We start from the raw sequence: 72089 nt of genomic DNA on the forward strand, positions 1-72089 counted from the left end.
ACAATGTGATAGAAGCAACTATACTCAAAGGAAAGTATAAAGGAGAAGATGTTCTCATACCGCGCATCCCAATGATTCCGACTGATGTGCCATTTGAGTTTAAACGACTACAGTTTCCAGTGCGGCTTGCTTTTGCTATGACTATAAACAAGTCCCAGGGGCAATCATTAAGTGTTTGTGGTATTAATCTAGAAAACCCATGTTTCTCACATGGTCAATTGTATGTTGCCTGTTCCCGTGTTGGAAAACCAACAGATTTGTTTATCTATGCGCCAGGTAATCAAACAAAAAACATCGTATACCACAAAGCACTACAATAATAATAATAATAATAATCTCTCGCTGGATGGCTGGATCAAGGGCCAGATACAGAAGGCGGTAATCCTGGACACGGCGCGCATTGTCAGGAGGTTCCTCTCTCTGCGGCCCTAACCGCCGGTAGCTTGGGCCCTGCCCCGTTGCTGGCGGCACCCTAGGTTAGGTTTTTTATACTGTGTTTATATTTTGTACTGTATTTTTTATTTTACTTTTTATATGCATTTTATAAAAAACCTAGCCTAAGATCTAAAGTAAATAAAGGAGATAATAATGAACATTCAATGTCATCATATGTCATTTCATTTTAGCAGCGATAATTATTCTGTTTAAATAAGTTTAAAATCCCCGGTCGAAGACGGGGCGAGCAGCTAGTTTTAAATATTTTTAGAACCGAAATTCATGATATGTCAGGATGGTCAAATGGTGATAATTATTAACTACAATATTATCCTTAAATACCACTATTCAAAAATCTACAGATTTTGTCTACTTTACCTTTTAACGGGCAAAATTATGAATGACTTTAAAATCAAATCCGTAAGTCGTTATATCAGAATGTATTCGTATTTATCACAATCTGAAAAAACCGGAAACTGGTTAGATAGATACGAGCAAATGCAAAGGCAAACTGATAATTCAAAAAAACCTTTTTGACAGAAACCAATAAAACAATAAACGTAAGAGATTTAATTTATCATCCTTCCAAAAATTTTAATTTTACCTGGTTAATAATGAATACAAGCTTCATGCTTTCCAATGATAGAAGTAAAGAATCTTACCGCTATCATGAGAAAAGACCGTCTCCAGCGAAATGATTCGAATTTGATCTACAGAATTTTTCAAAAGAATCCGAGTTACAGAAAGGTATGTTAATTAGTCTGGAACTCCAAATTTTTAGCGTATCCCAAGTAATGGATTAGACACCAGAGTTAATAATTTATTCTTTATTTTCCCCAGTTAACTGAAAAATTGAGTTTCGAAAATACTTAGATATAATTCAAATTTTCCACATGAACCGCATTTCAAAGAATGCTGTCAAATAGACTTCTTTATAGGTAAATATAAACAAATACGCTAACATGAGATCGTTGGTAAGTCGCTGGCGATAGATCTTAGCGAAAGCAACGGCAAATTACTAGCGTGGCGAAGGAACTGATTTTCAATGCACAGTCGTTTTCCCAGCGCTGTGCTAAGTAGAGTTTCGCTAAACGATGGAGCATATGGAATCACTGATCGCTTACGCATCCGCCTCAACAACCGCCAACCAGAGATCAGCCGAATAGTGCTCGGACATTTGATCGCCGAAAAGTCAGCGATCCTCTAGTTAGCTGGTCACCCTACTCATATCTAAGGCGAAGTAAGTGTCCTGACAAGAGAGGAGCATCAGTCGGGTTCACAGAGTAGAGGGTAACTGGACCCATTAGGGGGGGTTACGACGTGAAGCATAGTGGAAAGTTGGAGCCATTTGTGGACCGGGTGTGCAGTCTGACCCGTTAGGGGGGCTGTACGCTTGTGGCGAAAGCAGAGTAGATGCCAAAAGCTGGTGGTTTCGATTCCTGCCCCGCCAATTGGTGTTGGACTCGTTGGGTACAGCCCGCATGTTGGGTTAGGGGGCTGTGTAGTCCCTGCATTGAACGCTTATGGGTATAGATAGACCCGAACTTGGAAGTTACTCGCCTCGTTAACTCTCAGGTACCGCATCGGTGGCTTCCTGGAACCAATCCATCTGATGCAGAGGCGACCCCAAGGAGTCCTTCATTCCATTACGGCTACTCTCTGTTTGTTTTGACGTGTGGATTTGAATAACATGGTAAGAGTCGCACGTAAAATCTCTATTAGCTGTTCCCCTCCGCAGCCCCCCTCCAGGGTCCTCACCTTGTCGCCGCGGGGGCTCAGCACCCATACGCACGTCATGGCGAATCAAAAAGGGCCCCTGGGTATCTAGAAACAAATGTGATTGTGGGAAGCAGTTGACAGACACGGGCGAAGGTCTGGAAGCACCCATCTGGTGTGCCGTAGAGAGGAAGACCTGAGGGGAAAGTACGCTGCAGGCTGGCATTCGAACACGATATAAGCACAACACAGACGCGGTAGGCTTACGCGGGGGGCCCGCTCTCCCCCCGCAATAAAATCTGCCCCGTCGAAAGGGAGAGTTTCCCGGTGCGGTCACCAACGGCTTTAATAGCAATCGCCTGAGAACTTCGACATGTGTCGAAAAGTCAGCTGTCCTCCACTCCACTACTCATCAAATCGCAAGGATGTGTGAAGATATTCTTCTAAAATTTAACTAATCACACCCAGTAGAAGCCATCTTCCTCGACCTAGAGAAGGTGTTCGACAAGATATGCTACGATGGACTGATCTACAAACTCAACGAACTACATATTCCAAAGCACCGAACACACACAATTAAAAATTACCTCACCGAATAAAATTACTACGTAAAAATCAACCAGCACACCTCAACCAAACGCAAATCTCGGCTGGGGTACCTCAAGGCTCAGTCCTCGGACCACTCCTGTTTATATATGGCAGACATTCCCAAGAACATCACAGCAACTATCGCCCAATACGCAGATGACACGGCACTCTACGTAGCTCAACCCACCAGAAGACTAGACAACATCACTAAACTCCTACAAAGAGACACCACAACCATCAGCAAATTGCTTACTAGATGGAGAATGGTTCTGAACATCGACAAAACCAAGGCAGTCATCTTCCAAAAGGAAAGGAAAAGACCCAAACACCTACCCCAATCAACCAATTCCATGGAAGAACGAGGTCAAATATCTAGGCATCACAATAGATTAACAATTAACTTTCTACAATCACATAAAATCGTCAAAAATCAATTCAAATAAAGGAGAACACAGGTGCATCGCCCCATTAACCCCCGCAACAAGCTGCCTCTAAAACAGAAGATCCACCTCAAAAAAGCTATCCTTATACCAACGACTACTTACGGCTGCCAGATTTGGAAGACAGGGTAGAAAACCGAACTAAACAATTACGTTCCGCTGCTTGGCATTTCCCCGATCCAGGACCACGATCCCCTATCAACGATGGAACTCTCGCTCCCGAGCTGATCCCGCAATGCCAGCCCCCCCTAGGTCCGAGATCCCTATCCTGCAACGGCCTGTACCCCTTCGGACCTAGCACAATGAAATGGCGCGTGAGATATAAGTGTGTAATGTTAGTTTTAAGTTACGTATAAGTGTCTAGCTTTAAGCGCATATAAATAAACCCTATTTTTGTACTAAAAATGTAATAGAATGTATGTTTAGTTTTAAGACTATACTCCCGTTACCTAGTGTTAAGCGAATATAAATAAAAAAGGTATTAATGAGCTAAGTGTTTCTTATTCAAAAGAAAGGTTGTCACCGGCCGGCCACCAATTTGATCCACCGCGGGGCTGCTAGCCCTAGCCCGTAACAGTGCCGCCCTGCGCTGCATACTTCTTTTTTTCTTATCTTACAGATTTGCCATCTATGAGAAAATTAGAAAAACACCGACCAGCATTTTATTTTGGAAAGAACTCAAACTGCTAGTGGATATGTTATGTGTTTGTCCTAGACTTTCCAGTGTCTATAGGCGAAAAAGTGCGAAAGTGACCGCATAACAAGTAGATACGAACGTCGAGCTAACTATTATGGTTTTGATAAGACGACAAAACAGTAGTTATACAATCTATCCAGGTGGAAGGACGCTGCCCGAAACTACAAACTTGGGATGGTCCGTACATCGCTAGTGGACGCATCAACGACATTGTCTATCAAATTTAGAAAGGACATTTCGCCAAAATGAAGGTTGTCCATCTTGACAGGCTTGCCCTCTGAGAGGCGACTAGTGTTGTAAGAATACCTATTATAATATTCGTTGAATCCGAAAATTCGGAAAAATCTAGTTTATTTAGCATGCGTATGAATTCGAACGGGTTCGAGCGTAGCCTGTTCGGTTGCCAGTGCAAGTGCGCGCACCCTAGACTAGATGTAGATGTAAAACCATAGATAATAGGGTAAAATTTTGACCCCACTCAGCGACATCTAAGTTTACCCTACATTAGTAGACGATACTTGGAATATATATATAAATGGTACTGGCAAAGAAAACTTCGAATATTCACTGTCATCTATACATAAAACTATGAAGCATAACTTAAGGCGCGCATTTCAAAATTACACCAAATTTTAATTGTTTTAATTGGAAATTGAAAAAGAAAAATATTAACAAATTTAATAACAAAGTATAAATGCAGTAATAAGTACAATTAGCACAATATACGAGTAAATAGCAAAACATCAATTGATTAAAATAATAAATACTAAAGACAGGTATATTTGTATGAAAAAAGGAATTGTTCTTTACCTAATTTAGTACTGCTTTCTGCTTCTACAGGGGGTGCTAACGTTTCAGAAACTGCAGAAGTACTAGCTTCTGTATTGTCCATTGTGACTGTACTTTCTATAACAAGTAATGGTAAAGATCTAGACCTTTTGGGGTGGGGGTGGGTGGGATCGAAAGAGGAGGTCTCCTCCACCACTGTACCATAAAAAGTTCGTAGCGGTCTCACCCCCATAAAAAGTTATGGGGGTTAGATGATGACCCCCCACCCCCAAAGGGGGTAGGGATCGGGGGAGGTAGTCATCATCTAGACCTTTACCCAAATAATTATATATGTTTTGGATATTTGAAACTGTTANAATAATAGATACTAAAGACAGGTATATTTGTATGAACAAAGAAATTGTACTTACCTAATTTAGTACTGCTTCCTTCTTCTACAGGAGGTTCTAACGTTTCAGAAACTGCAGAAGTACTAGCTTGTGTATTGTCCATTGTGACTGTACTTTCTATAACAAATAATTATATATGTTTTGGATATTTAAAACTGTTATCTGCATAACTACCTGCAGTTGAAACAATTCTTCTTTTCCCCCAATATGTTTTCACTGGATGCAGTACTTTTTCATCTTTTAATGGGGACAATTCCGTCTGCCCCCATTCCTCTACCTGAAGAAGTTCTACAAAACATTTTTTTTAGAACTTGTAACGTGCGCCACCCTGTATTTAGCGGCTCCTTCTGATCGCGCGCGTGTGTGTGAAGCCGATGCGTGAATAGAGACGGTATCCTTTGGCGGCTTGCTAGGTGAATAAACAGCGACGGGGTGCGAATATACTTTTGATGTTTTTCAAAGTTTTAAGACAGTAGTGAAATAGACATCCGCGTGTTCACTTGCGTGTCTGGACAAATTTCTTCTTATTTTAATTTCTACGTTTCTAAGTTTATATTTTTACATTTTTTGTTTTGTTTAAATACACACTGTTAACCAATTACCAAAATCTTCTATCTTCAACGCTACAAACTTAAGTTTCACAACAACAACAAATTACAATACCTGGTACCTGCCACTTTCGTTGGAACCGCTGTTACTTCAAGAAAATGGAATGCGGCATCTTGACCTTTAACTCCTGCAGGAACTGTATAATCTAGGTAGAACATTTCAAATTAGTTTTTGATTATTTCTTGCAATTGAAATACTTACAAAATAAAGTTGCCACTGCATGGCGTCTTAATCTCCCATTTGCCCTTTTGCATATGGGGTAGAAACGCCGGTCACACACCCCATAATGGTGTAGACTGTACAGCACGGTTTTTCTGTGTTGGACAGAAAATACCCTTTCCTTTCTAATCAGCACTATTTCAGAAAATAATTACTTATTGTAAAGCATGATTGAAGTACTTAATAATTACTTACTTTCAGGATACGTGAAAGTAGGTACTTCTCACAGAAATTTTAAAATATTACAAGTTGTGAAACTACTCACTATTGCTTAGTATACGCTATAACTGAGTACATCAGTCTAGGAAAAAACTTGGTTTTCTCGCGTTACCGTAACTTTCTTTTTGCACAATGTATTAGCTATAAAAGAGTATGCACTCGTATATATACGTCTCTGTTGGAACCCTTTCATTAACACGCTTTTATTAATTTGACCATTTTAACCCACTTCGAGACGTCTACTTGATTTGAAAATACATATTAAATACTGATAATACAAAAATTTAACTGACCACCCACTCTGTGACCCCTCTGCCATGTGCGTTTTCATGCGGCAGGGCCGAGGCGAATGCGAGGCCAAGCCGCGAGTGATGGCGAAGGCCGAACTCTACGTAGGTGCGAAACACCGTAGTGTCGCCCCGATTGACACCTCTCTCCATCCCAAATGTGTATGTTCACCGATTTGGATGAAAATCGATATCTGGGCTCGGCGGAGTGTGGCGATTGCTATTTATAAAATTTTTTGAATTCCGCCCTTTTACAAAATGACTGCCATGTGCAATAATTTCAATTAAAATTAACCGACTGGGATAAAAAGCTATATCTGGCGTCAGCATAGTGTGGGTTTTTGGGTTCCGCCATTTTACAAGATGGCTGCCATATATAATTTTGATTGAGTCACTAAAATTTTATCCAAATAAAATCCCCATCCAATACACTGGTGAGAAACGTGCCGAGGGATGAGTGGCAAGAGGGTGGTTAAAAATATCATGTCGCTAGCGTAAGATATACTAAATATCAGGTATCCTGATCACTATCACTGTTTACTAACATTAAGAAAAGACGAAAAAATAAAAAATTGTTTAAAAAACTAAAAACACGCTTTAATAGAAAAGGTTCATATTAATTGTTGTAAATATATCAGTACTATCTATTCGTAAAAGTAGTTATTATAAAAAGATAATAAAAAGCACCGCAAGCTTTTTTTATAATGAACTTTATTTTCTTTTTATCACTTTATTTTTATTTTAAAATTATTGAAAATGATCGAAGTACATTAAGTTAATAGACTTTCTACGGCTGCTGAATAAAATATCAGTAATTAAAAATTACTTTCTGATCTTTAGTTCGTTTTGCTATTAAAGCGTGTTCTGAATAAAAGTACTTTTTTATTTTTATGTATACGTTTAATTAGCAATTATTATTTTAAAATGTAAATTACAATGTATTTTATAAATTCATTAAGACTAAAATACAAGACAGATATAGTATAAAACATACAATAGAATGGAAAGTACAGTTAATATATATGTATATGTATATAGAAACACTTAAAAAAAGGAAGCAAATTCAATATAGCACTGCATATAATACTACCAGTCTCTTAACCATTTTTTGTAACAATAAAAGAGAAAATCATAATATATGCAAATTCCTTATTAAAAGTACCGTTTATATTTATAAATAAGCTATAATGGCTCTATTCGTTACTGATATTTTCTGACCAAAACGATGTGCTGGCGACTGCGCTCTACATGTCTAGATAAAACATTATTACATAAGCAAATAATATGCATAAATTAGTCATTTTTAAAACGAAAAATAATGTGATAAAATAACCGGCAGGTAGTATAAATGAAACATCAATACCTAATTACCTTTTTTAGCATGAATAATTCATAAAAATGTTGTTGAGTATGTGCTACTACATCACTTTGATCACAAAATATTAGTAATGAACACGACGTTAATAAAATATATAACAGTTTTTTTACACTTTGGTTTTGAACTTACTATTATAACCATACAAAAATATACTTTAGGAAGAACATTGTCTTGCAATGTATGTTGTTACGTCATAAGACATCATGGAAGTAACATTAAAGCATATTTGGTATGGATGTAATTAAAATATATTTACTAAAAACCAACCATAATGCACATCATAGAAAACTAGTAATTGTGCTTCTAAAATTTTTACAAAAATCAGCCTTTACCCTATAATACTATAACTAAGCTACCACATTTTCTTATTTAAAAAATCTAAGGGATAATTACATGAACATATTAAGTAATCATTCGTTAGTTGTCATATGCTCCCAAGAAAGCATTGCAATTTGGACAGTAGTGATTTTGGTTTTGACATGAATCCATACAATATGGTAAGCACACGCACGGCCAACATCTGCAAAATGATAAAAAAAACATTGATAGGGACACATAATAATGTAATAATTATGTAATGTGTTAAAACCATAGAGATATTAGAATACATAGGCAATACATCCCTGTAAGTGGCGGTGAGACGTGAGTTGAGATTCCCTCTTTCTTCTGTCTTTGTTTCATGGTTGTTCTGATTGGTTGGCACAACTGACTACAAGAGTGTGCATGAAACAAAAACAGAGACAAAAGAGCTAAGAGGAAGCCCTTATTTTCTGTTTCTTTTTAAGAAGTACATTTTCGAAGAGCTTGCATACTCTATTCTATTATCTCTATGATTCAAACATTTGGTGTTATATATTATTTTTAAATTTGACAAAAATAGTCATATACAGCATAACTTTTCAGATTTGACTGTTTTACTGGGAACGCATTTATATGGGTGTCAACAGATTTAGAGATAAATGAAACCTATATCAATATGTAGCTGTAGTAATAAACTTTAGAATGATGTTTAATTATTTAATTCTGTTTAGATTCCTTTATGTTTATTTATATATTTTGCATTTCAAGTGATTATACTTAGTTTGATAAAATTTCATCTCAGTTCGCTATCAGTAATTCAAGAAAGAATGTTCGACATTCTTTTGTTCCTGTTTGCAAGGGTAGCAGCTTAATTAGCACATCATAAAATTTATTTGGGTACTCGGAAATGTTGGTACCTAATCGGTCTAAAGGCAGGTCATTGCTGACTTTTCGGAAATTTTAGTCAGATCGTGTCGCCGACCTCGGTACCTGAACGACCCCACAAAACTTGTTTAAACTTGTTTACTATCAAAAGCCGCCCTCTCTGCTACCGATGACAATTTGACCCCCAGCGCTTATAATAATTTGTTAAAGTACGCTGCCTATACGCAATTCAAATTACAAATTCAATTAAATTAATTTACTGTTATCTGCATCTGTATCACGATTTTTAGAAATTTACGTAAAGGCAAACGAATTTTATACATATCTAACCATTTTTATATCTTCAAAAAATAGCTTTGAACTGTGGCCCGTTTGACCAATGTAAATAGCATCATAATCTTTACATTTTATTTAGCAAATGCAGTTTTTTCTTAATAACTTACATTTTTAATTGCTGCCAATTTTAGAAAAAAGTATTTTGTATACTTACACGAAAAGACATAACAGTAATGCAAATAAGTGGGTCTTAGTTGTAGCCTCCGTAACTACTTTTGTGCTGATCTGACTGTGGCAATAAGGACATACCATTACCTTACTACCCGGTCCAAAGGGGCCTGGTGGTGGTGCAGTTACAATGACAGTTGTAGCTGTACAAACAATATATCCACAAATTACACACATCCTTCATAATAAAATAAATCACTAATTAAAATAAATAAAATCGCAGGTAATTTTTTACATTAGTCGACATTGGAATTGAGACATGAAGTTTAGTCAGGTAGGTAGTACTCACCAAGTAACGTAGTGTGGTAGTATTTATTAGAATTATGTTTATTATTTGTTTAAAAATCAATGTGACTGAGATACAGGCTCTTAAAGTTTTCTTAATCTTAAATTCCGGTTGGTACGGCCCTGGGTTCAGCCTTCCGTCAGCTGTTCCCACCTAAAAGATGTCCTAACATTATTCCAATATATCAGCCCGCCTTCGGCGGGCAGGAGCGTTAGAGAAACTCGAGTCTGTCATAAATCTACCTAACTAAACAATGACGTTTTAGAAAATACTACAAATGACGCAGTAAACGCCATCTGTAGCACGATGCTACAATTTAGGATTACGTATGCTCCAACAAGGTCCACTTGTGTGGATATCTACTTGCTGAAAACGTATCCCGGCGTAGCCAACCTCAACGTGATAGGTACGTTAGCTTAATCGAATAAAATAATTCGAAGTGGTCTGTATTTTGTCGAAACTGCCAGACGCGGATTGCGAATTATTTTATTCGATCGTGCTACAGATGGCGTTCACTGCGCCATTTATAGTATTTTCTAAAACGCACTGCTAAGACGGCAGGTAAAAGTTGGTCTGTGTTCTGTCGGGCTGCCTGCGACGCGCTGATGAGATCCAAAAAGATCGAAATCGCGATCCGCGTATGACAGTTTCGACAGAATACAGACCACTTCGAATTATTTTATTCGATTAAACAATGACGTCATCAATGCATATTTGGCGAGAACAGCTGACGAAGGGCTGCAGTCAGGACCGTACCAACCGGAATTTCCTCTGATTAAGAAAACTTTAGCAGCGTGTATCTCAAGCTACATTGGTTTCTGCATGGAATTAATACTACCACACGATTCTGCTTGGTGAGTACTAGCTACCTGACTAAACTTCATGTCTCAATTTCAATATCAACTAAAAATGACCAAATCGCATTTTTTTCCTTTCAGAAAGGCACTTACCGTGTGTTGGTGGTGGTGGAACATAACCAGGAGGTGAAACAAAACCAGGAGGTGGAGGACCTCCTGCAGTTGCTGTGTAAGGAGGTGGAGCGTCTTTAACCATTTTTTATCTGAAAATGTAAAAGGATGTTATTTTAAAATGCTAACATGAAAAATACCAAAATTTATTTTTCCTATAAAAAGACTACAACTAAGCGTCACTATAGGGACCTGCAATAGGTATGAAGTTCCTGTAGTACCTATTAGGCACTGCTTAATGTCAATAAACGATGAAATTACTCGAAGTTATAAATATGCAGACTTCTGCAATAAATAACAGAGGCAAATTAAAAATAAGACGTTTTATATCCGAGTTTATCATTATACCGAGTTCCACTGCACCTACATACCGAACATATGTTAAGGGATAGCATGTAGATATAGGTCAAATTATCGTTAAAAAATTACTTACAATCACCTACTTTATAGAAAATTTATTTCTGAAGAATTATAATTTATTGTAAAACAATAATCAATTAATTGTTAGTATGTAGTATATATTAACTACACAAGATGTTCGGCAATGACCACTTAAAATTGAATTCTACTTTAAAATTCACAAAAAACTTAATGGTATTTTCGAGAAAACACCGTCAACGTGCGGTGTCTGCCGAACATTATCGAAAGTAATCGAATAATTCCGAAATCTCACGAATTCATTTTGTATCAGGAACTGTCATATATGTATAACTATTATAATTTATATTGTGAATATATTGCGTTCATTTTTCTTTAAAAAAGTCGAAACAAATGAAGATTAAATGATAGCATATATACGTACATTCCCTTCTTGGCGCGAGGATAATGTATCAGAAATTTAAACTCTTCGGGTAAAAATCGGAAATATTCGGTAGACACACCTCGCGATAAGTATTCTATCACGAAAACACCATGTGATTTTTGTTTTTAAATTTTCGAGATTTGACACTTAGTTGATACAACCGTTACAATTTTTAGTTTATTTTTCTTTCCAGTCTTAAATCGTTGTGCTACCATACGTGGATTGCAATTTACGAAATTAAATTTTCATTACAGCCCTAAAAACCAAAAGTAGCTAAATTATTATTCACAGGACATAATAAGTTTTTCTGAAAATGGTAGATACTACTACAATTACCTATACATAGATGAATATGCGTTAATTATACTTGTTTTATACCAGGTATTGAACATGCATATATATGTATGTATGAATATGTAAGAGTTGCTACATATTCAAACATATTGCACTGGTTCGTAGTGAGATATTTTTGCTTATAAAGATAAAATTTGAGTAAGCTATGTATATTATGATTCATAAGGTACGTGTACTTGTGCAATTTTAACTTTCAATTGTTAACAATATTCTTATGTTAAAAGTACACAATTTATCTTATCACCCAAATGATAAAATATTTACAATAGTGATATAGAACAGGTGAAAGCACAAATGAATTAGTACATATACCTACTTTCTAAGAAACCAACACAAATCATTTAACAAATTAATATTGTGAAATATTACATTACTTTAAGTACCTACCTCATCCTGATATTACAAAACGAAACAACATATTTCAAATAACATACGTACTATATATGCATGTCACATAATTGTTGCATCCAGAACTATTTATTTGCATAACGAATACGTGTACTGACTACTCAATAATTCCTATTTTATTATTTATCATAAATACATTAAAATAATTAACATAGGCAAGTACCTTGATAATTGGTGAATAAACAGCAATTTTTTTCTTTCTTATCGGAGGGGCTATTGTACGGACACAGTTAACAGTGTTCACTACCTTTGCATTTTCAGATTTTCATGGTTACTACAGCAAAACGCCACTCGAAAATCGACCTGAGAAAACTAAATCCACTTCACTGATAAGCACCACCTTTATTTGTTTTCTGCTTCGAGCTTTGAGCTTTCCATGCAGCTTTCCGGAGTTTACAATTCAATTAATAAATGAATGATAAATGAGTAGAACCCATAGACAAGTAAAACTCCAGTAGACCATAAGAATCATGAAGACTATAGATATAGATAAGACACTATAAATAAGAAATCCAACCCATAGATATATATTAGGACTTTGGAGGGTACCAACTACTCATAATAGGGAATTGCATGTTGAGTGCAGCAACGTGATTAAAGGGCAAAAAACTTTTTAAGAAAATCACATTAAGCTACAATTCGAACCTCTGAATTAAAATAAGAACTTGAAAGCTACTTCGATGGAATAAACAGTGCCGGTTGCCAATTGGTTAAAGTGAACATCAACAAAGCTGACCACACAATGTTCATAAGCGCCCATAACGTTAAATTTTATAATAATACCATTTGTCTATCGCTAATAGCATGCAGCATTATTTAAATACATCTTAACATATAAGCACATAAAGAATGGAAAAAAAAAATATGTTGACATATTAACAGGCAAGTTAATATCATTAAGGCAGATTTCCTTTTCAAATGTGTACATTGCTGGTTTCTCTTAAATGTCTGTACAGCATTTATGACGGTTTGCCGCTGAGGATGTTTTCAATGAGGATATGGGTGATCGATGTTTGCAATGACATCGTGTTCACAATCGACGTAAATTAGTATCATGTCACAAAGTTCTGCCGTACTAAACGTAATTGTAACTATTGTTCAACACTGACCTATGACAGTAATACACGGACCTACTGAAATAAGTTCGACTCACTAAATACATATAAGTCTACAACATTAAAAGAACAAAAAACTAATTGTAATATAAATATCAATCACGCTTAATCTAATCTAACAAATAACAAGTGCTAATTATATCGTAAATGCGGCGTTGAACTGTAACATTTTCAAAGCGTGATGACATGACTAGGTTTTGCCAAAAAACGATGAACTTTCATTTCCTTATTGTTCATAGAAAATACTTAGAGGCTCAATATTCTATAACATACATTTTAGTAATAAAATTTCATTTAAAATTTTCATTTTCTTTATTTGATGTTTACTGATGTATGATGATAAGTAACAAAAGTTATTGAAAAAATTATAATTAAACATTATTATTGGTAATCAAACAAACGTAAATTATAATCAAACAAAGGATACTGAATTAATTAATTAAATTAATTAAAAGCAAAGAAGTTTATTTTCCACTAAGGAGGCCAGATTGAGAATGAATGTTAGGTTACATTTTTTATAATAAACAAAAGACAAAAAAACGATTAGAATAATTTTAAGTTCGAAAAGTTAAAAAAAAATCATGGGGGCTAACTTGCCGACCTCATTTCGTTGGTGTTTATCTATGGTTATACTTTTCATCTATGCTTTTCATTATTAACTATGTCGGCAAGCGACAAAGTGAGAATATGGTAACAATCATAGACATATATTAATGGACGCATAGACATATATTAATGGACGTGCCTTAGACGTATATCATTGTAATAATTTCTTGGCTCGAAAAGTGAGGGAGAACTAGTGCTATCTCTTTAATGACACGCTTACGTACTATCGTGAAAGAGATGGATATTGTCCGAAACTTCGTTCCATACTTCTGGAAAATACTACAAATGGCGCGGTAAACGCCATCTGTAGTACGATGCTACATATTAGGATTACGTGTGCTCCAACAAAGTCCATTTAAATAAATGTATATCTACTTGCTGAAACGAATTCCGGCGTAGCTAACCTCAACGTGATAGGCACGTACCATAATCGAATAAAATATTTCGAAGTGGTCTGTATTCTGTCGACACTGCCAGACGCGGATCGCGATTTCGATCTTTTTGGACCTCATCAGCGCGTCGCAGGCAGCTCCGACAAAACACAGACCAACTTTTACCTGTTGTCTTAACAGCGTGTTTTAGAAATACTACAAAAACGCCATCTGTAGTACGATGCTACATTTTAGGATTACGTATGCTCCAACAAGGTCCATTTAAATACCATACTTCTGATCGCTAAGGCATGTCCATTAGTAAACGTCGATGGTAACAATGGTGACGAGCAGTGACAAATGCAAATAACAAGTATTCAGTCCTCTATGACTATCGCATTATGATCACATTCACATTCAAAATATTTGCAGCGTGTAAATATAATAGATATTTTCTGATTTATAAGCGTCTTCGCTTTTTTCTTTGAAATTGACACCATATCAATTATGTTATAAGCGCATCGCGTATTATTTATAATTAATGTAAAAAGAACAAAAATGATACCGTATAAATATGTTTCAATAACTATTAGTAACTTCACATACAGAGTTTTCGTACATATCTATATACATAGCTATTATTTTATTTATATGCATATGATCATGCATATGGATATTAAGAATTAACGAGACATTACAATCGTTCCATATAAAAAGTACCTACATATTTCTGGTCTGCATTAAATGAGCTACATTTTTAGTGAAAAATATCAAAAGACGTAGAAATAAATAAAACCCTACCTTTATGTTATCTGTAACGTTCACGCACTTTTTAAGAACTCTATAGTAGAACTAGTTGGCTGTATTCAGAACGTTGATCAGCGGTTTACTTTACATCTATATCTTATCTAGAATTTACTAAAAGTTCAATGTTAAGGATAATACAGGGTGATGAAAAACTCCTATGTGGATATGTAGGGTGTTTGTATAGAAACTACAAAATTTTGCAAACAAATATATGATAGCGATTTATATTTTTACTCAATTGCGCGACAGAAAATAAGGGTTATATTTTTCACGCATATCTTAGCCCAATTACATTGTATACTTTAGGGCATAGACAAGCTGTAGGAACCATAGACGTGTATTAATGGACGTGCCTTAGCCGTATGTCGTTGTAATAATTTCTTGGCTCGAAAAGTGAGGGAGATGGCGTATGTTTTCGGACTAGTGCTATCTCTTTCATGACACGCTTATGCACTATCGTGAGAGAGATGGATATTGCCCGAAACTTTGTTCCATCTCTATCTTTTGTTGTACCACAATTCTGACCGCTAAGGCATGTCCATTAGTCAACGTCGATAGTAGGAACTATAGGAAATTATGCCACATCTTCGCCATACTTTTTATGCTCCGTCCATTTAGTCAATCTTAGTTTATTCTCTTTTCTCTCGAATACATCAGCACTACATTATAAAACTTAAATATTCAAAGAGACCACAAAAAAAAGTAAATCTTGTCCGTGGTAGAGATTTATGTATGTTACTTATTGCTCTTACCCTAATTTGAGCTAATCCTAACCTATGCTTAACCTTATCTCGCCTTTATTTGCATTGAAGGCTATGAATTGTTTGATGCGTGAATAAACACGATATTGTGGTTTTAGTTCTGCAGTTACACTTCTCTTATTTGTGATCACTGTTTGTTTTCTCTTTTGAATTTTTTCAGGTCTTTGATTCCTTTTACTTTGATTAGTAATTGGTTGATGTACTTAGTTCTGACGTAATCGAAGCACCTTTGCTCTATTTTATTTTTGAATGGTATTTGAATACTTTTGTCTCCTTGTCTCGTGTTGTTTCAGTTTCGTTGGTAGCTGCTTTTTTTTGGTGATACAGCGTTTAAAATGAAAATTTTGTTAATGGCTAGCAGTGGATATAGTCCGAGAAAAAGGTTCAATATTGTTTCATCTGCAAATGGAAAGCTGATAAAGAACCGCGAAGAGATAGATATTGTCCGAAACTTCGTTCCATCTCTTTCTTTTGGCGTATCACAATTCTGACCGCTCAGTCACATCCATTAGTATATGTCGATGGCTGCATCTACTCAAAACCGGTCTTATTGGACAGGTTCAAACGTCACCAAGTATACAAACATATATACACATACATACATAAAACAAATCAAAAAAATAGATACATAAACAATAAAAATATGTTATTGCAAAAAATAAATCTGGAGAGTAAAAAAGCTTTCGTATCCTGACCTTTTTTTGAACACTTCATTTCTTTTTTTTGAAAATGGCTTAAATTGGTCTACAGTATTTATGAAAACTTCAAAAGAAGCCCCCCTTCGCCGCCGCACTCGACTTCGTTGTGTCGGAGAGTATATAGAAATACAATGACGTGTTTTAATTGGGGATCACCCCAGATCACCCCAAGCCGGTAGGTTCCCACCCCAACCACCAAGTGGCGACACTGTGCCTGCAATCTTCGGTAGCCCAACGCATGGTGGCGATAATGTCATTGGAATAGCCGCGTCTATTTTACGAAAGAATGCGCACGCATAGAAAATATGTTTGGCGGCAGAAAACATCATCTTGAATGTTTAGATCTTCTGAGATTCTTAGAAAGCTACCACTTCGAGCGAAATCTTTTTTAATTTGTTTAAAACAGTGCATAAAATTTGTGTTTTTTTGCGAGTGCGTTCAGTGTATAAATTATTGTGCATTGTGATCGTAAAAATGCCATCTACATATATTTGTGCATTTTTAAAATGCAGAAATACATTAACGAGGATGCCACATCTCTCGTTTCACCGTTTTCCAAAAAATGAAAGGTAAGCTTTTTTAATTAATTTTTATTTTCAAAATCATTGTTACATTATTAGTATTATTATGATTATTATCACTGATATTATATATCTTTATTATAATTATTGAAATTTACTTAGATTTTTAGTAATTGGTATAATTTGATTATATGCTTTATAAAAACAGATCGACTGAAAAGTATTATTGCTATTATATACAATAATCATCGAAGTTTTCAGTAGTTTCGAATATGAATTGAATAAGGTACCTATGTAAAAATTCACAATTGTACTTAAATCATTTAAAATAAAAATTTTGATCGGCTGTAAAAAAATTAATCACCGTTGAGTTATTTCGAGCTATCGGGAATTCTTTCTATGAAATTCATTTGAAATTACAGTAATGTAACCAGGCATTACAATACCGGTTTCATATTTTTTTACTAGAAATGTGACTGTTTATCGATGTTTTAAGTTCTAATAAGTCAATAGAGTAATTGAAGTTTATAAAAATAATTATGAATGAATAATGCTAATATTTCATTTTATTGTTTGTTAGCCTTGCAACTGAGTGGATCCTTCGAAGCGGCAACGATAAATTATTCGATCTGGGGCCCAAAAAACTTCATGAAAAAAGATTGTGTGCAGAGCACTTTGATAAAAGTTGTTTTTCTGAAGATCCAAATAGACGCAAGCGTAGATTATCAAGTACTGCTTTACCAAACATTTCTTTGCATGATAGTAGTGATAGTATAAATAATCAAAATCATACAACAAATTGCATGCCTATTTCACCATCATGTGAATTGCATGTCAGCAATACTTACAATACTCCTATTTCGTCCGGTTCTTCGATAAACGATTTAAGTCTGCCTGTGTATTCCCTTGCAACAAATTCTACGACTAGTAATAATTATAGAAATAATTATTTACAAAAAAAGAAAATAAATATATTACAGAAAAAATTAGATAATGCACGAAAAGTTATTAAAAATATGAAACGAGCTAAAACCGCCAAAAAATCTCGGACTGTAACCGTTAAAACTGTTTTAGAAGATGCCGCGAAGTTTTTAAATAAAAATCAATTATTGATTTTAAAAATGCAATTGGTTCGAGTTTTAAAAAAAAAAACGGAGTGGACTCCGTCCGAACAACGTTTTGCCACGTCTTTATATTATATTTCACCAAAAGCGTACAATTTTCTTCGCGATGAAAAAAACATTACTCTCCCGTGTGTTGGATCCATTCGCCAATGGATCAATAATCTCGAAATGATGACAGGTTTCAATGACCGTTTATTTAGTATAATTCGGGATAAAGCAAAAGGTATGTCTCCCGATGAATGTGAATGAGCATTAAGGAACATTTAGAATTCAATTCGAAAATCGATTCTATTGAAGGTCTCGAGGACCTCGGTGAGTTAAGAAGAAAGAATAAAAACGGTAAATACGCGTTAGTTTTTATGATTCGTGGTTTAAAATTTCCATGGAAATTAGCAATTGCGTATTTTATTTCTCGTTAAAATATGATAATGCTAGCCAATTTAGTTAAATTATTCGTTAAAAAGTGTTTTGAAGTCGGTATTTCAATTCAATCGACAGTATGCGACCAGGCATCTGGGGCTAGGTGTCAGCGAGTCCCAGCCTTATTTTTTTATTGAGGATCAAAAAATTTATTTAAATTATGACATATGCCATCTCATGAAATCAGTACGTAATCGGTTAATTGCTAATGGTATCCTTGTTGGAGACGAGAGTTTCGTGGACAGATATTATAGAATTATTCAATAATGAAGAAAGTAAAGCATCGAAGGATGTTCCGAAGCTCACTTTAGCACATATTAACTCTAACAATTGGCAGAAAATGAAAGTAAAATTCGCGGTTCAAGTTTTTAGCGCATCAGTTTTAAAATTGAACAGAATATTACGCGAATCTGTATGCTTGTCTACCGCGGATTTTTGTACAAAATTAAATGACCTATTTGATTGTTTAAGTGCTAGCTATTCTTTGTATCCGAATTAGGGGTGAGCGTTATGTAACGAAAGTAGTTTGAGAAACTACGTACTAGCTAAATAATCGTTTCGACTGTGTACGACAAGCGGTTACGATTATGGTTATTTTCATTATCGGTTACTTTGAGTAAGCAGTTCAGTATCTTCGGTTTTAACGTTGTAAATAGCTTATTGTAAGTAAAAGCAAATAACTATGTATTACAATATTTAAAATTTTTGTAAACGAGGGTACGATGTTTATTTTTAACTTTGGAAATTTTTACAAGTTACCAAATGCAAAAATATCTTTCCGTAAAAGTGTAAAATACCCTACATTGGTTTGTTTGGTAGGTAATGCCATAAACATACCTTCTGGGAATTGTGACCGTACCATCATGAAATGACGTGTATTGCAAAGATACGACTATGCGGAAATATAGAGGACAATTCAACAATTTCCATGTTACCCTATAGTACAAATCTATAAATGTAACTAGTTACAAAAAGACGCAGGTATGAAACAGGTTATGTTTTCTCAAGAAACCAGTTACGTTACAATACGCCGAAAACATGTTACAACCCATTACTAATCCGAATCCCCTTCGACACAGTATTTCGTTAAGAACTCCCCAAGAAATGCCGTGTTTAGAAGAATCTTGTGGATGGCTTAATACATATCAGGTTTAAAATTATCGTTAAATTCTGTTATTCTGTTCGCAAAAGATCTTTTTGCCGAAAACGTACTCTATTTACTGACCGCGAGACTTAATCAAGATTGCATTGAAAATTTATTCGCCGATTTGGAAATAACTGTAATCCTTCAGTACTACAATTTAGGCATAATCTTCAATACACTGTAGTAGCTAGATTAGTTGCTTCACCAAAGGGATCTAATTCCATGGACGGTAATACTAATTTTATTATTATTTCTAAAAATTTATCAGTAGATATGCATGATAATACAGTAATTAAAGGACATAGGTTAGATGACAGCATGTCAGGATATCTATCCATAGATAATAGATATCTATCAGATGAAGATGATGTTTGTTCCATTACACTTGAGATGTGCGCGATGGGATATGTTGCGGGTTATTTGGCATATCGTTGTATTCAAAATTTTAATTGTCGAAAGTATCGCGTTAATTTAATAAAAACCGGTGATAAATCAGAAAAAAACAGCGAATTACTAATTTTTTTTAAAATATACGATACGAGAGATGGTGCGAATTTTAGGCACTTGAATGTACCTTCAGATAGCTTTTCGAGATCAAATAAGACCGCGGATTTGCTCAGAAAAGTTCCGAAATTGTTTTCAAGTTTAAATTTATGTAAAAGTCTAGAGTCTAGAGCAAAAGATTGCGTACATTCTAAATCAAAGCAATTCTTTCTGGCGAAATGACATTTGCATGGAGCATAAGAATTTAATTTCACATTTATTTGTACGTATGCCTGTAATTTACAATTTAAAATGGATGAATAGTCAACAGGTTGCTGAATCGAACGAAAAAAAAAAACGAAGAGTATCATCAGATGGAAATGCAAAGAATAAATTAAAAAAAGTCATGCGCAGATAGTAATTGGCATAGCTCGTAACATATTAATAATAGATTATTAATATTTTAATTACTTAAAAAAAAAAAACAAAAAAAAATTAGTTGTGGTAGTCATAGTCTCTCATTTTAGTCGTACATATAGAAATATCCTTGGGTAATCAATCCTTCCTTCCTCCCAATCCTAATCCTTTCCCGGTGGATGATGTCTATCACCTTCTCGTGGTATCCGCCGAGTAGGATTAGATAATATTATATAAGGTGATTTTCGTTGAAATTCTTTTACCAAAAAAAAATTAGTTGTGGTAGTCATAGTCTCTCATTTTAGTCGTACATATAGAAATATCCTTGGGTAATCAATCCTTCCTTCCTCCCAATCCTAATCCTTTCCCGGTGGATGATGTCTATCACCTTCTCGTGGTATCCGCCGAGTAGGATCAGATAATATTATATAAGGTGATTTTCGTTGAAATTCTTTTACTAATGATAAAATAGTTGCTTCATATATGATATATGCAAACCAATAAAATTTATATTACAAGGAGAAACATGGACACACATAATTTGTATTATCTGATTCTAGCCAAGAATAGACGTAATTTTGTTTTTGAAAAATTAAATAACCATATTTGTATATTACATTAAATCTGTGACTACATTGCAGCTATTATAATGATATAAAATAAATGATATTAATAAAGTATTCAACACAAAATTTATTGATTGAATGTTTTTTATTTTTACGCTAAAAGACAAAGCATTATTTTCTTTACTCATTTCTATTTTTTAACTGGTCTCTAAGTACTGTATTTCTTCTTATCTTAAAAAGAAAGCGTGCTCTAAAGTAACATATTTTATTTTTATTCATCGTAAGTGGTTTTATAGCCTACGCAAGTTCACCTCAGGTTCGAAATCTCGTTAAATTGGTTATTAATGTATGGTGCGATCTTAATCATTAATTGTTGATTGATGCTTCACATTTTACTCATTTTATTCCTTATAAATTTTTACTTTATTTTAAAAAAAATTAACAAAAAGCAGTGTTTCTATATATTCTTTTCTGTATAATTTCTAATTTTACGACTAGTTTTAAGTGTTCGTATCTATTTCATTCTTTTCATGGTTTCTGCCATTAAGGTCTTCTGTATTATATTTCCATTACTAGCAGACATTCTCTTAGAGTTAAGTTGTATATTTTTGGGTAGTTGATAGATTTATTAGGGGTAATTGATTTGGACCACCAGTCCAGTTTTGGGTCTTCAACGATTCATCGATAAGTGGATCGCACATGTTCTGCTTTGCCTTGTTTTGTTTTTGCTCTCCTTTTCGAGTACCGGTGCATCGGTTGGGTGATATTTAAGTTTTTCATTTTCGTAGAATTCATATATATTATAATACAGAGATAGATAGATACATACAACATAAAGCACCAAAATACATATTCAGATCTTGTTACTGTAAATTCTGATAGTTTTATTATATTCTCAGGGCCTAATTCTTGAGTGTCGAGTGAAATGGTTTATGATATAGAATAGATGATTACTAATATTACCATCTCCGAATAGGAATGTCTATACTCTATTTTAGATAAAATGTTGAATGATTGTTTGTTAATATGTTTTGTGATAATAATTTTATCTGCTTCTATTGTCATTAAAATGAATTTTCAAAATGATTTTAGCTAGAATGTTTTATTCTTATGCGTTTATTTGAATAATAATCCGAATGTTTATCATTATTGTAAGGTGATTATTTTATGAAAATATTACAAATATTATACGGTTACTTCAATCCCAAGCAGGGCATGACAGAATCCATGTCTGGGCCACGATTGGGATACTACACTTTTTACTCAAGACCAAATCAATATTAATTTATAACCCTCTACTATTATTATGTTTAACAAAAACAATGGTTATTTCACACTTTTTGAAAATATGAATTTAGGACAAGATTTTATTTAAATTTTTATAGTTAATCAATATTTCTTTATATAACTACCACCTAATGTACACTGAATTTATTTAATTTACATTAATATTAAAATGGCCAAAGAATGATAAACAAAGTGAATCGGCCCCAGAGAGATATGTAAATAATTTTTTGAGGGTATATTGAGTTACGTTAATCCTGAACATTTTTAACTTCTATTTATTTTTGGTTTTGAATAAATCTAAAAAGTGGAAAATCAGAAAAAAAAATCTCAACAACGGCTTAACCGATTTAAATAAAATTTATACTTATACACATAATTTATGTGACATAAAGGTTTTATTCGAAAAAAAGTAACAGNATTATTTTTTGAGGGTATATTGGTACTCATGAAAATTTTAGACCTCTATCTATTTTTGGTTTTGAATAAATCCAAAAAGTGAAAAATCAGAAAATATCTTTTTCTCAAAAGCGGCTTAACCGCTTTGAATAAAATTTATACTTATAGACACAAGGGGCTTTATTCGAAAAAAAAAAATAACAGCTCATAATCTTTATAGTAATCATTAACGAAAGGCGATTTATCCGAAATAACTTTTTTCTTTACGATAACGTTCTAAAAGAATTTTGAAATAAATTTGTCATTTCCAAAATGCAGATTAGGGTTGCCACCCGTACTTTATTGTAAAGTATTGTACTCTATTTCGACTGTGCATACGTTATACTTTACAAGACACATAAAGTACGCAAAAATACTTTATTTAAGGTCTTAAGTAAACATCGTAATTTTGGAAGCGATTATTCGAAATTCAGAGTACTTTTACATCAATAATAGATATTGCACAGAAAAATGGCAAGCCATATTTACGGAACAACCTGATTATCCAAATCTGTTCAAAGTAGTGTCACTTTTGCTGTCCGTTCCGGCCACTTCAGCATTTACAGAAAGAGTATTCCGAGTATTCTATTCTCCATAATGAATGCAAAGTGGCGGGACGACAGTAACCCTAATCCAGATATACCTCTGGGACCGATTCACTATGCTTATCGTCTTATGGCCTTTATACAAAACTAAAATCTTTAGTGAAAGTTTATAGTCAAAGGCGTATCAATTCCATATTTTTTTTATGTGACTCAGATATTTGGTCTGTTTGTCAACATAAGCCGAAATTTTCGTACAGATGCTAGATGGTAAATACGTCTGCCATTTCTAAGTGACGAACCGTCCTGCCATCTGACAGAAACAACACCTACTAAATTTTCCGGCCGCAATGGTCCATTAGAAATAAAACACTTTTTTCAATATTGTTTTTGAAAGGACACTGTTAAGTGCTTAATATTTATTTATTGGTTTTTATTAATTATAAATTCTGCTATCAACCTTGATGGCGCCAAATTTTTTATTTTAAACTAATTTTACCTTATTTTAGTATATTGTAGATATCCTATATTTTATATTTTGATCTTTAAAAGTATTGCAACTGTCGCTTTTTTTAAATAACTACAAGACCATGGGTAAAATTGGTTATCAATTTTTAATAAGAATTAAAAAAAAATAAACAATTACCTACCTATTTATATCAGAATTTAGAAACCTTTTCTAATAAAACTGGCACTAATTGTAAATTGCAAACAGATTTCCTTGTCAAATGTTATAGAATCTTTTTGTAATTTATTTAATAGTTCTCATAATCTTATTGATTTGTCAGTATTTATTACACAAACATTTAAAGATATCATACATTACGTTATTGGCTTTGGCCTATGTAATTATCTATAGGTTCATATTTCCATTCAGTTTCTTTTAAATAATCTAATTGTTTTCTAAGGTTCTTAATTCGTTCTTGATGAAGATCTACAAAGCTTTTCACCACACTGTTATGGAGGATTTCGTTGAATTCTGTTTCCTTTATTAGTAACGAATTAACTGGTTTTTGGTCATCTGCTTCATGACTGGTACATGGAAGAATAGTTTTATTGTTTATTGTGGAAGACATTTCACACAATTTTTGGTTATTGTTGTTAAAATTAGGTAACTACATAAATATATCACATGTACTTTAAAACAATTATAAGATTTAAAAAAAACCTAAACCAAATAGAATTATGTTTTTTTATTAATTGTTAATGTTTATTTCGAAGTTCTTAATGTTAATAGGTTAAGGTGGGTTACATAGAATACTTCCGTCATAGATAATAATTTCCGTGCATACTATTATAGGAAGTGTCTCCTGTTTAGCCCGACCGTGTTTTTAAATCTTTTTAAAAGAATCTGCACGGACCCACATTCATAGAATCATCTTAGCGCTATTATTGTTTTTATATATACCCGAAAGTTGAAGGGAATAATGCTTAACAAAATTAGTAGAAATCTCACTTCCGTACTTCGATTAACAAAAGACAGGCACGGCTTTCAATCCGTAATCTTATGATCCTTTTTAACTTTATCAATCATAGATAATTTCAATTTTAGTCTATATAGAAGTCTTGTCACTTATAGATAAGTACCGACTTGTCATTATTTCCGGCTTTCACCCGTTTAGAGCGATGTCACACTTACTATCACTTACTATTAATGTCGCCAGTGTTTCTCATTGCAGTGACCGTGCAAAACTAGAAAAAGATATTCTGGGGAAAAATCGATAATAAGTCATCATCATCATCATAAGGTTATCAGTCGTAAGACTGGTTGGACACGTACCTCCACTCTTTCCTATCCTGAGCTAAACTTCGCATTTCCCTAAAACTAGAACAGCCCACATCCTTAACTATTTGCGAAGAGTAATCTAATCTAGGTCTACCTCTACCCCTCCTAACTCCTGTTTCTGCCTCTAATATNGTGTTGCGGTAGAGTTAGTATAGAGGTAGATGAGGATTATGCGCTCTGTTGTATCTCTACGGTTAAACCACTTGCATTTAAGTATGTATTGACCATTTTTATTTAAATACTGACTTTATTTGAATACTGACCATTTATATTTCAATACTAACTGTTTATGTTTAAATACTGATCACCAAAGGGGATACTGACCATATAGATTTAAAAAATAGCCAAAAGGAATTGAAATACTAACCAGTAAAACAAAAGCCCCTAATTATTAATGCATTTGATTAATAAATAGGCATATGAAAGATGTTTTACATGTCATTACATACATTTTGTTTTTGAGTATATACTCGAGGAACTACAACAAAATTCACAAATGTCCTATTTAATTAAAATTTCAATTGTGTACGGAGGAAGGTAAAAAGAAAACACGTAGTTTAACATATTGCAACTTTGCATTTGCCATTTTCCTGATAAAAGAAACTTTTCCTTAAATTATAATTTAAAATAAATATCACCTTTTCTAAAGTCGATAATCTAAATTATTAACTAGCTGCGTTGCATGGAAATAGGATTACTTAATCAAGAACTAGGTAATTAGATTATGTTATATAAATGTGCAAGTAATCAAAAATTTTCCAAAAACATCAAAAAGTAATCAAAAAAGAGGTATACTTATGCTGTATCATATACGTATACATACACAAAATCTTTACCTTTTTTAAAACTGGTACCCATTACAAAAAGGTAAATATTGAATAGTTTAGTAAAGAATGCAGTTTATGAAATATCGAATCATAATTATTTATAAGGTTGTTGAAGATAGGTTTAAATAGCCAAAAATATAAATTTCTCTTGCTTATTTTGTCTATATTTGTTTGTAAGATGTTTAAATACTTACTACGTGCTAATTAAACGAAATCCATTCATTGATCGTAGTGAATGTTTGTGAAGAGAAAAGATAAAATTTACGATAATTTTGATTTTCGTTGGTGTTAAGTTAAATAAACCTTTATTTCACAAATAACTATACATTTTGCTGCTCTTCTCCTTTCAGACGCTGGTGGTTGCCTATCATTAGCCAACAGAAAATATTAAAGTTAAATTTTTAATATACATTTAAATTATTTTCACGTGTGCTAATTATTTTGAAAGCATGAAAATTTGTAACGTAAATCATTTTATTTGTGACTAAATAATCAATTAGTGTTTGAACATTTAATTTATAGACACCTCATCACCTAAAAGATTACCATATTATTTAAAAACATTCGAATGAAAATAACCGGTTATTAACGAAATAAATCAACCGGCTATATCTATTACTGTAACTTGACTTTGGTATTTACCCATGTATTTACCATGACATAATAAATAGTAATAATATTGAAACCAAGCTCAAGGCCGCCAAGACAAAGGGGCCCATATCAAGGTTGAAAATGAAAAAACGAGTATTTTGATTAATTTTAGTTATGATAAGATTAAGATTTTAGTATAATAATAGTCGTTGAGTTTAGTGCTTGTATTTTTGATGTGTTGTTAATAATTAGTAAATTTTTACGTTCAGTATGTCTAACATAAAGTCCAAAAACAATTTCATGTCTAGTAGGTAATTTAAATAATTCTTATTGAACTTAAAATGCGTTACTTATAAAATATGGCAGGATCTAGAGAAGAAAAATGTGAAAATTTAAATCAAAGTGAAACGTTGCTTGAAGAAACTTTTTACGTTTTATCTAAGAAGAAATCAGTCTTCCGTGTAAAACTTTCAAAATTAGGGTTATGTTTAATAAATGAAAGCGAAGAATTAATAAAGGAACAGTTGATTTCGATTAATGATATAATAGGATGCCGTTGTTTACGAAGTAAAAAGCAGAACCATATTTACGGAACAACCTGATTATCCAAATCTGTTCAAAGTAGTGTCACTTTTGCTGTCCGTTCCGGCCACTTCAGCATTTACAGAAAGAGTATTCCGAGTATTCTATTCTCCATAATGAATGCAAAGTGGCGGGACGACAGTAACCCTAATCCAGATATACCTCTGGGACCGATTCACTATGCTTATCGTCTTATGGCCTTTATACAAAACTAAAATCTTTAGTGAAAGTTTATAGTCAAAGGCGTATCAATTCCATATTTTTTTTATGTGACTCAGATATTTGGTCTGTTTGTCAACATAAACCGAAATTTTCATACGGAAGGGAGATGGTAGGTACGTCTCCCACTTCTACGTGACGAAACTTGTGCCCGCCCGATAACTCGACAATGTCGATTCTCGACCGTCCTGCCATCTCATAGAAATAACACCTACTAAATTTTCCGGCCGCAATGGCCCATTAGAAATATAGTTCTATATACGTCTCTCTTNAAAAAACGAGTATTTTGATTAATTTTAGTTATGATAAGATTAAGATTTTAGTATAATAATAGTCGTTGAGTTTAGTGCTTGTATTTTTGATGTGTTGTTAATAATTAGTAAATTTTTACGTTCAGTATGTCTAACATAAAGTCCAAAAACAATTTCATGTCTAGTAGGTAATTTAAATAATTCTTATTGAACTTAAAATGCGTTACTTATAAAATATGGCAGGATCTAGAGAAGAAAAATGTGAAAATTTAAATCAAAGTGAAACGTTGCTTGAAGAAACTTTTTACGTTTTATCTAAGAAGAAATCAGTCTTCCGTGTAAAACTTTCAAAATTAGGGTTATGTTTAATAAATGAAAGCGAAGAATTAATAAAGGAACAGTTGATTTCGATTAATGATATAATAGGATGCCGTTGTTTACGAAGTAAAAAGCAGAAAAACAGTTGTGCATGTCAGTCTTTAGCACGAACAAGTTCTATTAAAGTGGTTGATGAAAAATCTGGTGATCATGATGATGAAGATATAAGTGCTTATTTGTATATCTATGCATACATTCTACAAAATAATGGAAGTAACATACATAGGGATCGAACAATAATAACTTTACGTTTTCGATCATTTGATAAGTATGAGGATAATTATAAAGAAGCGCAGAGATGGAGAACAGTTATAAAGAAACTATTAAATGGTGAATCAATTGAGAAAAAGAATATTTTCGAATTTGGGGCAATTATTCCATTGAAAGAGGACAGGAGACTTCTGTTTTTATTAAATCCTAAGAGTGGAGCAGGACGAGGTCGTGCTCTCTTTCAGAAAAAAGTAGTTCCTATCTTGCAAGAAGCTGAGGTTCCTTATGATTTGCAAATAACAAAATATGCAAACTATGCTCGAGAATTTATGAGAACTGCTAATGTTTTTCAGTGGACCACAGTTGTTGCTGTAAGTTAATTATATTTATTCATATCTTTCTTTACTGAAGTATAGGTACATTTAAAATTGCTTTCATTTTATCGTTTTATCAGAACAAAAGAGACACTAGGATTTTTTGTATTGTTTTATCTGTATGTATAACATAATTGAGTATTATAAGTAAAAATTAATTAACTGTAAGGAATGATTAAATTTTTTTAAAAATAAACTGATAAAATTATCAATTTTGTGGATATAGTATTTATCTACAGAATTTGTAAAAGCTTGTGTTTATCTATAATTACCCGTGTCGTTTTTATACTACTATTTTAATACATATTTCCATAGGTGCAAATATGTATAATTGCTTATATTTAATTTTTTTTGAAAATTTTTTACTTTTTTTGTAGAAATATTGAAACACAATACTATACATAGGTACACAGGTATATGTGTGAAGGATATTATATAGGTTCAATATAAAAATGCATTGAAAGTATACTCAATCAACTCAGCTCAAAAGTTTTTTTGTAATGATTTATGTATAAGTAGAATTGTTTATTTACTTTCATAAATAATAATTTATAAGTATTTTGAATTGAAAATTGTTCAGGTCGACTTTCTTCTGAACATATTTGAAGCACTCACAATCAGTTTAGTTGCAAATTTAAAAGATGAAAAGTTACATTGGATTATAGCCATTGATCTTTTTATCGTTTGAATCCCGATTAGTAAAATTTTTGGTCAAGGTCTAGATGATGACTCCCACCCCGAAGGGGGTGAGGATGGGGGTATCGAAGGAGGAGGTCTCCCCCACTACTGTACCAAAAAAAAGTTCGTGGCGGTCTCACCCCCATAAAAAGTTATAGAGGTTCAAAGTTAATAAATATGCCAATTTTTATACATTTCTAGGCTTGTAAATATTTATATAGTCATTCTTAAACAATATTCAAAGGTAAGATTAATGGAAAAATACATAAAAATATTGAGAAAGTTATATAAAACATTATTTAAATATCTTTATCAATAGGGTAGGTTAGGTTATTGGGTTTTGTTCAAGTGACCACCCCCTTTTTTATTGAATTTTATTTGAATTATAGTGTATGTAAATTGTCAAAACAATCAACTTTCAACCCCTATATCTTTTTATGGGGATGAGACCGCGGCAAATTTTTTATGGGGTTTTACTCAGGTGACCACCCTCTTTCGTTCCCCCCCTACCCCTATTTCCATCTAGCCCCCATAACTTTTTATGGGGGTGAGACCGCCACGAACTTTTTATGGTACAGTGGTGGGGGAGACCTCATCTGTCGATCCTTCGGGGGTGGGGGCCATCATCTAGACATTTACCAAATTTTTAATTAATTTTTAATAATTTTTTGAAGACTGTTGAATTTAAGTATAAAATATTTTTATTAAANTATGTATAAGTAAATATAACAAAAAGGTTGGAGTAAAATAGCTTTTAATGCATTCACGTTATATCGATACGGGATAGCAAGAGTTGCGACTATACAGTACGCATGCGTAACAATGGGCTTCTCGCCAGCGTTCTCTTTCCTAGTGTTGCGGTAGAGTTAGTATAGAGGTAGATGAGGATTATGCGCTCTGTTGTATCTCTACGGTTAAACCACTTGCATTTAAGTATGTATTGACCATTTTTATTTAAATACTGACTTTATTTGAATACTGACCATTTATATTTCAATACTAACTGTTTATGTTTAAATACTGATCACCAAAGGGGATACTGACCATATAGATTTAAAAAATAGCCAAAAGGAATTGAAATACTAACCAGTAAAACAAAAGCCCCTAATTATTAATGCATTTGATTAATAAATAGGCATATGAAAGATGTTTTACATGTCATTACATACATTTTGTTTTTGAGTATATACTCGAGGAACTACAACAAAATTCACAAATGTCCTATTTAATTAAAATTTCAATTGTGTACGGAGGAAGGTAAAAAGAAAACACGTAGTTTAACATATTGCAACTTTGCATTTGCCATTTTCCTGATAAAAGAAACTTTTCCTTAAATTATAATTTAAAATAAATATCACCTTTTCTAAAGTCGATAATCTAAATTATTAACTAGCTGCGTTGCATGGAAATAGGATTACTTAATCAAGAACTAGGTAATTAGATTATGTTATATAAATGTGCAAGTAATCAAAAATTTTCCAAAAACATCAAAAAGTAATCAAAAAAGAGGTATACTTATGCTGTATCATATACGTATACATACACAAAATCTTTACCTTTTTTAAAACTGGTACCCATTACAAAAAGGTAAATATTGAATAGTTTAGTAAAGAATGCAGTTTATGAAATATCGAATGAAATTAAGTATAAAATATTTTTATTAAACATAATGTGATGTATTTTTAAATTTTACATTAAAGCTTTAACATTCTGTTTTTTTGTTTGTTTCTCATCTTAGTGGAAATGTTTCAATGATGAAATGATTTTATTGCAAGTTTGACAGAGTTTGTAATTAATCGTTGGTGTGTATTAGTAAGTAATTTTTGATTACTTAGCCACTTACAAAATTGTATGCCAAAATATCTGATAGAACTCTGACTATCTGTATATTATTGGAAATTTTTCGTGGAGTTCAGATTTCTTTTGAAAAGCACTTTGTAGTTTTTTAATTAAAAAGGGGGCGGATGGAGTTATTGGTACTGATTTATTGCTATTTAAGACGCACATTCAGCGTGATGAAATAGCTGTATGTTGACGGTGACGTTTTCAGTAATTATAAAGTTGATATTTGTTTCCTTTACATTTTAGCAGTACTTTCTTTTATAGGTGGGAGGTGATGGTATATTATTCGAGGTCCTTAATGGTGTGTTTGAAAGACCCGACTGGTTGGAAGTTCTAAATCGCATTGTTTTTGCCATTATACCTAGTGGTTCGGGAAATGGGCTTGCTCGTACCATCGCACACCAGTTTTCTGAACCTTATCATCCACATCCAACTCTTGCCGCTACCTTAGCTTTAGTGAAGCGACATGTTGAACCGATGGATATTGTTCGAGTTGAGACACGTTCCAAAATTATGTTTTCATTCCTGTCGGCAGGTTGGGGTTTGCTTTCGGATATTGATATCGAAAGCGAAAGTTTACGAATGCTTGGTGGCCAGAGATTTACCTTATGGTCGCTAGCGCGACTCATAGGTTTACGTAGTTATACAGGAAAAGTATCCTACTTACCTCTCGATGAACGGCAACAGCAACAGTTACCAAAAATGAGTACAAAAACCTCGGTTGATCCTGCGAACGTGGATTTTCCTGATGAAGTTCTTTTAGAAACAGCAGAAATGCGTACTAGATTAGGTTCATGGTATAGCGCTGCTTCCCGCCGCAGTGCCTATTTCTCTATGGTTGGTAGTGTGTATCAGTCAACTACTGGAAGTAATAATGAGGAGGATGAGGAAAACGGCACTAAGACTCCTTTGGTGTATGGTCCTGGGTCTCAAGTGGCAGCACTGACCGCACCAGTTCCAGACAATTGGGTTTGTCTTGAAGGTCAGTTTGTTATGGTGCATGCATCCTACCAAAGTCATTTGGGTGAAGATTGCCTTTTTGCTCCTCGATCTAAATTGAATGATGGTATCATATGGTTGTTAATAGTGCATGCAAAAGCAACTCGATCGCAATTATTGCATTTTTTGCTGGGCCTAAGCACAGGAGCACACGCAACTTCGAAAGACGCAAGTGGAAGTATAGAGCTGGTACCTTGTCTGGCATTTCGCATCGAACCAGATGTAAGTGAACAAGGTTACATTACAGTGGATGGTGAGCATGTGGAATATGGCCCCATACAGGCTGAAATTTTCGCGGGATTATCTCGGATTTTGGTTCCATGATCGAAGGACCCCGGTGTTTGTGGAAACCCGGAAAGAAAAGCCAAAAAGAGGTCGTCGTTAGGTATTGTGGGATTGTTATCATCAGCGGAACCTCTTCTTGTGAGGATGGACAGTTTTTAAGAGAAGCCCGGATTTATATTTAGTGGTTTCCTTTAATTGCTTCATATTCACACATTTCTCATTACGACTTTAGTTGGATTGGTATTGGAGAAAGTTCGTTTACTAATATATTTTCCGGTAGGTAAGTTGTATTTACAGTTAAGTAAAAGGGATGACAAAAAATGCGTTTTATTTTTTTAATATGGTAATATTTAAACTTCTATTAAAACTGAGTGCTAGATCTTTCAACAAGATCTTAAAAAATGAAACAGTATCATAAATACCGCTAGCGCGATGTCAGAAGCGAGAGAGAATGGTGCCGAGAGGCTCAGGCCCGGCAGATCATCTTCGGCTCCGGTGGGTAGTTGACTTTACGCAATCTGGATGATTGAATAATGTTGAAACTATTATATGACACTACTAATACCAATTAATCAATTTTGCATTTTATATATCCTATTTCGCCTATATTTTTCATGTTGATCGTTTTGTTTAAGATTAACCCTTAACCCTTAATAGCTGATATTCCCGACTTAATGTTTCTAATAACGCGAGGAATTGTTTGCGCGGTTCAAAAGTAAGTAAACATTGGTACAAACATTTGCAAGTCACTTTGATAAAAGTAAAAGTATGTATAAGTAAATATAACAAAAAGGTTGGAGTAAAATAGCTTTTAATGCATTCACGTTATATCGATACGGGATAGCAAGAGTTGCGACTATACAGTACGCATGCGTAACAATGGGCTTCTCGCCAGCGTTCTCTTTCCTAGTGTTGCGGTAGAGTTAGTATAGAGGTAGATGAGGATTATGCGCTCTGTTGTATCTCTACGGTTAAACCACTTGCATTTAAGTATGTATTGACCATTTTTATTTAAATACTGACTTTATTTGAATACTGACCATTTATATTTCAATACTAACTGTTTATGTTTAAATACTGATCACCAAAGGGGATACTGACCATATAGATTTAAAAAATAGCCAAAAGGAATTGAAATACTAACCAGTAAAACAAAAGCCCCTAATTATTAATGCATTTGATTAATAAATAGGCATATGAAAGATGTTTTACACTGTATATTATTGGAAATTTTTCGTGGAGTTCAGATTTCTTTTGAAAAGCACTTTGTAGTTTTTTAATTAAAAAGGGGGCGGATGGAGTTATTGGTACTGATTTATTGCTATTTAAGACGCACATTCAGCGTGATGAAATAGCTGTATGTTGACGGTGACGTTTTCAGTAATTATAAAGTTGATATTTGTTTCCTTTACATTTTAGCAGTACTTTCTTTTATAGGTGGGAGGTGATGGTATATTATTCGAGGTCCTTAATGGTGTGTTTGAAAGACCCGACTGGTTGGAAGTTCTAAATCGCATTGTTTTTGCCATTATACCTAGTGGTTCGGGAAATGGGCTTGCTCGTACCATCGCACACCAGTTTTCTGAACCTTATCATCCACATCCAACTCTTGCCGCTACCTTAGCTTTAGTGAAGCGACATGTTGAACCGATGGATATTGTTCGAGTTGAGACACGTTCCAAAATTATGTTTTCATTCCTGTCGGCAGGTTGGGGTTTGCTTTCGGATATTGATATCGAAAGCGAAAGTTTACGAATGCTTGGTGGCCAGAGATTTACCTTATGGTCGCTAGCGCGACTCATAGGTTTACGTAGTTATACAGGAAAAGTATCCTACTTACCTCTCGATGAACGGCAACAGCAACAGTTACCAAAAATGAGTACAAAAACCTCGGTTGATCCTGCGAACGTGGATTTTCCTGATGAAGTTCTTTTAGAAACAGCAGAAATGCGTACTAGATTAGGTTCATGGTATAGCGCTGCTTCCCGCCGCAGTGCCTATTTCTCTATGGTTGGTAGTGTGTATCAGTCAACTACTGGAAGNATAATTATTGAAATACGGCATGCAGCTTAAAACATTTTTTGTTTTATCTTTGATTATGTTAACACAAGGAAATATTATTTTCAATGAAACAAACGCGATAGTTACAAATTGTTTAGCAATTAGTAAATTAATTGTAATCAGGCCTAGCTAAGAAAATGCTGACGCTCGTTTCTCTGATTCCTATGTGGTCTTTTTAAAATTATTATATGTAGCTTTAAAACATTTGCTATTTTTAATTTTATTAACTAATTTTTTACAAGGGGTCGCTTTATCGTCTGCGAGCAGATACATCTAACTCATAATCCCCCCCCCCCGTCGCTAGGCCTGCTTGTAATAGTTGAGATACGTATTAGCTCGATGTTTATAAAATATTGCAACTATTATACATAATATTTATTACGGTTTATTTATTTAAAGTTCCTCACACAATTTTTATTTTTCGTTCTTTGAAAGCGGTTATATTTAGGACCAGTAGCTAAATAAAATGGCTAATATATTATTTGGGTTAGATAATAATATGTATAAATTGCCTAAAATATTGTACATTTTTGTAGTCAACTTAATTAGAAGATGTTATAAATAATGTATATATATATTTCTTGTTTAAATGCTTTTTCTTTTGAAAAATAAATCACTGCTTCTAATTAAGTTTTTCCTAGTAAATTAGGGGAAATTATTAAGCAAATTATTTTTGTGTAAATGACAAGTTTGCCAATGTCAAATTTTCTTCCTTTTAAAATTGCTGTGCTATTTAATGACATTCCATTTTTAATTAGATATGTAGTGGTACTTTGCTTTTGTATTTAAAACATTTAGTTTCAGACGTTGCTCAATATGTACTGTATATAAGCTATAAGAAACGACGGCATATTTTTGGGCAGAATTTTTTTTTCATTATACTGTTATGTTATAAAATTGTAGATATTTCTTTATGGATCCTCTCTGTAAGGTTACTACCTAGTACTTGCGAACTTTGTAAAATTTAAGTAATTTGTGATTTGATTTTATACTCTGTTATACTAATGTTATGGTTTATATTTGTAGTAAACCAGTCAAAAAAAAGTGAAGTGAAGATTTTTGGTTTGTAACTTATACAAGCTTTATAGGCGATGTTCTGATTTTGTTTTATTAACGTTTTATTTAATTTTTATTATCATAGTAAAAAGGGGTCGATTGCGACAATTTATTACTTATTATTTTTGGAAATTGCAGATACTAATAATAAATAGCCCTAAAGGTAAACAAAAATGCTGTTAAGATATACTTGAGTTTGGTATTACAGAACACCTTAAAATGTAACATTCACTTTTTACTAAAAAAAAAGGCTAGAAAAAACGATTTCAATCACAGAAAAAAAATCACAATTTGATTTACAAGGTGCGATTTTCCCAAGTACATAAAAATTTATGAAAATTCCTCATTTTTTTTTAAATGAAATAAAATGAATAACTATCTGTATGTTTCATATAAAACTCTCTTTAATTTTTTTATTAAAATTAAGTTATTTATGTCATCTGATTGGTTGTATTTATTGCAATCATTTACAAGTTTCTTCATTTCTTTTTTCTTTGACTGGTCTTTAGGGGAAGTAATGGGACGTGGTGGCAATTGTTTTGTTCACATTTATCTTTTCTCAGGAAGAAATATAATAAGATTATTGTAAAATCTAAATTGTTGTGTTATGTACAGTGTAAATTTACTTTTTTATGTCAAGTGGCTTTGTTACTATTGATTGTAATGGGCTGTGATATATATATACTTCGTAACTATTTGTTTTTGGACTACCTACTTTCACATATGAAATATGTTGTTAAAATGTTGGCTGTTTTGTTATTTGCCTTTAAACTGTTACTGATATTTTGAAAAGAATAAAATTTCAAGTTTATGTAATGTGTTACTTTTGTTATAATAAGATACACATTAGAAGGTTTTAACTCCTTAAATAATAATTATTACAAGTAATGATATATGTATAAAATTAAAATTATATTTTAAATTCCTGGAGCTCTGTTAACAACTTTGTCATTTGGTCGTCAACCTCTTCACCATACTTGATAGAATGCTTCATTAGTTCTAAATCATCAACATTCTCTCTGTGATGGCCCCATTTGACGGCTTCTTTGTGCTTCCATAACGAAATCATTATGTCGATAATCTAAAAAAATCATTAAAGTTTTAACTTGCTGTAACAATAACATGCTTACGTTATATTTTAGTTTCATATTTCCAAAAAATTAATCGAGTTTAGTTCCAAATAATTAGGCATGAATTCCATATAATCAGATTAGATGGATTTTCAGAAGGTTACCGTAATTTAAAATTGAGTTCTAATTAAAGAACTCTTTTTTTCAGTTATTTAAACTGAACATTCTAAGTATGGTAACAAAGGTTTTTATGATAATTTTAATTGCTTGTCTAAAGTGACATCTTCATACAGTGGTTGACTAAATTATTAATTAATTTAATTACAATTACCAGAAGTAAAGTTTATTATTGATTATCATAACTGTTTGTTAAAAAAACTTGTAATTCACAATTAGAAACATCGCATTAACTTGCGAATTGTTAACTGTATGTACATGAAATGTTTTGAAGGAGCAATTCTAGTTATGTAATTTTTTTTGGATCATGTGATAGTATATTGAATGATACTGCTGGAAAGATGCGTCAAAAATAAGTTACCTTCCTTACTTCTAAAATTAAAATTTTGAAAAGTGCAGTTTCCATTAAGTTAAACGAAACATTACAGAAAAAAAATATTTTAGGTTTCCGTATAAAATATAAAGGAAGAATCAGTGACTTCCGAATTTTCTACATTGTTGAATGTTTAATTATGAAAATAAACCGCGAATTTTCTGATCTCGTATGTTGAATTGAGTTACATATTCACGGAATAACCGTGATGTTTGCTTGCTCATTTGTGCTAATTTTCACTAATATGATCATATTACATATCTTAACTAATTGCAATTAGAAGAGCATAACGGAAAGAAAAACTGGGCCGAAAAATACGCCAGAAGTGACGAATTGATCTTTGCTGTAGTACAAATACGCATGGGATGCTAAACGAACTGTGCCTCCTAGTAATTATAGTTGAAGATACATAAATAGCAGTTAAGGTCATCATAAATATAAATAGTTTGAATTTTCAAAATTCATTTAAAGAACATAAATATTAGTTTTAATATACTTTACAACTTTCACCTTTACGACAACGTTTACATTACTTTCTGGTAATAAAAATGTTATTTTTTGTTTTATGCTAAAAATTTAGTCCTTTGTTATAATCCCCTTCAGTATTTGGTAATATTTTATGGAACGTCAGACTTTTTATTAAACTATACCCATCGACTGTGATGTATATATTGTGAATTCAAAACTAACTTTTGCAATGAAGAGTTGTTTTTGACTTTATGTCATTGTCTCATTTCAAACTGTTTACTGTCTTGAATTTGATTCTGCAAATTCATGCAAACATTAAAATTTTTGTATTATAACAAATTTTTTTAAATTTACAAACTTCACAATCATAAGTTTTTAAATTGAACATAAGACATTTACTTTTTTGGAGTTCATCATCATCATCATAAGGTCATCAGTCCTAAGACTGGTTGGACACGTACCTCCACTCTTTCCTATCCTGAGCTAAACTTCGCATTTCCCTAAAACTAGAACAGCCCACATCCTTAACTATTTGCGAACAGTAATCTAATCTAGGTCTACCTCTACCCCTCCTAACTCCTGTTTCTGCCTCTAATATGTCTCTGACTAGACCTTCATGCCTGAGAAGGTGTCCTACCAACCTATCTCGCCTATTTTTTATTGACTTCCTTTTGGAGTTAATAAAAAATATTACCTGTTGAAGCTGAGTTCGCAGTTGAATCATCTCTATTGTGCCTGATCTCCAACTGTGTCTTAAAATTTGAAGTTTACTTTCTGCAAGTTGAAGAGGATTTCTACCTTCCATATCTAAAGATCTCACATTGGCTCCAGCGTTTAGAAGTGTAGTTATAATTCGTAAATTGCTTGTACATGCTGCAAGATGCAATGGCGTGTTACCAACTATGTCCTGTTGGTTAGGGTCAGCTCCATGGTCCAACAGGAGTCTGACGACGTCACTATAGTCTCTGCTTACTGCCCAATGAAGTGCACTTCGACATTGAATGTCAGCAGTGTTTGGATCAACGTCTAATTCTAACAACTTTTGAACCATTTCTGTATTATTGGTTTGTGCAGCTGTGAGTAATCGACGCTGATTAATGCTCAATGATTTTGATTTTTTTACATAGTATTTTTTAAAACTTTTAAGTGAAGAATTACCAGAAAATTTACGTTTTGCTTTCGCCTTAAAATCGAAACGGGTCTGTGTTAGTTCTGTGTAAGGATACTCTTTTAATTCACTGTCACTATGAGACGACATCAGATATCGATTTCGAGCGCCGGATAGTTATTTTAAGTATTTACTTCCTTTAGATAGTTTGTAATGTATTTTCAAAATAATTCCTCTAATTATTTATACAACAATTTCAACATACATCGAACGGGATCAGTATAAATATATATATGTATATACACATAAATAAACAAAATAAAAACAAGTTGTCAGCTGATATTTCTGACAGTTGTAAATGTCAGTTGTTTGTTTTTGTAGTCACTGTGAGTCATTGTCCATAGATCTCATTGCATTGTAATTCTAGAGAACAGAGCACCATAGATTAGTGATACATAATACTTTCAGGACCGAAAAGTTATACCCCTAGTTTCTTTTTTCTAACTTTTTTAATTTTAAGTGTCTGTAATCGTGGTTCGTTCGTAATTGTTCGTCCGAAATAATTGTTTGTTCGTCTTTCGTTTAATTATAAAAAATTAAACTAATTTTCACTCTCAATTTAGCTCCCCCCCCGGTTTGTACAAAAAAGATTTTTTTACTTGAAATCGATTAATTAATATTCATTATTGTTTGTTTGATGATTATTTATGTTTATTTGATTATAAACAATGTTTAATTACAATTTTTTAAATATTTTCATTTAATTGACATGTGCTTTCAAACGTATAATCTCAAACATCAATGCACCTCAACGGGAATGCAGAATCATAGAATACGGATTTATAATTTCTAATCTATGATGTGAATGTATATGTACTTTCCAAGGGTGCACGCGTATTAATAATATTAATGGCAAATTCAATAAAAACATTGGAAAAGTGTATTTAAACATTATTTACAATCGAACAAACGTAAATAATCGTCTATTAAACGATACTAAATATTAATTGAACAATTTTAACTTTACCATTTAAACGACTTTACAAGCTATAACAAAACTCTGGCCTATTTAAATTTCGCGCCTTTCCTCTTCTAGTGTACACTCCCCTCGAGAGATAGCGCAGAAGATCGTGTACTTCATCTACATCTATAAACCTTTCTTGTCTATGGTCGTAAGTATATATATATGTCTAATCCATGGCATGTAGACTTTCGCCGAGATATATAACGTCCAGGCTGATCTTCCTACTCGTGGAGGTGTATTAGTCGGTAGGACCTTCAGGTGTGTCTTTTGAAGATTTCGCCTCCTCGAGGAGGAACAAACGAAAAGGAAACATGACATTTCTGTCAACCCATTTCTGGATACCAAAAACAGACAATGGATAGACGTCCCTACTTTGAACTTTAAAGAGCTCTTTGCATAAAACGACTCATTCGCCAATTTTAAGTATTGAAATGTGGGAGATTTTTATCTGTTAAAGTAATTAAAATTTTCGAAATATTTTAAACTATTTTTGTTCAAATGACGTTATTGTAACCACCGCCATAAAACGTCTCCTACGTTATTTATTTTTTACTATTCAAGTAATCAAGAAGTTGTGTTTAAATGATGGTTGTTAAAATAAATTTAAGAATACATAATTTGTTAATGCGTTGAAAAAGGAAACAATCGTTTTATTATCAGTAATGTCCGAAGGTGTTACATCGGAAATAATGCAAATAGGCATGCAGCCCTTTATGACTTTTGTGGTAATATAGAAATATATAACCTTAATATGGAGTTATTTTTTTGTTTTTAATTTTCAGAATGTTGAGAGTTCACGAGCCTATATTGACGACTTGTACTCACCAGATTCCGATAAATGTTTAGAATCTTTGATTTGCATTAAAAATTCTGTTATCGGGTCAAATCGTCAAAAGGAAAGTGTCATTGCACAGGGTATAGTACCTCGTTTAATGCAGATTTTGAAGGATAGAAATTTGAAAACAAATCTCCGACTTGAAGCAGCGGTTATAATCGGTTCACTAGCGAAAGGCATGGCAGATCATGTTGAGTTGCTGTTAAATTGTGGCACAATTCCTTTACTTCTTGAAATTTTAGAAGAAAATGAAAAATTACTGATTGATGTTTGTTTGTGTTGTTTACGAACTCTCGCTTTACATGATAAAGGATCCTTAAGTACAACATATACACTGCAACAGTTGCAAAAGTTACTTAGTTTTGTTAATCCATCTGAAAATATACCACGGCAGGCATGTGTGGCTACTATTTTAAGTTGTGCTTGTAAAGGACCAGTTGAGCAGAAGGCACTTTGTGCAGCAGGTGCACCTCAGGTTCTTGCTGTAATGTTATGTATGCAACATATAGCTGTGAGGATTCCAACTCTGACTTGTTTAGCAGCGATGTGTTATGAGAATAAGGAAGTTGCTGCAGAAGTTGCAAATACTGTGTATCATGATGTGATGATTCCCAATTTACTAGTATCTCTTTTGAGCAGAGACAAGCCAATTGAAATGCAATTGGAAGCATCCAAATGTCTTACAAACATTTATAGGGCTGGGGCTTTAAGTGCTTTTGATACAATTATTGCTAACAGGACCTTGCCGTGTTTAGTAAGGCTTTGTCAAGTAAGTAATTGATATTCAAAATAAGTAGATCAATATTTATCAATGCAGGGGGATCATTTGTTGGACATTATATTTCATATCCATTTCAATTTACCAGAAATTACATTACAGTAGGTATGAAATGTAATATAACTGGTAAATTTATGTTTAAAATCTCTTAGGCTGAGCATGCACTTCCATATAGAATTGCTGCTGCTGAAAATTTAGGATATTTAACAGAAGTTGACAGTGAACTACAACAAACTGCTGCCATCAGTAATCAACTAATAGGATCATTGACTGATCTTCTTAATTCTTCAGACACAGCGGCACGCAGAGCTGCCTTCAGGTATTTATTTTATTCTTTTTATTGTTATTAATACCTAATGCTATTTACTAATTTAGTTAATAGATAATTACAGTTGACGGCAAAGACGATATATGTAATGAAGGTATTATTTACTTATTAAAAGGATTTAACAATACAGTATCGAACTTAAGTTTTGAATTCTTTAAAATGAAAACACTAAAATTATTAAATTATTTATGCATACATTTTAGTAACTTTAAAGTTAATGATACATATGTATGTATATTGAATTGTTAAGTTTCAAAATGTGAAAAGGTGTTTTTTAGTCGTTCAGTGTTGTGTGTAAGGTTGTTACTACCATTGAAGATATGATATGAAAATAGAATTATTTTATTTAAGAACTACATACATTTATTGTTCGTGATAAAATTACGTCAGAAAGTTAAGCGTTATATCTGCCAATTTTTAATGGTAAATAATAAATTACTTTAGTTCAATGAATTGCACGAAAGTTATAACGGAAACTGTTTGAAGAAACAACTCCGTCGATATTTGCAGAGCATTTGCGTCGCTAGGCGCCAACGACGAAGATATTCGTAAAAGGATAATAGAAACCAACAGACTAATGGGGCGTGTAGTAGAAGGTCTTGGAGATGAAGACGAAGGCATTCGATTAGCAGCAGTTCGTTGTCTACATTCTCTAAGTCGATCTGTTCAGCAGTTACGTACCACGTTTCAAGATCACTCAGTGTGGCGACCTCTCATGTCCCTTCTAACAGGTATTGAATACTATTTTTAATTTTTATTTTTCCACTTAGGAAAATAAAGTTTTCGCGACAGGTTCACCTCCCCCGGAACTTCTTAGTGCAGCATCATCTGCTCTTTGCAATTTACTGTTAGAATTTTCGCCGGCTAAGGAGCCTATGTTGCAACAAGGTGCGGTACAATTGCTTGCAACTCTTACGACACGGCCGGAGGCATCGCTACGTTTGAACGGCGTTTGGGCATTGATGAACCTGGCCTTTCAATCGGAACAAAGAGTCAAATCGCAAATTTTAACTGCACTCGGTACGGATCAGATATTTCGATTACTGGCGGATTCTGACACTGGCGTTTTGATGAAAACTCTTGGATTATTACGGAATTTGGTATCACCGCGAGCTCATACCGATACTATGATGGCTTTGCATGGATCACAGGTTTGTTTGGAATATATATTGTATCTATAATATATTTATTAGATACCTATTTAAAGAACATTAATAATTTAGTTACAAAAATAGAATACAACAAAAATAGACTGTGGTAAATAAATAAGACAAATGAATAGAAACTAACTCCTAATTACCATAAAGAAAATGATAATTTGTGGACACGTAATTCGCATTGATAATTTTCAAATCAGAAATAGGCAAAAGACATGTCACTGGTGACCTTTTGTTGTTAGTAATTTGTCTCATTTCATTCATTTTAATTCAGTTAAGGCTTTTGTGAACCTTATGAGTCACCCGAACTGAATCGAAAAACATTTGAATATCACCGCATTTTTTGCATAGTTCCACTTTTTGGCATTCTGGACAAGTTTTTTCTATAACCATTTTAGATCGGACCTATATTTCATAGGGCTGCCATATAAGCGAAACCTTTTTTCTATTTATGAACACTGTATAGTAAACTAAATTTAGATGCTATAGATGATCTTGTATTAAAAGTGGAAGTAAGTTTCGTTTGAAAAACGTTTCGTTTAAGCTTGCAGTTTGGTCGCAATGAGCATATTGCGAACTTTTTGGGCCGTTTGACTCGAAAAAATAAAAAAAAATAAAACAGGTCAGCCAACAACTCAGTACACGTGAAAGAAGTGAAACTTCATTGGCGATCTCTATACCTTTATAACGAATAAGTAATGATTGGCGAAAGAGAGAATACTAGAATTTTTAGGATTTGTTTTTCAACATATTTTATCTTTAGTCCACCTAAGGAGTATTACTTTAATACGTTTTTATGTAATTCAGTATTTTTCCAAGTGCTTAAGAAACCGTAAACTATCAATAACTACAAGGAATTAGAATTAATACATAGTAATACTCACTCTTAAATAAATATTAATTGTTGTTAAATAAACATTTACTGTAATACACTTACTGTAATATAACTGCACAGATATAACCAAAACATTATTTTAGCACNACTGCCAAATAAATATTCATTGTTCTTAAATAAACATTTACTGTAATACACACACTGTAATATAACTGCACAGATATAACCAAAACATTAATTTAGCCCTATAGTTTAGTGAATATACAGTATACTATAATATATGAGATGCCAGTCACTAACAGCTTACTGTAATACCGATATGTGCATGCGCGCCGTTCTATTCTCATAGGCTATTGCGTTGCGAGACAAAACGTCACAAAACGTGTCGTTTCATGGCCTTGAGATTTTACTCCCAACGTCCCTAAAGAAGTTTTACTTCAAAAAGAAAACATTTGCCATATGTTGGCATTCTGAATAACTTTTTTCTTCAATTGGACCCATAATTAGCTGTGCTGCCAATTAAACGAAACCTTATTTTTTCTATTTTCGAACACTATAGTAAATCACATGTAGGTTTTGTTTGAAAAATTCTTAGATTAAAGTTGAATTGCAATGAGTATATTGCGTACTTTTTGGGTCACTCTATACGAAAATTTAGAAATTTGAGTGAAGGCAAGTTAATATTGTTTTGCATCAAATTAAGGTAACCACAGAAACAAGTTCCCTAGAAAAGCAAGGGTCCTATTCGGGACATATATATAGAAGTATAAATAAATTATAAAAAGCGACCAAACAGCGAAGGATGGTGTACTGCTAAACATAAATAATTCTTATGGCATCGCAACATGAGGATAGATGCAGCAATAGTCTCTGTTTTACTAACAATTTCTTTGCTTTTCATAGAGTTCTGTTTTAAGGTAATGCAAGCTGTTGTTTTGGTGCTGGAAGGTCCTCATTCGCCCGATGTAAAAGAACAGGCACTCTGCATTTTGGCGAACATTGCAGATGGAGAAAGGGCAAAAGATTATATAATGGCGAACGAGGATGTACTCAAGAAACTAACAGATTATATGACACATCCGTCGACGCGGCTTCAGACCGCTGCTATCTTTTGTATAGGAAACTTGGTACGTCGAGGAGAGGCGGGCGCACTGGAACGACAGCAACGACTTCGTGATATGGGAGTACTCACAATACTACATCAGCTTGTTTCTACACCTGATAGTTTGCTTTTTGATAAGTAAGTAGTCATTAATTTTAAATTTAATAAATTTCTATGAGATGGATGATTTACAGTACTTTGTAAAAAATAGAAAAGGATAGTTACGTTTTTCTGACAGTAAGTGATGGTTAACTGTTGGAGAGTATTCTTTGTGATGTAAAAATAAGTCCCTTATTTAGAGATTCGTCGATTTGTATTGTTAATATTATTAAATAAATACTATTTTGGTTAAAACTTAAAAACGTTCAAATTTAGACAATTACGATCTTTGTTTCCAAGAAATAAAAATACGTACAAAAGTAGATTCTGTCAAATATATATTTATAACATATGTATAAACGAAACTAAAACTTCTATATTATCAACTTTTATATTTCACATTGACGGTCGTTCCGTGACGGCTAACTTTTTCTATGTTGCCTATTTAAACAATGAAAAAAATTTTTGCAAAGACGTTTCTACCTTTAAAATCGTCACCTTAATAACTTTTGTATAGAATATTTTTCTCTAAAGGCGATAGGTTTCGAGTTTTTCCTCAAATACCGAAATATTACGCGTCTCATTTTTATAAAAGGTTGCTAATAGAATTTATAATTAATAAAAACCTATAAAGAAATATTGGTAATAAATAAAAAGAAACTATGGTATATCACACGCACAAGGGAGTCTAGAGCGTTGGCGTAGAGAGGGCATGTCGTCATAAAAGAGCGTTATGCTGTTTTCTGTTACGGCATGCGAACAGTGTTGCCAGAGTGGTACAATTGCACCAATCTAGTATATTTTAGCCTTTTTGTATAAAAGTGCAATTTCGCCGTTTTTGTACATTTTTGAGCTAATTACATTTTTAAATTATTAGAAGAAAAATAAGTAATATTTATTCTGAAGCAAATAAAAAACATAAATAGAATGATACCGGCAACCAGTTCCAATATTTACTTAGCTGACTATGCTATTTGGTTGGCTATATATTTTAGAAAACTTATCACTCACTATTTAGGGGCTATATCTTAAGCTCTTATAAAGCTTTTCTATTTAAAACATGTTTTTGAATGCACAATAGTGATTAGTATATTTCTTACTTTTCTTTAGCAATAATGTGTCTTTTTATTATTTCTTTCTTCAGAGTAAAAGCAGCCATGACGCAATTTACGGATTTGTGAAAGCATTCGTTTACTGATTAATGGATTATTACCCGTTTTATCTCACCTAGTGCTGTTAGTTAAACAAATATTGTTGCAATCGTAAGCTAAGTCTTAGCACGTTTATATTTTACCATATTTATTTTACTTACATGTGTGATTTTGGTTGTTGTATCTGTTGATAACTTATTTGAACATAAAGAGAATATACATTCGTGAAATCGATTTTTGTGTTTTATCTCGTATTTTTATGTGTTATAATTCTTTCATACCCATATCAAGGCTTTATCTATTTTAAATTCCAATATACTGACAGGAGGAGGAATGTAATTACTTTGCAACATTAGATTAGTTATTGTAGAGTGATTGTTTTTCTCTAGAAAAAGTCAATTGCTACAGATACGCAATAAGAACATTGAAGAATTTGGATAATGTGTTTAAAATCGAAATTATACAATAATTGTTTTTATATTGTACATCACCGTTTCAAAGACAGGCAAAATGTAGTCTTCTTTCCAAAAATTGTGAAAATTGCTTTGTTTACCAATAAGTAATTTACTGTACAACTTAAGTAGGTATTGGAGATTCAAATGCAGGCTAAATTTAAAAAAAAAATTGATATAGACGCCGAAGAAATATTGGATGGTTTACTGTTAGACATAAAAAGTTTTCTGAATTTATGAACATGGTTGTGATTGATTTAAATATCCTGATAATAGGTAATACAATATTAATTTAATTATTATTATTATGGTGTTGGTCAAGATACAATTTTGATTATAAATTATTCGTTTTATGCAAGTTACTGACATAATAGTTTCAAAAAGATTAGAATTACCATTCAGGCCATTTTTAACCTTATTTGAATTCCTACAAAAGTATACTTTATACAACTTTTTGACTAATCAAATGCATTTTGCATGGAGTTCTTTAACTCACAACTGCCTATTTGTAATGCTTTGTTTTTTTTATACCTAATACAAGATGATTGATGAATGATGAGTACTAACAGGGATATGTATTTGGAAAGTGCCTTAAACAAATATGAACAAAAATAACGGACTATCCGCTATATAGGTATTTCGCGCCGGTCGATTTTGTATTTGTATCGGTCGAACCCATCGACGTCTGTAATACAAGCACAGCCGTCTTTAATACAAGCACAGCCGTCTCTAATACAAGCCATGCTGAGAAATTTGGCAACAGCGCATTGCTTCGATGTGAGAGTCCTATTCTGCGAGTCTTAGTTGTTATTACTACACATCGTTACTTACGATTTTTAGACACCTATTACGATAAAAATGAATTGTATTATTAAACAACTAACATTTATTAATCATTTATAGTATGTGACGTTATTTAAAATACACTTCAACATGTTGGTATTAAAAACAAAATAGAAAAGACAATAGATTAGGTAAACATTGATAGGTACCTACATGAATTTCATCTCGATAATTGTAATTTTATTAAGGCAAATTTCCACACCACCATTGAGGTATTGCCACGGCGCGTTACCTTTTTTTTTTGGGATTCGCCAATAGCCGTGCCACTCCATTAGAAAAAATTAAATACAATTTAAACTTTAATTTACGGATTTCTGATGTCTTACAAGTTAGCTGAATTTGAATTGGAGTGAATTGCAACTGGGAACACAACAACGACGAGGCATTTTGTTAATAAATAAACAAGAAAATTTACAACAAACACACAGTCTGACCTAAAACATTTTCACTTCTTTCACTTAATAGTTAATATTACCTTCTGCAATTAAAAACTGTATCCAAAGGTATTAATCACTAAAACACACTATAAGCATCCTTATTGCACGATATTTCCGCTAAAATTAAAATATTATAGAACAACGAAAGAAACACAACAACCAATGCATTAGTTTAACTCTCATTAGCTGGGAAATCCTGGGACTCCCTCAGTGTTGCCAAGTAAACCTTCAGCACGGCTTGTAAGTAGAGACGGCTGTGAATGGACGTGCCTCAGAATTGTGGTACAACGAAAGAAAGAGATGGAACGAAGTTTCGGACAATATCCATCTCTCTCACGATAGTGCTTAAGCGTGTCATGAAAGAGATAGCATTAATCCGAAACCATACGCCATCTCCCTCACTTTTCGAGCCAAGAAATTATTATAATGACATACGACTAAGGTACGTCCATTAATATATGTCTATGGTCGAATCCATCGACGTTTACTAATGGACATGCCTTGGCGGTCAGAATTGTGGTACAACGAAAGAAAGAGGTGGAATGAAGTTTCGGACAATATCCATCTCTCTCACGATAGTGCGTAAGCATGTCACTTTTCGAGCCAAGAAATTATTACGACATACGGCTAAGGCATGCTATTAACATATGTCAATGGTTGAACCCATCTCAAGTGATGTTCCGTCATAGATGCTGACCATAGTGGGAAGTTGCCATCCATAGATAAGTTGTCATCTATTATTGACATTTGTACTACTTGTAAATACTTGTTCAGTACTATGGTTCAGTGCTTGTTGATGTTTATGATTGATACTATTTCACAACAATCATTAAAGTCGATTGAGAGCTGATTATTATTGTATTTGGATAGTTTCACGTCTGTTTTTGGGTTTCGCAATTTGTAAAAATGGGTAAAGGATTCAATAATTATATGTGTAAAAAGTTTTTCCATCCTGCTTCGAGAGATAACTTAAAAAGAGTATGGATGGCTGAGCAAAAAGCAGAAGCTTATAAGAAACGTCAAGAAGAGCTTAGACAGCAATATGAGAAAGAACAGGATTTGCATGATAATAAGGCAATGCTAAGTAAAGAAAGCAAAGACAAACTGAGTATTAGTTTTATGTATGAGCCACCTCCTGGGGCCCGGAAAGAACGTGATGGTGAAGAGCAGGAACCTGAATTCAAGTTTGAATGGCAGCGAAAATACAATGCACCTAGAGAAAGTTACTGTAAAGGCGATCAAGAAATTAAAGATCAACCTTTTGGTATTCAAGTAAGAAATGTGAGATGCATAAAATGCCACAAATGGGGCCATATTAATACAGATAAAGAATGCCCAATGTATAGTATGTCAATGAGTGCTGCAAGGTCTTTGGAAGCTGGACCAATAATTGATCAAAAAATGCTAGTTCAACAAATGTTGGACGATGGGTTAGCTTTAAAGAAACATCATCTAAGTGAAGCAGAGTCTGCAAAAGAAATGTATGTTGTAGAAGACAACTCTGAACATTCAGAGGTGGCCTTCTTGAATTCATTAAATAAAAAACAAAAAAAGGCATTACTTAAAAAGTTAGAAAAACTAGAAAAGAAAGCTAAAGAAGAAAAAAAGAATAGCAAAAAGAGGAAATATGATAGTGAAAATTCAGATTCAGATACTGGAAAAAATTTGAAGAAACAAAAAAGTACTTTTAAGAACAATTTCTATCGTAAATAATTGCGTGAATATTGTTATATTTCATAAGTTTAGAAGTAAAAATGAATGAAGCAGCAGATGATTTTTCCAATATAGAACATTTTAATTCTTGTAAAGTATATAATATTAAATAAAGGTTTTGGTTAAAGGTTGTTTGTCTTCTCAGGAAATTCAGTTGATGGATATTAATATAATGCAATGTAATAATGTTTCAGATCCTATTCCTCACAAGAAGGAAAAGGAAAAGTGGCAATATTTATTTATTTTAGAAAAATAATCAAATCTTACTTTGATTTTGGTAAAATTCTAGTAAGAGTTTAAAATTTTCATAAAGCTCTGGGGTTTTTATTGTAAACTTAATGGTATTTCATTTCACAGTTGACAGATTATATTGATACTTAACTAAAGCAGTCGCCTTTTCCGAAAACGACATCTTTTAGGAATAGCTTAAATTAAAAATTATGAAAGTACTTTGTTTTGCTTAATTTAGTATATTTATGAAAAATGCAGGAGAAAAAATAGGAGGAAGACGTTTTAATCAATTTTCTTTCCAAATAAATAATTTATAGCTATAACCTATGCGAACATGGCAGTCATTTGTCATTGATAACAGTCATTACTCAGCCGTTTCTGACTTCGCATCCACAGTTCAAGTTGTATTTGCTTAAAAAGTGATATGCGCTTAACAGTTGTTTACACAATATAAATAGATACAAATTGTTTCAATTCGAGGAAGGTACAGATAAAATGCATTGTACCTACACCTTCCTCGAATGGAAACAATTTGTATCTATTTATATTGTATAAACGACTGTTGAGCGAATATCACTTTTTAAGCCAATGCAACTGAAACTGTGGAAGCGAAATCAGAAACGGTTAAGTAATGACTTTTATCTATGATAAGCGTCAGTGAAATTCCTATACGTTTCTTATAAATAGAATTTTTTGAACTAGAAGCAGTATTACAAAAGTTTAACCGTTAGCGGCACCTGCTAAAATCATTTTCAGTACAAGTATTATTTGATTTCGAGTTTTCTGGCCGTTGAAAAGAAATTGCCGCAGTTATAGGCGAACGATAGGGTTTATTTTATTCTAGGGTAAATTATTTGGAAAGAAAATTGTTTAAAATACCTTCCCCTTGTTCTTTTAACCTAAGTTTCTTACAAATGGCCCTTTTCTAACTAAAAGGAGTACTACAACAGTTTAACCGTTAACGGCAATTGCCAAAATGTTAATAACTGATGTGAAGTGCAATTAAAAAAATGTTTATTTGCAATAAAAGCTACTAAAAACCCCTTCCTCCCGATTATTTCATGAAGGTTTTTCATAATTAGATCATTTTAAGTCATTTCCAACAAGAAAAAGTTACATTTTCGAAAAAGCTGTGATACGGAAGTTTTACCGTATTTTAATTTATTTTATGCGAATGCAGAAATATTTGAATATTTTATTCAAATGGAGCGAATATTCGGAATGACCTTTAACGAATTATTTTAAGTGAATTCCAATTTGGAAATCACATTGTTTAAATTAATTAAGAAAAAGGTCGAATTTTCCTCAATAAAAACCTGCTATAAATCAGATCAAGAAGCTGTGGTTACAGTCATCCGTTAACACGTTCCTTGCAAAACTGTAAAAGTTAACTCGTTCCCCGTCTGGTTTGACAGTCGCCTTAAACAGCTTATACGGCAGAAGAAATCAGCCTATTACAACTTCAAAAGGACAGGGTTGGACCGGTACCAAACAGACTTCCTTCGAATTCGCAGATTAGCCTCTAATTATGCGAACTTCCTGTTCAGACAATATGTGCAGAAAACTGAGGAGGCAGTGTTTACTAACCCGAAAAGATTCTTCGGATTCGTGAAGAGTCTGTGAAAAACTGGCTCACTTGCTGCCTCTTGTTCACCTGATGCATCCGCCCTCTTTGCTTCGTACGTTCAATCTGTCTTCGTCTGCAATCCACCGCAAATTCCAACGACTATCTTCAATTTTCCCAGGTCCTTGAACATCTCCCAGGTGTCGCTCAGTCTGGCTGACGTTTTTGATGGCCTACGTACTTTAGATCCACAGTCTGGCCCAGGACCCGACAGGATTCCAAATCAGTTCTTGACTCTTGCTCGTTTTGGTTTGACCACTCCACTATGGATACTCTTCAATAAGTCCTTGGAGACTGGTATTTTTCCGATGGCCTGGAAAAATAGCTTGGTACGTCCAATCCTCAAATCAGGTGACAGAACGAACATCAGGAACTATCGGCCGAAAGCTCTGATCAACTCCATCCCCAAATTGTTCGAAAAGCTGATTGCCACCATGCTCCAACCCCATTTGGACTCTATCCTTTGCGAGGAACAACATGGTTTCTGATCTGGCAGATCAACAACGGCGAACCTGGTCTTGTTGAACTCATACCTCTATGAAAACCTAGAGGACAATCACCAGATCGACGTGATCTACACTAATTTCGCGAAAGCGTTTGATCGTGTGAATCATGTCATCATTCTTCGGAAGATGGAGGCCAGGGGAGTCCACGATGCTTTTCTGAACTGGCTGACCTCTTATCTGCAAAACCGGACCTACACTGTTGACCTAGATGGCCAGTTGGTGCTCTACACCATGCTCCGTCAGGGATCACATCTTGGTCCAATCCTATTCAACATAGTGATCAACGACCTGCCACGTTCCATCCGGTTTGGGAAGATAGATCCTGATATACGCCGACGATGCCAAGATGTTCCACACGGTTGATAGCCTTCATGATGCCCACGCCCTCCAAGACGATTTCGACCATCTATCCGTCTGGTGCTGCAATAACCACCTACAACTGAACGTGTCTAAATGCAAAGTGGTCCGTTTCACTCGGAAACGTGACGTCCTGCACTTCAACTTCCCCATATCGAACTCCAAAGATAATGGTTGATCTCGGGGTTCATTACCTCAGCAACGGCTCATTTAATCTTCACGTGAACGAGCTGATCGCCAAGGGCTCCAGAACTCTAGGCTTCTTTATCCGAAACAGCAAGTTCTTCAAGAACCCTACCACTATCAGGTCTCTCTACGTGACCCCCATCTTGAATACGCCTCTGTGGTATGGAGTCCCTACGCTGATGCCAACATTAAATCTATCGAGACTGTGCAACATAAATTCCTGAGGTCGTCATGTTTAAAGCAGGTCAACCAATGTCTCTGTTGGGTCACGACTACAAACGAGGCGCAGAATTTCTGATTTCCTCTTTTTATATGCTGTCATCAATGGCTCTATCTCCTGTATTGAGCTTTTCGAGTTGTTTCACTTCAACGAACCGACACGAGCTACGAGACGTCCGCTACTGTTCAGCACACCGTTTTGTAGATCTGACTTCAGACGAGGCAATACAATCCACCGAATCTTAAAGACTGCGAATGACACCCTGTCCTCCAGGGACGACTTCAACCAATCTCTTTTTCTTTTCAAAAAATTCATTCGTAGCATATGTTCTGATGGCGATGTATTTTGATCTACTATTATTTATTTTTATGATTCACTGTCGTCTTACTTTCTTTTCTTTAATTCTTTATTATTACTTTCTTACTCTGTTCTACGTTTTATTTTTACTTTCTTATTCTGTACTCCGTCTTTGTGTTCAATGCCTCAAAACTAGGATGCAATATCTTTATCTTTATCGATTTATATCTCATTTTTAACTCTGCAATGTTAATGTTATTTAAGATATATTTACTGTGATAGTATTGTTTAACTTGTTTAACATATTTTGTACATATTTTGAAAAAGGGTGCATACCCGTGAAATATATATACAGGGTTTGTCCGGAAAGTAATAGGACTGATTTCCTTCCGCCGCGACTGTACCGCAACGACTGGATTCGGTAGAGGGCATTCCTAGCTAACGAACGAGCGGCTAGTGAGTTTTCTCCGAACACCTGGAGAGTTAGAACAGGCTTTTTGCGCGACGTGTTTCTGTTAGTGTGCAAGCCGAAAATGCAGCGTTCGTAGAGGTACGCGATTAAATTCTGTGTGAAACTCGCTAAATCTGCGACAGAGACGTTTGATATGATCAAGCAGGCTTACCCAGATGTTGCTTTAGCAAGAAGTGGTGTGTTTCGGTGGCACTAGGCCTTTTCAGAGGGCCGGGAAGAGGTCGCCGATGAAGACCGTGCTGGAAGACCTTCGACCACGACNGTTTATTCGAACGTTTTATTAAAATGTTTTGCAGTAGAAATATTCTCCACACTGTCTATTTTCAATATAGGTTGACAAAGCTTTAAAATATTACAGTTTCAAACTACAAACGCTTAATCCTTACTATGCAAATAACACATCAGTGTGCACCAAAACAAAACAAAATACAGGTACATTGCAGTGCCGCTTTAAATTCAAAAATGAGCTTCTGAAAGAATAACACTCCCTTTAAATCAATAGATGGTGGAACATGTTCTAAAATAAGAGAAATTGAAGAGGTACGAAATAGACTACTTTCCTTTATACCAATCTATAATGTCAAGGGCGCTAAAATTTAAACAGTTACCTTACGAAGTTATCAAAAGTTCTATTTACAAAAATATATCTACGAAAGCTATATATGTTTCCCCTAAGCACGCGACAAACATTGTTTTACTTTTAATGTGATTTATAATGTTTATATATGAAGTGAACAGTCAATCATATTAATTAGTGCTACATATTTTAATTTTATAAAAAAGTCAAATCAGTTTATAAATGGTTTTGTATGATATTAAAATATCGTATGTAATATTTTAATGAAGCGATTTGTAACTCAACTCAACAAGCATATGCTACATGAATTACTTGTTAGGCTTATTTCTCTATTTATGCAGTCAGTTTTTAAGCAAATGTCTTATTATATCTTTCCTATATGTATAAATGCGCTAGTCTCGCTAAAGGTTGAACATGACCGCTACTAGCCGTATGGCCAGACTGTTGTTATTAAGTGACTCTAATAAGTAACAGTGAGTAACAGTATAAAAACTTGGGTGAGTACGAATGGTTAGACGGGTTATTGCTTTAAATACCAGGGTGATTTATACCTTCCAAACTAAAATAGAACGGCAAGGTATTTGCTGGTGGTCATTTTGACGCCCCTGACCATGTACGCCTCTAGGCATCAAAACTGTATAAGTATAGGTAGAGTAGTCGTCTATACCCATATAGTTTTGGCACTGCACTGCCCACAAGACGTCTTATTATAAAAAATTTAAACATGATGGCTCTTCAAAAATATGCTATTACTAGAACCAAATAGGTGGAAACCTTGCTCGAATGAAATTTCGACTACTGAATACTACTACTACTACTACTAAATTCTATTTTTTCCTCTTAGTTTCACATATGAAAAAGAACCAAGGTTATTGATTTTTTGTCATTGATCCTACTAAAGGTCATTGATTTTTCGTCATTGATCCTACTATAATGCTGTCCTTTAATGTTCGCCACTTCTATAAACAAAGAATTTGGAAAAACCAATTTTTCAGGTTTGACTATTTCCATTTTTTTTGTTTAGATTATTCTTGGGTCACAGGGCCTTCGGAAACGGTCGTTCGGTTTCGGTGCGAAGTTGGAGAGTGCGAAATGGTGGGGTTTGCGTGACCTGACAGTGGGGTCCGGAGATTTGCTGCGAATGAGGTTGGAGCGGCAGGGAGAGAAAGTAAACCGGTTTCTTTCAGAATTTGGGTGTTTTTGACGAACTAGGGGTAGTTTAGTGCAGAACGAAGGATCCACATGTTGGTGCCTTGTAGAGGTTTCAGGCGGAGAGGAAGGGCGCAGCTACAGACGGAATGGCGTAGGAGCAAATGCTCCCGATAATTGCGTTAAACGCACGGATTTTCGTATGTTGGGAGATGGAGTTGTTTTGGAAGAAAGGCTTGAGTGCGACGAATGCACCCATGATCTTGTTACGGGTAGCTGTGATGTGGTGCCGCTAGTTTAGGGTCCTGCCGAAGTGACGTCTAGGTAATTGATAGAGTTGTTCCAATTGATGGGACGGTTGTTTACTATGATGGAGGAAGGTTTTCGGATCCTACGAGAGAAGAAAATTGCTTCCGATTTGGTCTCGTTAATGGAAAGTTTCCATTTCAGGTACCAGTTTAGGAGCAGGTGCATATTGACTATTTTCATTGATTACGCTCTATTAGGTCGCTAAAGTTAACGTAAAATCCAAATACAAGCAGAGTATCGCCATGTAGCTGGTAACTGCTCCTCTTGATGTATTTCAAATGTTAGACAAGACCTTATTAAAGTATAGGGTCAATTGAAAAGTCCCCGGCCTGACACATAGATGGCGGCACCAGAACTAAATCCATATGATTTTCAGTTAGTCCTAACCTTCAAAAGACGCGTCTATAAATTTGACGGCTGTCGGATCATTAGTTTGTGAATTATAGCATTTTTAGTGAAGCAACTTTTGTTATTGTGAAAAAAATGGATAAAAAGGAATTTCGCGTGTTGATAAAATATTGCTTTTTGAAGGGAAAAAATACAGTTGAAGCAAAAACTTGGCTTGATAACGAATTTCCGGACACTGCCCCAGGAAAATCAACCATCAAGGATTGGTATGCTAAGTTTAGACGTGGTGAAATGAGCACCGAAGACGGTGAACGCAGTGGACGCCCAAAAGAGGCTGTTACGGACGAAAACATTAAAAAAATCCACAAAATGATTTTGAATGACCGTAAATTGAAATTGAATGAAATAGCAGACACTCTACAGATATCAACGGAACGTATACATCACATCATTCACGAATATTTGGGTATGAGAAAGCTCTGTGCAAAGTGGGTGCCGCGCGAGCTCACTTTTGACCAAAAACAACGACGAGTTGATGATTCAGAGCAGTGTTTGAAGATGATCACGCGTAATAAACCCGAGTTTTTGCGTCGATATGTGACAATGGATGAAACATGGCTCCATCATTTCACTCCGAAGTCCAATCGACAGTCATCGGAGTGGACTGCACACGATGAACCCGCTCCAAAGCGTGCAAAAACGCAACAGTCGGCTGGCAAGGTTATGGCGTCTGTATTTTGGGATGCGCGTGGAATAATTTTCATTGACTACCTTGAAAAAGGAAGGACCATCAACAGCGACTATTACATAGCGTTATTGGACCGTTTGAAGGACGAAATCGCCGAGAAACGACCGCATTTGCAGAAAAAGAAAGTCCTGCTTCACCAAGACAATGCACCGTCTCACAAGTCAGTGAAAACGATGGCAAAAATTCATGAATTGGGCTTCGAATTGCTTCCGCATCCACCGTATTCTCCAGATCTGGCCCCCAGCGACTACTTCCTGTTCTCAGATCTCAAAAGAATGCTCGTTGGGAAAAAATTTTCGTCGAATAAAGAGGTGATTGCCGAAACTGAGGCCTATTTTGAAGCAAAGGACAAATCGTACTACAAAAATGGTATCGAAAAGTTGGAGGATTGCTATAATCAGTGTATCACCCTTGAAGGGAATTATGTTGAATAAAAAAAACGAATTTTGCAAAAAAAATGTGTTTTATTATTTTAGGCCGGGGACTTTTCAATTGACCTATTATTTCAACTTGTCTAACAGAATCGATGACGCAACTTCATAGTCACCATAACCATATTAACAAGAATGTTTAAGTTTCTAGTCAGAAATATAGTTTTGATAAATTTGTGATCGCAAAACTTGAACCTTAAACGCCTTTTAATATAGTTACGGTGCTTATCACTTTCACACTTATCATGTGTGCTGCGCCGTGTTAGACAAGTTGAAATACTTTAAAGTTAGTAAGACCTTGTTTAACGTTTAAAATACTTCAGTAGCAGCACATGCTCTCTAGATGGCGCTATACTGCCTGTATTTGAATTTTAAATCAACCCACTCTTTAATTTAATTTCCCTTTGATGTCTTTTTTGCTGTTTCTATTTGTTATACTGAACACTGTTCAGTTTTAAATTTACGGTTATAAAAAGGCGAACAACAATGATTATTGCTATCAAAAACACGATCACGCTTGTCAATAAGAATATTTTTGGTATCAGTCCGGGAGGTAGCGTTGCAATTTTTCTAGGAATTTTATACCGAATGAATTTTATTTCATATAGTTGTTTAATGTTGAGAAATCAGTAAAGTGAGCGCCAGTTGTCGCACTAGCGGTGGAGCTAAAGGAGTCGGCATGAAAAAACCATTGGAAAAAAATTTGCTCCAATGATTTTTATACACATCCAAAATGTATTAAATTATTGTTTCAATCACAAAAAAATCGGTTGTCTGTAAAGTCGGTTTACTGACGATAGTTGAACGTGACAACGTCATAAGAAAATATTGATGGAATGGTTTCATTTTTCAAAAGAAAATTTTAATTTTATTTGTTTGATAGATATTTTGTATGGATATAGAGAAGGAGGTAAATGGAAATGTATTAATGAATAGCAGCTGTCCACGCGGACGCATCGCTCACTCAAGTAGGAGAGAGACAGATGTCGAACGCTGCCGAACGCGGAGGCCGATTGTGCCTCTTTGTAGCTCGTTCCGCGCTCTCGCTTGCACTTTAAGCCTTAAATGGAACGCCTCAGAGCGAGGTAACGCCGCATGAGTCATGTTTTTTCGTGCGTGCAGGCGGCTCCATCGAATTATAAGACGTTGTCACGTCAAAAAAAAAATAATCGTCAGCTGTATTGCCAAGGGGGGATTATATGTCAGTCACGTACATGAACTACATTGAAAATTTGACAAATAAATTTATTTTATACCTTATGAAATTCATACATCTAAATTTTTATACTTTTAAAATAATAAAGATAATTAGCTGGCGACGATTTTTAATAACACAAATAACACCACATTATATTTATTAATTTTGTATCGGTTTATATTATATACAGAAATATTTATTTATCCAAAATGATGAGAACCCCGCTGGTTCCAGATTGGCGGACGAAACTGATCTTGGTGCCCGAGCCCGTTGGATTGGCAATTCCTCCAATATCACTGGGAGCTTTGCAGAGCTTTCTATTTCGTTTCTGACTACCCCGTCTATTTAGTAGGCTCGAATGGATCTTATTAGCATTTCCTCTACTATCATTGGGAGCTTTGTAGAGTTTCTTTTTTGGTTTCTGACTGTCTCTTCTTTTTCATTGGCTTGATGGGATCTTACTGACAGGAACACCAGCCAGTTTGTCGGCTTTACTTTTTGGCCTTCTTTCTTCGAACTATTATACTTAGGCATTTGGGTCATCAGCCTGCAGCTATCGACCAAAACGAATTCTATCGGATATTATTAAACCTTTTTGAGCGAAACTTCTGCGTTTTTATTTTATTTTATTTTATAATATTTAGTGGGCTAGTTGTAAGCTTGTTGGGATCACAGTTGCTGATCAGCCTATTGAATTTCTTGCGGGCTCCATTGAGGCGTTAAGCTTTTAGGCATTTGTAGCTTTTATATTTCATTTCTTCCTGTGGTCTTTAGATTTTCAATAGATGACTGCCTTTCATTGCCTAGCTTTCTGGGTATGGGTAGCCCTGGTTGTATAGCATTTGCCAAAGAAAAACATGGACTAGGACAGGCGGATCTCCGATCAAATCAATGACTTTTCGAATGCTAATTTTGACTGCCAGATGATGTTGCTCGATAAGTATAGAGGGCTTTTATATAATTTTTGCCAAGTACTACTGCCAGTCTATTAAATATGGATACGAGAAAGGAGACGCTGCTAATTCATTGTAGTTGAACTTGTCGTATTGTAAAAAATTCGACCTCTGAATAGGGGTGAAAAGTGGTTGTAACTTTTATATGCCAGATACTTTATTTATAGTCAGATTTAATTGAAATTTGACTTTAATGCTCTTTCATATAAAATTAGTGATATACATACCTACTTCAATATTTTAAAAAATTCAACCTCTACAGGAAGCTGAAAGGGGTTTGCAAAGATTGTATGGAATATTTTTGTTTTTGGTCTGATTTACTTGAAACTTGGTCTTCAAGATATCTCATTTAGTTTGTGACACATCTATCTATCTATGGGAGTTAAAGCCCTCTCATTTAGTTTGTGAAACATCTATCTCGGTATTTTAAAAAACCCAACCTCCAAAGGGGGGGAGGTAAAAAGGGGTTGCAATTTTTGTCTGGAACATATTTTATTTGTGGTTGAATTTACTTGAAATTTGGTATTTATGCTCTTTGATATAATTAATCAAATGAAAAGAGGTTACAACGTTTCCATGGGGTATATTTTATTTGTAGTCAGATTTAATCGAAGGTTGCTCTTAATACTCATTGTTGTAATTAAGCAAATACTTGTTTTGACAATTTTTAAAAATTAACCCTTAAGGATGAAATGTTGTTACGTTTGTGTTTTAAATCTAAGATGGCGACATTACATAAAATTAAAACTTTGTAGGGGTGAATAGGGAGTTAAAGGGTTTTATGGAGAAACAAGATTAATTTCTGGGAGCGAAGTCGCAGGGAAAAGCCAGTTTTAATTAATAAAATAAAAACGTGGGTACTGATACACATCAAGTGAAACCTCTGTCATTATGGTGCCGAGTATACTTATTCAGTCTCTCTCTCTCTCTCTCCTCGGAGACATCTTCTTCATGCTGTTTAGAAATCTTTAATATAATATGCGCACAAAAGATGTAGGGGTTCGGAAGATAGAGAAAACGAGACACTCTTTGTTTCACTTTGTCGGAATAGATTTCAATTATAGAAACAGTAATTTGTTAATAAATGTCACTCTACCCTACAACGTTGCCACAAATGTCTAAGAACGATCAGCAATAACGGCAATGTAAACGAATGTGAACGAATGGTAAAACTTCCCAGTGTATTTCCGGCGTAAGAAAAGCGCCAGTACGACTATCTCAAAATAACTTGGAACGTACAGTCAACCAGTCAAAACTAGATGGGAAGAGCATTGTACATTGAAGAGCAAAAATTAAAATAATTTTCTTGCAAACACATTGTATATTTATACAGCATTTACATAAATTTTACATCACATTAACGATAAATTTGTTTGAATTTTAACAAAAATACTTTATCTTTAAGGAGGAGATACATTTAAGTAGTGATTGGAAAATTATTTACCATTAAGTAAAATAAAGTGAAGCGTGTAATGCTTTCCCTTTATTTAACGTACATTATTTTAACAGTTTTGCTATATTGCACAATAAAACATTGAATGGTACATTTTTATGTCTATCGAACAGTTCATGTAAAGCTTCATTGATTTGGCACTTAAAAACTTCGAAGTTTATTTAAATTGTGGCGCAAATAACTAAATGCAAAGCAAACTATTACTACTATTTCTAAATGAATTCTAAATATCCAATACGTTAACGTAGGGGAAGGTAGCCTAATTCGTACCACTTTTGATTTTTTATTTAATTTTTCTTTCAATTTACGTAAGATGTATTTAAAAGTCTTTGAGATATATCGAAACCTTAGTATAACTTTTGTCACCCAACTGTAGAACGTAGATGCCGCATTAGAATTTTATGTGTAATTATTAAAATTCAGAAGCAGGGTATTAAAAACTACCTAAATGACCGTAATAGTTTTTTATCTGAAAAAAAGTATTCAAACGTAAACAATAACAAAAAAATGCAGTTTTGAATGATATTCGAAAAATAACCAGTCAAAGTTCACCGACATATATACAAATAAATCAAAATAAAACTCACACTTGGTCGCAGCGCACACATTCAATTTTAATGAAGGGGAAATTTTTTGCAAAATTTAAAAGAGGCGGAAGGGTGGGTTCAAAATCCTGAATTTCGGATGTGGTAATTTTTCGGTAATTTCTTTGAATAATTTTAAACGTTTAGAGTCTACAAGGTGCTTTGCTTTAAAAATACGACTTAATCTGAAGTAACCAACACGTTCTTTAAATCTTGTTAAGAGAGACCGTTTTGTTTGCCCAAAATATTTAAGTTGGCAACCTTTATAGTTTCGAAAATTCCTAATCAATTTTTGATCATTTTCATTGATCTTTAGTGTCCTCTAAGAGGTTTTAAAGATTCTTATTTGCTTCGAAAATTCTAGTGAAATTAATAGTTTTTAAACTTTAATTCATCATGTGTCTACTTCACTATAATTCCAAAAAAAAAAAAAACGAAAATTTAATCAAGGCTTCAAAATCTATAAAGTGATACGATTTGAGAGCATGAACTACTTCGGACACATCGCATTATGTTAAGTTTATTCGAACGTTTTATTAAAATGTTTTGCAGTAGAAATATTCTCCACACTGTCTATTTTCAATATAGGTTGACAAAGCTTTAAAATATTACAGTTTCAAACTACAAACGCTTAATCCTTACTATGCAAATAACACATCAGTGTGCACCAAAACAAAACAAAATACAGGTACATTGCAGTGCCGCTTTAAATTCAAAAATGAGCTTCTGAAAGAATAACACTCCCTTTAAATCAATAGATGGTGGAACATGTTCTAAAATAAGAGAAATTGAAGAGGTACGAAATAGACTACTTTCCTTTATACCAATCTATAATGTCAAGGGCGCTAAAATTTAAACAGTTACCTTACGAAGTTATCAAAAGTTCTATTTACAAAAATATATCTACGAAAGCTATATATGTTTCCCCTAAGCACGCGACAAACATTGTTTTACTTTTAATGTGATTTATAATGTTTATATATGAAGTGAACAGTCAATCATATTAATTAGTGCTACATATTTTAATTTTATAAAAAAGTCAAATCAGTTTATAAATGGTTTTGTATGATATTAAAATATCGTATGTAATAAAGATTGTGCAGGTAAGTGGAAAATGTAAATGTGATTGTAGAATAAATTGATTTGGTTTAATGAGATAAGAGTGGATTTCGTCCCGAGGTATTTGCAAGCACATTAGTTACTTAAATAAATATACAGCTAGTATATATTATCAGGGGCGGGCTAAGGCCTACGCAGAGTTGCCAGACCCGGCAGATATTGTAGGAAAGGTGGGTAGTTGTACCCACAGGAAAAATACTGCCAGGGAATTTTATGTCATTTTAAAATTACGCATATGAGACAAGAGTATTATTGAATTCAGATTTTTGAATTTACATCGAGAAACTTGAATGCTTCGTGGATGCATGTTTTCCCAAATTTACGACCTACCCTGAAAATAACAGTTTTAAAAGATAATTTCGATATAAGACCTATTTATATTGAAGAAAGGATAGCAGTATATAAATGGCAATTTAGGTAGGCACGGCAAAATGTATTTACAGGTAGGTAGCATCTTTAGTAGATATTAAACATAGGCCCTATTTGGATTTTATTCAAATTTCTAAGAAATTCCGTATCGGTATAATGCGAAAGCAACAAATGCTGAAGTTCGAACCCTTTGAAAGAACATTCGGTCTAATTACTCTGATATCTGCTTGATCGAATCATATAAAAAAATAGAAGCGGTTATTGGCGTTTTAAATGCTTCTCGTAATAATAAATTTCAGGAAATATGGAATAAAATCGTTCAAATTGTTGCTGGCCTCCAATTAAACGAACCCTAAATTCCACGTCAATGAACAGTACAGAAACATTCTAATCATGTCAATTCACGACCCCGAAAGTTTTTTTTTTAGAAAATAGTTCTTTGAGATGCTTGACCAACTTATTTCACCCCTGAAAAATAGATTCGAAAATGATTCAGCCCATTTTGTTTTTTAATCAATAATTTGCAGTGGGTTTTATGAGGACGATTTTAATAAAGGCAGATTATTGCTGAGTGACAGGGATGTTTCTGCAACTTTTAAAAAGGTAAAATGAGCAAATAAATAATCTAAGGAAAGTTGTGGATTTTTAAGAAAGTACGAATGAATTAGGGGGCTTATAACAGAATTCGTTTGATTTATTCGCTTGCTCATTAAAATTCCAGGTTCATCCTGTTCAAATTAAAGGAGTTTTTCTGTTCTGCGTAGATTAAAAACATACTTTTGGTCGACAATGTCAAAAGATTTGCTGCATTTTGCCATTTTGCATGTTTATCGAGATATAGCCGCTGAATTACATCTAGAGCAACTAGTAAATGCGTTCATCTTACGAAATGGAAATCTTGGCGCAGTTTTTGCGTTGCGATTAAGCAAGCTGTGAGTAGTATCCTTTTTTATCCCCACTCCTCCAGATTGCGTAAGGTTAACTACCCACTGAGGACGAACATGATCTGCCGGACGTTAGCTGTGTAGGAGTAGGTAATAAACATTTAACTAAAAGACAGAACATAGTTGTTGGGATAGGAATAAGAGATTGAATAATTTCATTTGTCTTACGCACAAAAAACAGAATTAGATCAAGCAATAAATTATCACTTGATGCATTCAAAAGAATGATTGTAAAAGATTTGGGAGGTTTTATTTTTGCAATAGTATTTAATACTACTATCTATTGATTATAAATGAAAACAGGCTGACAGGACCGTCAGATTCAAACATCAGAAATTTTGTCGAAATATTAGGCTGGTAAAGGTCTAGATAGTGGCCCCCACCCTCGAAGGGGGTGAGGGTGAGGGGGATCGAAAGAGGAGGTCTCCCCCACCACTGTACCATAAAAACTTATGGGGGTTCACAGTTAATAAATATGCCAATTTTTATATATTTCTAGGCATGTAAATATTTATATAGTCATTCTTAAACAATATTCAAAGGTAAAACTAATGAAAAATACATAAAAATATTGAGAAAGTTATATAAAACATTATTTAAATATCTTTATCAATAGGGTAGGTTAGGTTAGGTTAGGTTATCGGGTTTTGTTCAAGTGACCACCCTCTTTCGATCCCCCACCTCCACCCGCTTGAAAATAATTTTTTTATTGAATTTTATTTGAATTATAGTGTATGAAAATTGTCAAAATAATCAACTTTCAACCCCCATAACTTTTTATGGGGGTGAGATCGCCACGAACTTTTTATGGTGCAGTGGTGGGGGAGACATCCTCTTCCGATCCCACCCACTCCCACCCCTTTTGAAAGTAATTTTAAAGTAATCCTGTGGGAAAAATTGCCATACTATTTAATACTAGCTGTAAGAGAATATTAAAAAGTTTTTAAAGTCTGTTTATCTATTAAAAGGTATATTAATTAAATACTTTAAAATACATAATTGCCAGCTGAATTGAATATCTGAAGTATCTGGACATTCTTTTGGTTGTATAGAATATAAAAAAAGTTGAGTATTAAATTTATTAAATGGGTAAATACTTTATTAAAGATATCATAATCTTTGTATGATTTGTTAAAAAAGGATTGATTAAAATGAAGATTTAAATCAAAAATATGAATAAAATTGTTACATTAATGCTGATTATAAAAATCATTCCCTTTTTCGCGTTTTACCTTGTACAGCCAGAAACTTCCAATTATTTTTAAATAAATTTCAATTATACGCTATGTGTGAAGGTTTTGTAAAGATTTTCAGTAATGCTCATTAGTAATAGAGTTTGAAAAATAATGGACTGTGTACATCACTAGTAAGAAAAGGTCATATATTAAAATGTAAAAGAAACTTCCAATATTCATCCAAAACCATTTGTCCTATGTTACTTTTCATAGTAATTAAATTAGATTGTCCATATATAGCTAAAGATTATGGATATGCAACATTAATATGTAGCTGATTGAGAGTATTTTTAACACTTACTTAAAAGGAAATACAATCGACGATAATTACAACGGGATTGTCATGTTTCATTTTTTAGGCCATCAAGAGATTATAGTGTAGATTGTAGGCTTCAAGCACAACATACCCAGACAACAATATCATGATATATAAGTACTTATTTATATGTATGACTAATACTACAAATCGCGTAAAAAACATTTTTAATTAAATATGCACATTACAGTTTGGCACATTAAACTTATCTATCGTTGTATTCATTTTCGAATTTGTGGTAATAAATACAACCTTTGCTATGAAAAACATGTAAAAACCCACTACTTCTCATGATACTTTTTTTTTTTTGATAGATTGCTATTTTGTTTATGTATCCATAAATCGAATAATATTGGAAAATACTACAAATGGCGCAGTAAACGTCATCTGCAGTACGATGCCACATTTTAGGATCACGCATGCTTCAACAAGGCCCATTTAAATATATATATAGATATCTACTTGCTGAAACGAATCCCGGCGTAGTCAACCTCAACGTGATAGGCACGTTACCATAATCGAATAAAATAATTCGAAGTGGTCTGTATTCTGTCGAAACTGCCAGACGCGGATCGCGATTTCGATCTTTTTGGATCTCATCAGCGCGTCGCAGGCAGAACACAGACCAACTTTTACCTGCTGTCTTAACAGTGCGTTTTAGAAAATACTACAAATGGCGCACTAATTTTCTTTATTGCGCATGTGCAAAATCGTGGACATGCGCACAAAAAATGTAACGAACACGACTATACATTATAAAATATTTAGAAGGGCGCATGCGTGAGGCGTTCTAATACCCATAATGCACCATGACCATGAAGTACGATGGCAAAGTAGTAGGCTTATAAAAAATGGAGTTAAAGAGCACGATACATTATTAGTCTTAAATGATGTTTTGAAGTAGACATTTTGAAATTTAAAGCACATTAAGAAGGATATATTCTTATTATTAACTAATTATGGAAATCAATACGAAAAGGGAATCGCAATGTTATTAACCTGGAGTGTATAGCGAAAATTCTATTCCATAAAATGCCTAGCCAGACGACCTCTAACATATGCAGGCAGATCTTGTATTGCAGTACTTTTAAAATTCAGTGTACGTAAATGTTCTCGGCCCTTTAATTCCTCAAATTATATTAGCTATTTGTTTTCTGGTGAGATAACGTTAAGATTTAATCTCTACACGAACATTAAACAAGCAATCGTATGATAACACGGATAAATTGTACGTATTGGATTCGGTGCAGATTTACATACCTATTAATACACCATGACTTCTTATTTTATATACAATTACTTAACACAAAACACAATATACTGTATGTATTACCTATATTAGGTACCGTTAAATGTATATATGTACTAAAATACTTGGTTATAATTAAGAAAAGGTTAAACTGGGTATGTTGCATTCTAAACAACTCATGAGAAAGGGACTTATTGTTACCATCTTGATCACATGAAGTTATTCTTGTTATCAAAACAACAGTTCAACAAATTTCATTTAAGTGTTTTTGAAACTGTTATTAAAATGATTGTTCTTGATTCTCTTTAATTATCGTAAGCATTAGGTATTCATAGTGTACGAATCTAAATATTTCAAAATAGCTTATCACAATTCATTACAAAAATTATTTTTACATATAAATGTATACTATTGGCGAAAATAAGAGATTTATTATTATTTCTGTCATTCAAATGGGTACCTACCTAATTTTCTGTTTATCTTTATGTTTTTATTATCTACGTTAATCTGCTTATTGATAATAGATATAAGAAAATGCTGAATATTTACTATGTCCTCAATTAGTGATCTGATAATCTGATTGTTTGTATATTATGCATGATATGCGACTAAAAAACTTTTATTTATTCATATGTATTTCTTGACTACCAAAAGTTATAATTCAACAAAAAGTTAATCTCCTTAAGCCTTTGCATTAGTATTTTGTCTAATTGTAAGTTATACCGTCCTGTCCAGAACATTTTGGGGGGGGGGCGGTCAACATGGAAAATTTATTAAAAGATATCTTAAAAGTATGCGCAAAATAATTCATTAAAAAGCTAATTATTTTTTAAGTAAGAAATCAAACGTTTTTTAATGAAAAAGTATCTGTTTCTTTATCGGTGGGTATATCAATATCATGTCAATAACATCACGGGTTACAATACCAATAAATTTTGAAATATCGATAGTCTATTTCTTAAATCACTTTAAGAAGGGGTTTAAATTTAGTGTTGCCCAAACGCAAGAACAAGACGAGACTTAGCCAGTCTTGGTCTTGGTCTTGCTAAAAATACGCGGTCTTGTTCTTGGTCTTGCAAAAACGCAAGAACAAGACCAAGACTGCAAGACCAAGACTGAATTTGGGCAACACTATTTAAATTTCATCACAAAATTCTGGAAGAGAGGTTTCAATCTCCGGTAAAGGTTTAGATTATCATTTTAGATTTTAGATTAGGGTGGGGGCAGGGAGGGGGTTGAAAGAGGAGGTCTTCCCCACCACTGTATCATAAAAACTTTGCGGCGGTCTCACCCCCATGAAAAGTTATGGGGGCACAAAGTTTATTATTTTGTTGATTTTCATATGCTTGTGGGTATGTAAATGTACGCATATTCATCGGTAATATGCCTTTATTATATCCATAATATACTTTGAAGTGCAATAGTACCGAGGATGATACGATCTTACGTAAAATAGTACCGGGAATAATATAAGTACAATCTTACTACAAAGAAATTGGGAAATGTAGATATCGAGTTTATGACATAACTATTAAAAAAATTTTTTTTTGGCGCTTTACTAATTTTATCAATATTAAAAATGTTGGATAATTAGTAATAATAAGTAATCTATTAAATTTTATTAGACTTTATAGCGTATGAAAATTGGAAAATTACAGAACTTTGCAACCCCATAACTTTTTNTTCATATTCTTTGATACAGTTTTTTGCGTCTCATAGAATTCCTAAGCGTACCTACCTATACACCGAACTGTTACACCTAACTACTCAGTGAAATAGCGCTAAGTCCTAGCTGCAAGACGCAAGAGTCTTGCAGGCTATGTCTTGTTCTTGCTCAAGTCTTGCACGGTCAGTCTTGGTCTTGGTCTTGCTAAAAATACGCGGTCTTGTTCTTGGTCTTGGTCTTGCAAAAACGCAAGAACAAGACCAAGACTGCAAGACCAAGACTGAATTTGGGCAACACTATTTAAATTTCATCACAAAATTCTGGAAGAGAGGTTTCAATCTCCGGTAAAGGTTTAGATTATCATTTTAGATTTTAGATTAGGGTGGGGGCAGGGAGGGGGTTGAAAGAGGAGGTCTTCCCCACCACTGTATCATAAAAACTTTGCGGCGGTCTCACCCCCATGAAAAGTTATGGGGGCACAAAGTTTATTATTTTGTTGATTTTCATATGCTTGTGGGTATGTAAATGTACGCATATTCATCGGTAATATGCCTTTATTATATCCATAATATACTTTGAAGTGCAATAGTACCGAGGATGATACGATCTTACGTAAAATAGTACCGGGAATAATATAAGTACAATCTTACTACAAAGAAATTGGGAAATGTAGATATCGAGTTTATGACATAACTATTAAAAAAATTTTTTTTTGGCGCTTTTCTGGCTCTTATTTTTATCAATATTAAAAATGTTGGATAATTAGTAATAATAAGTAATCTATTAAATTTTATTAGACTTTATAGCGTATGAAAATTGGAAAATTACAGAACTTTGCAACCCCATAACTTTTTTATGGGGGTGTGAACGCCGCGCAACTTTTTATGGTGGTTTACTCAGGAAGACCTCCTCTTTCAACCCCCTCTGCCCTTTACCTAACCTCCCCCCTGTAACCCCCTCCTCTGGTTCTGGCGGTGGTAATTAGAATTAGAATTAGTCTGTTATATAGATATACAATAGTGGCTCAACCAAAGTCACTCCACAATTTTGCATTTCTTTTTTTTTTGTGTCATACGAATACCAATAATCGTATGACTTTATTTTTCTTTATATTTATATTTAAATGTAGTCTATAATTGTTCTTCCATTAGTTTTCGTGGCGTTTCGACCGTCAATTTCGGTCATCTTCAGGCTAAAATTTTAATACGATAAAATATAGTGAATGATTAAATCAATTATTTAAAAATCCATCATTTAATCATTCTGACAAATCCATTAATTAAATGATAAAAATGTACAATGTTAGTTTAAGAACTTTTATGTTTTTATTATATTTTATCATATTGAAGATGACCGAAATTGATGGTCCAAACGTCGCCATATTAATATGTAATTAGAAAATAAAATTAATTGGTATTGGCAGAATTGAATTTGAATTTTTTTTTGCATTATTAATTAATGGGTATTGGACAAGTTCCGGTCAAAGCTGCTCGTTGGAAATGCGTCAAGCATATGTGTACATTTATGCAAATAGGAGATTTTTGTGAGAGACGACGCTCGTCTAAAATGTTTATTATGTATGTATATACATAGCTGCTTGTACTTAAATGTACATATATGCATCTCTAATTTTGAATTCAATAAATTTAAGTGGAAATGCAAGATTGTAGTGTGCATAAAGACTCCTGTGAGTTACTGTCAATTATTCAGCTATTTATTTGAATTCGGTATCACAGTGGTACTTCTACATCTTATTGTTTATTCTTGTTTTACTTAAAATAATTTCTTTTTGGGTTAGTATTGTATTATGATAACAAGAGTGTTGATTTTGGTTTTAGATTATTGTTAGGCATCTGTTTTAAATAAATAAGTATCTATTTATTTATCATATCTATTTTGTGAAGCGTTTGTTATTGTATTTGACTTTGTATGTATGCAGTTACTGTGAATGACAAAAACTATGTCTTTATATGAATTAGGATTAGAAACTTTAAGTCAATATTTCTCTCGCAAGTGCTTGAGGGTTAATAATTACATAATAGCTGACAATTTTTATTTTACAAGAAAAACTTCTAGTATTACTAAATTGTCATTTTGTGTAAGGACGCTGAAAGAAAATATAAATGGAGTCTTATAGAAAATCAGAGATACGTTGGAACATTCTGCGGAGAATGTAATGTATATATTTGTTTTTCAAATACACAGGTACTATTCTTGAGTTTTACGATTTAGATAAGAAAACTGCATCAGTTTTGTAATTAAATCGGCCCTATCTCAAGATTTGTTCTTTCTTTCGTAGCAACATCAAACATTTTGAAGCCACAGAAGTGCATATTTTAAGTTTAGCATTATTTACAAGCTAAAAATAAATTAAATACATCAATTTCTACTTAAAATTTGAGCGATTGTAAAATATTTTTCATTTCTTTGTGCTAAATATATGTAAACCTTCAAGTTGAGTGTGTGGAAACTCAAAAGAACGAGATACGGGTTTTTAAATATGTCTCTTTTTTACTGACATAGGGAATCGAGATTGTCAAATCTGTTAGGAAAATGGTGTCAGATATACATTGTACATCCTACTTAAACTGCCGATGGTACACTTTGCAACCTCTGTTTATGTATTTACTTCAGGGTAGGAATTCTATGATTTTTGAGTAGGAAATGGAACCAGTAAATTTATTGTTTAATATAAAATTATTTAGAATATATACTTAAATACTTTTTTGGTACTTTAGTTTGTATTTGAATACTAAAATGAATTTTATTGGAAATACTGGAGCAGTTTTCAAATGGTAGCTATACTAACATAAGAGTATTCGGAACTCTCCAAATTTTGATGGATGGGTACCGTTATCGATGATCCAATCGCAACTGAATCATGATGAGATTTCGTTAACTGTCAGTTATCTACAATTACTTTCAGAAACAATGTCGTTGGGAAATAGTGGATTATTGCCAGCCTACAAGAGTTGTCTACAATGATTATTCCTCCATTTGTCCCATAATATTTGAGATCAGCAGTCGACGTCTTCCCCTAAAGAAGTTTAGGAGTAGACGCTGACCGTTTTACTTTTTACAATCTTTTTAACCTTTAATGACGTTAAATGTTCTACGTTATGTGTGTGAATTTTACACCAAGGTGCTATACCATAGTTATTATTTAGAAAGTCTTTAACATATGCAATGCATTTTTGTGGCTCTTAATTAGTTGATTGCACTCATTCTGTATGTATTCATTAGCTAAAGGTTTCTCCCAGTTTAAGCTCACTTAAATGAGTTTTACCTAGCTTGTACTTGATCGTAGCTTATAAAAATTGTATTGGGAAAATTTTTTCAGCGTTTTATCTATATTCTAACATTTAAATGGGTAAAATTGCGATAGCATCATTGTGTATACCGAATTGGAAAATGCTTTGTAACGTCATTGTGTGAACGTATTTTGGTGCAACTTTTTTATTTTATATTTTTGTTCAGTTTATGTAAATAGATATTAGAGCCTCTTTTTACAAAAATTCCTAATAAGTGTTGCATTCCGGATTGTAAAGAAAACTACACTACTGAAAAAATTGATGGCATTCTTCAAAAATAAGAGAGAAAAGTCAGCATTTTGCGCTTTTATATAGATAAACGATTCTTGTTTTGAAACTTTGTTTTCTTTTTACAAAAAAAATCAAATGGAATGTAAGAGTTCAGTTCACATGTGGCAGCCTCGTTTTTATTGAAAGCCCTTAAAAAACCATAAAGTGATTTAAATTATGCTTTTAATAAAAGAGCATTCGTATTGATGGTGCGCTACCTCAGTTTGTACTGCTCGCCTACTTCTGATGACGTCACGCCAGAGCACCGTGGCCTTCATAGTCTAGGTAGTATTGATTAAAGGCGCAAA

At 33.6% G+C, this 72089-nt stretch overlaps 6 protein-coding genes and 1 long non-coding RNA gene across 14 annotated transcripts in view; 4 read left to right on the forward strand and 3 right to left on the reverse strand.

Annotated features, from left to right (window-relative positions):
- The window catches only part of LOC112906550, a 14217-nt gene extending 13283 nt beyond the window's left edge, over nt 1–934 (reverse strand). Inside the window, exon 1 of the long non-coding RNA XR_003232410.1 lies at nt 814–934. This is a non-coding gene — a long non-coding RNA (uncharacterized LOC112906550). The remainder of the gene's footprint in view (nt 1–813) is intronic.
- A 7166-nt stretch (nt 935–8100) lies between these two features.
- LOC108745180 (lipopolysaccharide-induced tumor necrosis factor-alpha factor homolog) lies at nt 8101–15259 on the reverse strand. 4 transcript variants are annotated; one of them, XM_018481296.1, is made up of 4 exons: nt 15167–15259; nt 10692–10801; nt 9442–9598; nt 8101–8286 (listed from the first exon to the last, which is right to left on the reverse strand). In XM_018481296.1, the coding sequence occupies exons 2-4, from the start codon at nt 10792–10794 to the stop codon at nt 8184–8186; spliced, it is 363 nt and encodes a 120-aa protein (XP_018336798.1). In that variant the 5' UTR covers nt 10795–10801; nt 15167–15259; the 3' UTR covers nt 8101–8183. The 4 variants fall into 4 exon arrangements, with proteins under 4 accessions (XP_018336798.1, XP_018336797.1, XP_018336801.1 ...); XM_018481295.2 differs by lacking the exon at nt 15167–15259 and adding an exon at nt 12437–12727; XM_018481299.1 differs by lacking the exon at nt 15167–15259 and adding an exon at nt 11848–11950.
- A 12601-nt stretch (nt 15260–27860) lies between these two features.
- LOC108745179 (sphingosine kinase 2) lies at nt 27861–33738 on the forward strand. Of its 2 annotated transcripts, none has more exons than XM_025980847.1 (2): nt 27861–28785; nt 31573–33738. In XM_025980847.1, the coding sequence occupies exons 1-2, from the start codon at nt 28063–28065 to the stop codon at nt 32629–32631; spliced, it is 1782 nt and encodes a 593-aa protein (XP_025836632.1). In that variant the 5' UTR covers nt 27861–28062; the 3' UTR covers nt 32632–33738. The 2 variants fall into 2 exon arrangements, with proteins under 2 accessions (XP_025836632.1, XP_018336796.1); XM_018481294.2 differs by lacking the exon at nt 27861–28785 and adding an exon at nt 31197–31515.
- Nucleotides 33739–33852: 114 nt separating this feature from the next.
- Nucleotides 33853–34665, forward strand: LOC112906570 (sphingosine kinase 1-like). The gene is made up of 2 exons (XM_025980905.1): nt 33853–33972; nt 34030–34665. The coding sequence occupies exons 1-2, from the start codon at nt 33952–33954 to the stop codon at nt 34663–34665; spliced, it is 657 nt and encodes a 218-aa protein (XP_025836690.1). The 5' UTR covers nt 33853–33951.
- A 1748-nt stretch (nt 34666–36413) lies between these two features.
- Nucleotides 36414–39258, reverse strand: LOC108745156 (ankyrin repeat domain-containing protein 54). Its single transcript, XM_018481258.2, has 2 exons — nt 38492–39258; nt 36414–36790 (listed from the first exon to the last, which is right to left on the reverse strand). The coding sequence occupies exons 1-2, from the start codon at nt 39053–39055 to the stop codon at nt 36620–36622; spliced, it is 735 nt and encodes a 244-aa protein (XP_018336760.1). The 5' UTR covers nt 39056–39258; the 3' UTR covers nt 36414–36619.
- Nucleotides 39259–40066: 808 nt separating this feature from the next.
- On the forward strand, nt 40067–46448 carry LOC108745181 (armadillo repeat-containing protein 8). Of its 4 annotated transcripts, none has more exons than XM_018481300.2 (7): nt 40067–40654; nt 40712–41533; nt 41695–41861; nt 42357–42601; nt 42651–43021; nt 44780–45102; nt 46208–46448. In XM_018481300.2, exons 1-7 carry the CDS (start codon nt 40592–40594, stop codon nt 46242–46244), a joined length of 2028 nt encoding a protein of 675 aa, XP_018336802.1. In that variant the 5' UTR covers nt 40067–40591; the 3' UTR covers nt 46245–46448. The 4 variants fall into 4 exon arrangements, with proteins under 4 accessions (XP_018336802.1, XP_018336803.1, XP_018336805.1 ...); XM_018481301.2 differs by having other exon boundaries at nt 42663–43021; XM_018481303.2 differs by having other exon boundaries at nt 42381–42601; nt 42663–43021; nt 46208–46244.
- Nucleotides 46449–48702: 2254 nt separating this feature from the next.
- On the forward strand, nt 48703–49790 carry LOC108745157 (corepressor interacting with RBPJ 1). Its single transcript, XM_018481259.1, has one exon. The coding sequence runs from the start codon at nt 48853–48855 to the stop codon at nt 49657–49659; it is 807 nt and encodes a 268-aa protein (XP_018336761.1). The 5' UTR covers nt 48703–48852; the 3' UTR covers nt 49660–49790.
- Nucleotides 49791–72089: the final 22299 nt, after the last annotated feature.

The sequence above is a fragment of the Agrilus planipennis genome, unplaced genomic scaffold (genome assembly GCF_000699045.2).
Source record: "Agrilus planipennis isolate EAB-ADULT unplaced genomic scaffold, Apla_2.0 scaffold4, whole genome shotgun sequence".
Lineage (NCBI taxonomy): Eukaryota > Metazoa > Arthropoda > Insecta > Coleoptera > Buprestidae > Agrilus > Agrilus planipennis.

Coding starts and splice junctions, on each gene's coding strand:
- LOC108745179 (XM_025980847.1), top strand. CDS start 28,063: ATGGCAGGATCTAGAGAAGAAAAATGTGAAAATTTAAATCAAAGTGAA. Junction 28,786..31,572: donor AGTGGACCACAGTTGTTGCT/GTAAGTTAATTA, acceptor TTTCTTTTATAG/GTGGGAGGTGATGGTATATT.
- LOC108745157 (XM_018481259.1), top strand. CDS start 48,853: ATGGGTAAAGGATTCAATAATTATATGTGTAAAAAGTTTTTCCATCCT.
- LOC108745156 (XM_018481258.2), bottom strand. CDS start 39,055: ATGTCGTCTCATAGTGACAGTGAATTAAAAGAGTATCCTTACACAGAA. Junction 36,791..38,491: donor TGCGAACTCAGCTTCAACAG/GTAATATTTTTT, acceptor TGATTTTTTTAG/ATTATCGACATAATGATTTC.
- LOC108745180 (XM_018481296.1), bottom strand. CDS start 10,794: ATGGTTAAAGACGCTCCACCTCCTTACACAGCAACTGCAGGAGGTCCT. Junction 9,599..10,691: donor TCCACCACCACCAACACACG/GTAAGTGCCTTT, acceptor TTGTTTGTACAG/CTACAACTGTCATTGTAACT. Junction 8,287..9,441: donor TTACTGTTATGTCTTTTCGT/GTAAGTATACAA, acceptor ATCATTTTGCAG/ATGTTGGCCGTGCGTGTGCT.
- LOC108745181 (XM_018481300.2), top strand. CDS start 40,592: ATGTCCGAAGGTGTTACATCGGAAATAATGCAAATAGGCATGCAGCCC. Junction 41,862..42,356: donor GCACGCAGAGCTGCCTTCAG/GTATTTATTTTA, acceptor AACTGTTTGAAG/AAACAACTCCGTCGATATTT. Junction 45,103..46,207: donor GATAGTTTGCTTTTTGATAA/GTAAGTAGTCAT, acceptor TTCTTTCTTCAG/AGTAAAAGCAGCCATGACGC.